The sequence below is a fragment of the Xiphophorus couchianus genome, chromosome 5, assembly GCF_001444195.1.
Source record: "Xiphophorus couchianus chromosome 5, X_couchianus-1.0, whole genome shotgun sequence".
NCBI lineage: Eukaryota > Metazoa > Chordata > Actinopteri > Cyprinodontiformes > Poeciliidae > Xiphophorus > Xiphophorus couchianus.
In genome coordinates this window covers 40,296,628-40,364,386 of record NC_040232.1, presented here as the reverse complement: position 1 = coordinate 40,364,386, position 67,759 = coordinate 40,296,628, and the positions used below count along the sequence as shown (strand labels likewise).

The following is a 67,759-nucleotide window of genomic DNA, read 5'->3' as shown; positions in this document are numbered from 1 at the left end:
AAAGGAGGATATTCTTTCGTTAAGAGCTGGTGAGACTTTCCACTTTATAGGATTCTGACCTCTCATCACAAGTTGGGTCAGCTCTTTAGGCAAATAGCTTAGTCAATGAAGTTTGAACTTCATTGACTAAGTTCAGACTGGGAAGCTAACTGGCAAATTGCTAAAGTATGTGGAGCAGGAAAATAGGTCGTATTTACTTAAATTTATGCAAACCAATTGCCTTAAAAGATTCAATTACTGCATCATATAAAAGACAAGCGTAGTTACACTGTGTGATTTTGGCAAACAATATTCTTAAACTCATCCAAAATATTCTCTGCAAAACTTCTTTTATTTTCTGCTTACTGCAGCAGCAATATATTTGCTACATAGATTAAAGATACATGGTCTCATTATTCGACATGGTTGTTCTGTTCAAAACCTTTTGGTTTGCTTGAGCAGAAATGGCGTAGTATGTTAAAATGTTAAACTTTTACCACCCAAAATCCTCACTACTTTCAAATAGTTCACATTTTATTTTATTTTAGTTGTTGCATGGACTCAACTTAAATAGATTAACTTATAAAGCTTTTTTTTTTTATCCAAACGTTCCTGCCACTTGTTTAAGATGAGTACAAACAACAAGTTGATGATAATTAAGTGATGTTTAACCTTCTCTTAAGTCTAAGGTTTTATTTTACAGTGAGGAAGGCCAGAGTCTAGGTTTAGCAGATGGCTGAAGGTATTTGATCCACGTTTCAAACTCAGTACCTGTTTGCTTTAAGGCAAAACTTTGGTAAGGTTAAATTTAGTGGGCTAAAGGAAGTCAGACGGTTCATTCTCCAATGTGAGAAATCCCTTGAGGTTGTCAAGTTTCTTGTTTGATCAGATCTTGTTAGTCATTTCCATAGTCCATCCATCCATTTTCTGGTCACCCTTTGTCCCTAATGGGGTCGGGAGGGTTGCTGGTGCCTATCTCCAGCTTCGTTCCGGGCGAGAGGCGGGGTTCACCCTGGACAGGTCGCCAGTCTGTCGCAGGGCAACACAAAGACATACAGAACAAACAACCATTCACACACTCACTCATCTCTAGGGAGAATTTAGATAGACCAATTAACCTGACAGTCATGTTTTTAGCCGGAGTACCCGGAGAGAACCCACGCATGCACAGGGAGAACATGCAAACTCCATGCAGAAAGACCCGGGCCGGGAATCGAACCCAGGACCTTCTTGCTGCAAGGCAACAGTGCTACCAACTGCGCCACTGTGCAGCCCATAGTATTTTAATTTCCATAGTATGATTACTAATTAACAGCTGATTCTTTTGTGTCTAGATGCAATGTAATCATTCAATTCACAATTGAAGTTTTATTATTGGGATTCTGCAAATTAAATATTTCATAGTACATTTCAATGATTCCTTTCATACAGTCTAAGCTCCCTGAAAAGGAGAAATTACCTTTCAGAGAAATATAATTTTGATTGGTTTGAGTATGATGATATTTTACTTAATCTGACTGATATGATCTTCTTTAATGCATAGTGATGCATTCACCTCTACTTTCTGAGGCGGCTGAGGTCATTCAACATCTCCCCGACTTTGCTCAGAATATTTTATGACTCTGTGGTTGCCAGTGCTCCTGTATGCTGTAGTGTGCTGGGGCAGCAGGCTGAAGGTGGAGGACAACAGACTAAAGGCCAGTAGTGTCGTTGGAGTGAAGCTGGAATCTCTGACAGTGGTATCAGAAAGAAGGATCCTGTCCAAGATGCAGGCCATCCTGGACAACGAGTCTCATCCACTTCATGACGTGCTGGCCGGATACAGGAGCACCTTCAGCCAGAGACTCATTTTGCCAAAGTAAACCACGGAGCACCACAAAAAGTCATTTCTGCCTGTTGTCATCAAGCTTTACAATGCCCAAGTCTGTGCTAATTGATTCAATTTTTTTCTGTGTTCATTTATAGGTTATTTATTGATTAATATATTGTATGTGATTGCTTGTTATTTATTTATATCTAGTCATTTTGAACTTATCACGCTTCGGTATATATATTTTACAAACTTTGTATTTGTTACCTAGGATGGAGTAGCTTTCAACAAATAAGCAATTTCCCTTTGGGGATCAATAAAGTATATTGTATTCTATTCTATTCTAAAATATGAGAAGTCATTTTATCAAGAAAAATTTTGGCTCAAGCTGACAAAACCACCTCAGTCCATATGGTTCTGACACATTCGTCAGTGGTTAAGAGGATGTACTCTGCCACCTCAATTGGCCAGGTAAGCATTGATGTAAGAATAAAAAATAGAGCTACTGATGTAAAATTTTCTATGTTAAAGAAAAGCAAAACATGTTAATGACAGGAGAGAGAAAATGTTGCGTTGTTAGCAGCATTAGCTCAGCCAATGTCTCCCTCCAGGAAGCTACCATGGGGAAAATAACCTCCAGTCCAGCTCCAACTATAATGAAGATGAAAAAAAGAGAAATAACAGAAAGTTAAAATAACAAGAAATAAAACAAGTTTGATCATTTGGTTCTAATGTGTTCCAGATGCAAAAAAGCTCAGATATAAGCCTGATTTCTTCTGTCACGATGTTGGTGATAATTTTAGAATTTTTATTACAATGTGTACAATGTGCCATTATCAACACTAGTTGCATTAGTTTTAAAACCAATAAAGAACTGGAACAAAGAATTAGAACAGCAATTTTATTTCATAACATAAGACAGCAAAAGGCATATTACATATAATTCAAAATAAAACTGTTTACAAGACACACACACCAATTAACACTAAAAAAAGACAGAAATTATGTGCATATCCTACTTCGGCCTGTGATCTACCAGCTTGGTTTTTCATTTTGCATCTGGAATAAAATATATATTTAAGAGTTACATTGCTTCCCCTCATCCACATCACTGATTATGTGCTTGGTAAATAAATAATGTGTTGTTAATCACCTGACGTGCGGTGAAGATTAACGTGAACCTAATGACACACTGGTGCAGCGGTCCGGTGTGCTTTCCCACTTTAGCTCCATCCATCCATCAACCCATCCACCCACCCACCCACCTCTTCCGCTTGTCTGGGGTCGGGTCGCGGGGGTAGCAGCCTAAGAAGGGAGGCCCAGACTTCCCTCTCCCCAGCCACTTGTTCCAGCTCCTCCGGGGGAATCCCAAGGCGTTCCCAGGCCAGCCAAGAAACATAGTCCCTCCAGCGTGTCCTGGGTCTTCCCCAGGGCCTCCTCCCGGTGGGACGTTCCCGGAACACCTCACCAGGGAGGCGTCCAGGAGGCATCCTAAACAGATGCACAAGCCACCTCAACTGGCTCCTCTCGACGGGAAGGATCAGCAACTCTTCTCTGAGTCCCTCCAGAACTTCTCACCCTATCTCCAGACACCCTGCAGAGTAAACCCATTACAACCGCTTGTATCTGCAACTTCGTTCTTTGGGTCATGACTCAAAGCTCATGACCATCAATGAGGGTAGGAATGTAGATTGACCGGTAAATAGAGAACTTCGCTTTTTGACTCAGATCTCTCTTCACCACGACGGACTGGTACAGTGCCCTTTTTTACTGTAGACGCTACGCCAATCCGTCTGTCGATTTACCCCTCCCTTCTACCCTCATTCTTGAACAAGATCCCAAGATACTTAAACTCCTCCACTTGGGGCAGGATACCCCCGTTCCTGCCCCCCACCCGATCCGGAGAAGGCACTCTACCTTTTTCCGGCTCAAGACGATGGCCTTGGATTTGGAGACACTGATACTCATCCCGGCCGCTTCACACTCGGCTGCGAACAGCTCCAGCAAGAGCTGCAGATAATGACCTGATGAAGCCAACAGGACCACATCATCCACAAATAGCAGAGATGCGATTCTAAAGCCACCAAAACGGATCCCCTCAGCACCTTCGCTGCATCTAGAAATTCTGTCCATGAAAGTAATGAACAGAATTGGTGACAAAGGGAAGCCATGGCAGAGTTCAACCCTCACCAGAAACAAACCCGACTTACTGCCGGAAATGCGGACCAGGCTCTGGGTGAATCTCATCCACCCCCGACCCAGAGTCATCAGGTTTTGCAACGCTTAGTGCAACTCAATAAAAGTGTGCTGGTTAAAGAATTCAACATAAACACAAGCGAATATTACACAAGCCTAGTTCATACACTTTACCTAATGCTAACATTAGCTAGCACTAGAGATGCGACATCTGAATCCAGGCTTGTGGCGTGTATCGAGTAAAAAGGGGTCAGTCAGTCAGTAGCTGGGGTGACCACCATTTGCCTCATGCAGTGCAACACATCTTCTTCGCATAGAGTTTATCAGATTGTCAATTGTGGCCTGTGGAATGTTGGTCCACTCCTCTTCAATGGCTGTTCGAAGTTGCTGGATATTAGTGGGAACTGGTATACGCTTTCGTATACGCCGGTCAAGCACATCCCAAACATGCTCAATGGGTGACATGTCCGGTGAGTATGCTGGCCATGCAAAAACTGGGACATTTTCAGCTTCCAAGGATTGTGTACAGATCCTTGCAACATGGGGCCGTGCATTATCTTGCTGAAACATGAGGTGATGTTCATGGATGTATGGCACAACAATGGGCCTCAGGATCTCATCACGGTATCTCTGTGCATTCAAAATGCCATCAATAAAATGCACCTGTGTTCTTCGTCCATAACAGATGCCTGCCCATACCACAACCCCACCACCACCATGGACCACTCGATCCACAACATTGGCATCAGCAAAGCGCTCACCCACACGACGCCACACATGCTGTCTGCCACCTGCCCTGAACAATGTAAACCGAGATTCATCCATGAAGAGAACACCTCTCCACCGTGCCAGACGCCATCGAATGTGAGCATTTGCCCACTCAAGTCTGTTACGGCGACGATCTGGAGTCAGGTTAAGACCCCGATGAGGACGACGAGCATGCAGTTGAGCTTCCCTGAGACGGTTTCTGACAGTTTGTGCAGAAATTCTTTGGTTATGCAAACCAATTGTTTCAGCAGCTGTCTGAGTGGCTGGTCTCAGACGATCTTGGAGGTGAACCTGCTGGATGTGGAGGTCCTGGGCTGGTGTGGTTACACGTGGTCTGCGGCTGTGAGGCCGGTTGGATATACTGCCATGTTCTCTGAAACGCCTTTGGAGACGGCTTATGGTGGAGAAATGAACATTCAATGCACAAGCAACAGATCTGGTTGACATTCCTGCTGTCAGCATGCCAATTGCACGCTCCCTCAATGCTTGCGACATTTGTGGCATTTTGCTGAGACAAAACTGCGCATTTCAGAGTGGCCTTTTATTGTGGGCAGTATAAAGTACACCTGTGCACTAATCATGATGTCAGATCAGCATCTTGATGTGGCACACCTGTGAGGTGGGATGGATTATCTCAGCAAAGCAGAAGTGCTCACTATCAAACATTTAGACAGATTTGTGGACAACATTTGAAAGAAATTGTAATATTGTTTATCTGGAATGAATTTTAGATCTTTGAGTCCATCTCATGAAAAATGGGAGCAAAAACAAAAGTGTTGCGTTTATATTTTTGTTGAGTGTATATATATATATGTGTGTGTGTGTGTGTGTGTGTGTAAATCCTGGGGCTGGGGGGGTCCGGACCCCATCAATCTTGGCAAAGTCTAGAATTCTTCCCCCACGCCCCCCAAAAAACAAAAATCATTGAAGAAACGTTTGCATTTCAATAATATCAATATGAAAAGGCAAAAGAAACAAAGAACAAACTAAACCTGCCATTTATCTCAGAAAAAATAAGAATAAATTTTTAGGTCCCCCCTACCATTGTTAGAACAATGGTTCAGTCCAACTTGAAGGAGGAGCAACAGCAGCGCTGAATGTCACAGGCTCAGGACAGCCAGTGAGGAGCTAATTGTTAGCTGTGGCTCTGCAGCATAAACATAAAACTCTCTAGTAAGTAAATACTTAAACCAAAAGAAATGTAATACTTTTTATTTACTTTCATTGATCAATTGGAAGAAACACATTAACAATAAAAATCAGACTGCAGTTCGTTATTTCATTACTTTGGCTGTGTTATAACGCTGCTATACGTCTGGGGTTCGGAATGAAAATTGTGATCGCAGAATGTGCACCGATTAGATGCCCAGATGACCCCGAGCCAATAACGAAGCCAGGTGATGGTTTGACTCTTTAATCAGCCGGTGACAACTGGTTTACAGGCAGGATGTGCGTGGATTGAAGTTTGTAGGCATGTGTGTGTGTGGTCCATTCATATGGACGCACACTCGAACGAAATCACAAAACCACCTTCAAACACCATGTCCGCTGACCTGCACGGCTTCTCAAACAATGTTTTTGTATGAAAAAAGAAATACTACTCACAAACGACCGCGCCACCTGGTGACGAAGCTAGGAACTACAACATGGCCTTCAGAACAGGCTGAATCATGATAAGCTGCCTTATTATCAAAACTGCTACACTGCTTTCATAGACTTGAGCTTTCTTGTCAAAGGTAGCAAACATCTCATTCATATTTAGCTCTTTAACTTTCAGTTAATTAGAAAAGTTTGAAATGGGAAGGAGGGGCTGAGCAAATGGACCCAGCTCTGTGTGTGGGAGCCGAGAATAGAAGAGAGAACAGATAGGAAAAAAAGAAAGTTTTGCCTTTATTTCTCACCGTCTTCAACATAGAGCTTTTACAACCACAAAATAAAATCTGAAGATTTTTCTATAAAAACCCTGGTGCTTTAAATGTTACATGATACCCCCAGATATTCATTTCTATCTACCTGTTGGTTCTCCATCACCCAGGACATGGCAAAACTAACATGGCAAAACTAACAAAGTTCTGTTAAACTAAAAATAAAGCAACTTAAGTTATAATTTAAATAGCCCATAACTTGTATTGGGAGCCATTACAAGAAATCAATGTTTATGAGGAATTTTATTAAGAGGAGTTACTCATTAAAGCTTTTTTATTTAGAACCTTAAATTTTTGTAAAGGTGAAGCAGAGATTAGATCAGTGAGACTGAACAAAACTTGTATTTGAGCAACATTTGAATTTTAGTTTTACTTCTCTGCAGGCTGTTTACTGAGAGTAAAACATGTTTGATGTGCATTACTAGTCATTTTTGGTCCTGCAACTTGAATATAATTTAAAAACTTTTTAAACCACAATTTACGTTACATTTCACTGTAACTTTGTTGAGCCCCCCAAAATTGGTCTTAAGAAATGTTCCTGTTTATGGTCCCCCCCAATAATGAGATAGGATTTATATATATATACAGTACAGACCAAAAGTTTGGACACACCTTTTAATACAATGAGTTTCCTTTATTTTCATGACTATTGACATTGTAGATTCACACTGAAGGCATCAAAACTATGAATAACACATGTGGAAATATGCACTAAACAAAAAAGTGTAAAACAACTGAAAATAGCCCTTATATTCTAGTTTCTTCAAAGTAGCAACCTTTTGCTGTGATTACTGCTTTGCACACACTCTGCATTTTCTTGATGAGCTTCAAGAGGTCGTCACCTGAAATGGTTTTCACTTCATAGGTCAACCTGCCCTGTCAGGTTAATAATTGAGATTTCTTGCCTTATAAATAGTCATGAAAATAAAGAAAACCCATTGAATTAGAAGGTGTGTCCAAACTTTTGGTCTGTACTGTATATAGTTCTTCTTAAATTAAAATATAAAAATAAAATCTTTACTTGCGTATTTCTTTGTTTTCCTTCATTCACTTTTCTGCAATATGCAGTATGTCCCTGAAAACATTCTGTAGAGTATGTTTGCTTGGTTTAGTTTTGTAAAACCATATCCAAGATATCTTGGATATCCTGACAGAGTTTATTTCACTGTCAGGCTGAACTTAAACAAAAGTGGCTTAATGATGCCACAGACCAGGGAGCAGCGATGTGTCAGGGCCAAATCACCATCTAATGAGCCACTAGTTGTTGATAGTTTGCTAGATGATTCAGTGGTTTGGCCTGTCCCTGTGTGTCACTGCTGTGCTCTGCTCATTATTAAATATCAGAGTTCAGCTGTAGGTCCAATCAAATCAGCCTCAGGGAAACATCAGCCTAACCAGAGTCATAAGACCAAACAGCAGTACACTCACACGCATGCACACACGCAGGCAGGAAAGAAAAACCAATGAACTGGCAAATCTGTCCATGTCAAACTGTTTAACAGATCTTCCTAAAATGTTAAATGTCAGTGCAATAGTGTAAATAATACAGAACACAAACAGTAGATGAAAAACCCTATTTTACTGTGCTGTAAGCAGTTTTTCTTGGAATTCAAACTGAAAGGTATCAAAATAAAAATAATGTTTATTTTTTTAGTTTTACAAACCCTGTGCCTGGGTTAGCAAAAACATGGTACCTATGTGCATCTACTGTTGTGCAGCACTGTGTTCTCCATGCAAGCTGGTGGAGTATCTAAGATGGAAAAACAACACCAAACTAAAACCAGAAGGCAATAGTCTGCTAATTACATTAGCTGATTTTCAGGAAGATTGTCAGTTTATCCTGTAGCAGCGTTAAAATCACATTGGTCATTAAGTTTCCTGGGTTCTTCACCTAAAACGGTGATGTCCAACATCAGTCCTCCAGGCCCAGAAACTCTGCACATTTTACTTGCTTCTTTGTTCATTGGCAGGCCTCTGCAGAATTGGAAGACATGCAGAGGAGGTAGTTGGACCAGCTGTGATGGAGTGGAGAAACATGTAGAACCGTCTGGAGACGATTGGAGTTTGACATATCTAGTGCAGAGGTGCCCAGGCCCAGTTTAGAGCTACTGTCCTGCAACTTTTAGATGTGTCCTCTCTTGAGAACATTTGAACCAATTGAAGGAATTTATCAGCCCTGCAGTTATCTGGTATCAAGCCATTTATTATTTTGCTATCTGGAGGCAGGGATTATTCAAAATACTGCATGGTAGTAGCTATTGAAGACTGGAGTTAGGCACTGAAGGTCAAGTGCCTTCAGACTGGTTGGTCCTGAAGGCTGTCACTATCATGGCAGTTTGCACAAACTCTAATGTCTGAATATTTAAACTATCATCATGTTTGCACTAAAGCTGATGAATCTTCACAGCAAACTAAGAGTGGAGTCATTCCTTACATTTCTATGCCATTTTTTGCAAATTGAGTATATACTGGGTTCAATAGATTCACCAAACAGCTGAAGGATGTCCAAATAGTCATGAGTAATGAATGAATCTTAGTGATCTTTGGTTGAGCTATTACAGGTGGTTGTCAAGGTATCTTGGGAAGATAGTCTAATGATCCAAGGTTGTTTAGTTTTGGTTTAGTTCTGCTCTACAGGTGCCTTAGTGTTTCAGCAGGACATAGTTGATGCTAGGCAATGGCACATTTTACAATTAAAGTGTCAGGATCTGTGTTTTTCTGTGTTTATTTAGAGTTTTCCTTGTCTTTGAGTCTCCGTGTTGTCCTGTCTCCCCCTTGATTGTTCCCAGGTGTGTCTCGTTTCTGTGATTACCCTCCCGTGTATTTAATGCCACCTGTGTGTCTGCGTCTAAGTTGGGTCCTTGTCGTTGTCAATGTAGCTTGTCCATTCGTGTAGCCTGTTGCTACCAGTGCTGAGCCCTAGCCTTCTGCTCAACTGTGCTGCCAGGTTTTTGGACTTTTGAGCCTATTTTCATCATTAAACTTCCATTATTCATCTCATCTGGGTCTACAGCGTCTGCCTCACCACCTCACACCCGCACATTGTGACATAAAGTTGGTTTCTATGGGATTCCCTGGTCTGAGGGCCATGGAACAACTAGTTGCAGTGGTTTTTATTTTTATTTTTTTTTGCACTTGTTAGTTCCTTCCCTTCTCCCACTGCATTAAAAGTCTAGCTCCATATTTCAACCCACCCAGAATTGTCTGTGTAGCAAAGGGACTATAATCATGTTGTATTGATAATATGCTTATATTACATTATAAGAGAGACAAGAGGATTGTCTCTCTTTACAGACAATCCTATTCTTGTAGAATGAAGACAATTTAAAAATTGTCTTCATTAAATCATGTCAAAGAAATACATGATTTTCTTCAGAGTCCACTGAAGAAAAATTATGTAGTTCTTTTCTTAAATCTTTCAAACTCTAGAAAACCAAAGCAGTTCTGAACTGTAATAAATATAGATGTACAGTTCTTGATACATTAACACATAGCCCATCATGAAGTGGGAGGACTATAGGTGGTTGCTTTCAACATCAACCTGTATTTAACTCTGTCCATTTTCCTATCAACACAGATTAGATTCCTTGTCCCTGCTTAAGAGGGACAGCATGATGTGACCACCGCAGTGAAAAAGGTGTGTTCAAGGTCCTGGTTAGAATTGTTTTTTCTTTGTCCAATTCTGAGCAGAATCCTTTTCCCCATGTGTGCAGTGTCTCCTTTCATGGCTTGTGAAGAATCTAAGAGTCGTCACAGTTCTTGAGCTTCTGCAGGTCTTTTGTCTGATTAACACTCTTGTTCCCTCCATTCAGTAATGTCCACTAGGCCTCTGGAGAACAGGAACAGTAAGGTGGACTCTAACTGAGAGACTACTGAGAGCAGTTGGAATTCTGTTTTTTTCAGGGGTATCAGAATAAAGAGGGTACAAAAACATATACACACACACACCACACTTTTTAAATTTATATTTATAAAAGGTTCTTAAAACTATATGCCATTTTGTTTCCCACTGACAATCTTAGTGCTAAATAAACTCAGTGCTAACTCTGGAGGAGCTGCAACCAACCTCTGCTCTACCGCATGAATTTTCAGTAAAACAAAAAAGGTTTTTGAGTTTGCAACATTTTAAAAGTGAACATCTGAAAAAGTTCAAACAGTATGAGTTCTATTGCCAGGTATGATATTTAGCAAAAAGTTGGTGTTAGTTTGGGATGAACATGTTGGATCTATTTCTGTACAGGTGTTTAGATGTTAACCGCAGACTTAAACACAGAAAAAGACATATTGTCCCCATATTGGAGTGAAACATGAGGACAAAATGTCCTGCACTCAACTTCTTTAAACTAAAGTTTCCTTGTAATTCAGTCTGCTGAGGATGTTTTCTGCCTTTTTTCCCTCTGTAGGATCTCACAAGAGGCTTCTTCAAGTTTCTTTGATGTGTGTGCGGGCGTGCAGGGGTGTGTGTGTGTGTGTGGTTGGGAGGAGAAACAGGCCCAGAGATGTTGCTCTTACAGTTGCACCATTTTGGGATTGAGACAGGAAGTGGGCTCAGAGGAAACATAACGTCCCCCCTCCCTCCTTTTACTTTTTCTTGTGTTCCCTATTCCTCCCTTTGTCCATCCCTCCCCAGTCTGTGCCATTCATTGGGTCCTGATTTTTCTTTTCCTTTCTTTCTGGTGCCAGAGATCTCACAGTTTCTCATGAATTTGTCCGATGTGCATGTATTTTATTGACCTTCATTTACATTCGGCTCACTTCCTGTGTAAATAAATCCAAGCTGATGGGTGATTTCTAAAACAACAGAGAAAAAGTTGTCTGGCTGTTTCTGAACCCCCTCCCTGTCTCCTGAGACTGGGGCCTGTAATGCAGCAAACCAGTTTGATTAACAGCCAAAGCAAAGGTCAGACTGCTGGGTAACTCAGATATTGCCAGACTCCAGTTCTGCTATTCTGCCCAGTGGCCTGATAGCTGTGGCTGATGAGCATTGTATTACATTATGTAGAATGAGGCCTACAGTCGGTCTGACATTACTTATCAGGAGCTTTTTGGATTTGCATGAAAGCTCCCTGTGTTCATATAGATGCTGATTCGATCCACCCCTGGAAATGAGAAAAGCATCGACGAAGGAAAGTTTTTTTTCCCCATTCTAGTCATCAGTTTTCCAACTCCAGGGTCATGACCTCTACACTGACAAAATAAAGAAACAGACTGTCAGCTAAAGGCAGTTTATTTCACCACAGAACACAAAGGAAAGGCATCAGAAAAAAACAAAATATAGAAACATAAACATTGAAGGAATCTCCTGATTTTTCCTCTTTCTGCTTGCCTTTTTAAAACTGTGTTTTACTTCATTTTGACATTTTCCTCCCGAACATCCAGTGCAACGACACTCACTCAGGAAAAATCCGAACAAGTGTGCAAGAAGGAGGGTTAGTTAATTTTATACAGTCATGCCTGAAAATCAAAAATCCCAGCAACCCACAAGATGGATCATCTTTCAGCTAAATGTCCACTGTACGCCAGGTCTTCGCCAAACACCTCTGTAGTACAATCCACCAAGGTGCTAAAAGCATATTATTTTTCCATCAAGTTTTTTTTTTTTGTGCATATTTTCAACAGAAAAAATTTGATAAATGCCTAAAAAATAATTTTAAATGGGTTTGTTGCTACTTTCAATTTGAAAAGTTTTTCTGTCTCAGACTTAAGAGGCTGAACCAATAATCGCTCCTCTGAAAGTGCCTAAGATCTGAACTGAGAATGATGCTGGAGCTGTTATACATAGCATGGTACTGGCCCCTTGGAAGGAAAATGTAAAGAAATGGGAGATCATTGGAGACTTTTGCATGGTAATACTTATATACACACAGTGTCAGTCAGAAATTTACAGTGTTCAGTGTATAAAAGGAAAAAAACATGCTCACTTTGCAAACCAACTAACAGTATTATAATTAAGGCGTGTGTGGTGCAGTGAGTGACATGTTTTTCCACCTCTTGGTCAAGCAGAGGAAACACTGGGAGTGAGAAAGGCAGCCGGCCGGTGTCCTTATTGCTGCCGTACCAAAATACGACTCAGTCATGTCAAAAAATTTCTCCACTTTAATTAGCAAATTTACAAAGGCATACAGTAGTTGACTGTCTCTGGCGAACCTGACAAACAGTAACACATTTATTTATTTAGATTTATTTACATTTTGGTCTTGAGTGCATTCTTCGCAACCTGAAAACAAATTTTTTGCACTCTCATGTCACCCTCATGATTGATGCAACTAAAGGTGCACAAGATTAAATGTCCTTGTTGGAGAATAATTTATTTGAATTACTGCTGACGCATTATTAGAGCATCAAGCTTTCCGTTGTTCAAAGCATTTTGGGTGAGAACTTTTTTTCCATCACTTCAAATTTGACAAGATTTAATCAGGGATGTATTTGCAGGCTGTATTGTACTGCTGGAAATGACTTTGTTACTTTTAGATTCTCCATTTCCATCAACATTGGCTTCTGAAGCTGCTAAAGTCTCTGTTGCATGAACCAGCTTGCTGGAATTTGAATGTTTTTCTTCAATAAAGCAGACATAAAACAGAGTGATGAAAGCAACATTCAATAAGTTTAATCATACTGATTTAGTGCAGCACCTGTCTCCTCTGTTCCATCCTAAAATATATTAATGCACAGTGCTTTAAAATGTTGCAAAGCAAGGGCCTCTAATATTTAAATATCTAAAATAATCTATTTATAAAATGGTAGCAATCAGTTTAGATTTTTGGAACTTTTTTATTAGGAATTTATGCTGTTTTTTTGTTTGATTTTCTATGAATGACCTCATTAGTAAAATGTCAGTATTTAAAATTGCCATCTAATTTCCTTGAGTTAATGGTCTGTGCCATTTTGAGAATTAGGAGAATAAAACATTCAGAAAAATAAATACAGTGACCTCTACTTTTATTGCTACCATTGGTAAAGATGTATAAAATGCGTGAAAAGAGATGAATCATGTTGAAGTTGCATCATTTATTTATAAATCTTCCTCATACATTTGAGTTAGCTGTAGAGTACCACAGGGTGTGGTGTTTGAGCCAGTTCTCTTGTCTGTAAAGATATGCCTCTTCTTGGTAAAATTATTGGACATCATGGGATCCAATTCAATCATTTTGCTGACGATATGCTGAAGTATTCAATCAAGAAAGTCTCTTGAAGACAAAAAAGTCTGGTAGATCTAGTTTTCTGCATTTGAATAAAGTCATTCCAAAAAAACACTACACCTTTTGTGATGGTGATCTTTTTTTCTGATTTTTTTCCCAAAAAAAATTAAGATTTCCCTTCAGAAAATTGTAATTTTTAATAAAGCAAATAATTAAAATTTTTTATTGTGCTTACTTTTTAGTGGGCGATTATACCACTGTGAAAAAAGATTTGTTTATGTGTTCTATCACATCTATATCATTAGCATCAATAAATGTAGAAGGGGTATTAAATGTATAAAATAATCGGTATTGCCAAACGTGTAAACAGTGTTTTCTTAGGTCTAACAATTGCTCAAGTTCCTCAATACTGTTTAAGTCTGTTTATGTCTTTCAAACTGCAACACAAGTCGGAAATCTCAAGCAGTAGTATGGGAAATAGGTCAGTTATACTTCAGCATAGATATTTAACACGGTTCCCTTCATATTTACCGAAAAAACAGAAAAAGTTAAACAAAGAAAAAAAACCAAAATATGTCCAGTAAATACTTCAAACCAGCCCCGAATGAAGTCTGGGGTGTTTGTGGTGTATTTAAAGAAGACAAAGACAAATCATAAGAGGAGTAATAACTCAGGAGTTGTGTATTCCTTTCATCAAAGATGACTTTCTAATTAGCCTGTCTACAATTTGTATTTGTAAGGGACGAGACAAGCAGTCTGTCCATTGTACTGCTGAAGACAGGAGATGAGAGAGGAGATTAGAAGAATAAGACTTCTTCTCTGCAGCTGTTTCTCCCATCGTGTAACGATGGGAGAAAAATACAGAGAGATATGGAGCACAAGAGGGTCTCTTGCTTCTTCTCTCTGCTAAAGTTCACTGACAGGAACACTTGTGCAACTTTATCACATAACGCAGCATATGACCAGTCAGGGGCCAGACCCTCCACTCTGGTCACATGTACTGGAGGTGGAGGCCTTTTCCATCTGGCTCATGCTGCTTCCAGGAGGCAGTGCTCCAACTCGGTTTAGTGACAACGCTGTCATCAGTCTTATGTATACGAGGGGAAGGAAACTCTCAGTGCTAACCCAGGTGTAGTTGGTGTTTCCCACCTTTCAGCTCAGTTGCACATTTACAGAGGTTCAAAGCAGTTGTCAACATACATGTACAACTGCTGGGATGCACAGGTTCAAATATCAGTTAGATCCACTGTGCTTCCACATGTCAGTGCCTATATAGGTTCATCAGAGTGTCAGAGCAAAATCCTTCATGCCTGGAATGGTGGCAGGTTTCATAGTTGCAGTCACAGAAGCATGAAAGTCATTGCAGCATGATGTCTTTGAGGTTCTCCTGCAGAATTGTGTCTTTGACGGCGTGAAAGACGAAGCGGATGTTTTCTGTGTCCACTGCAGTGGTGAAGTGGTGGAACAGTGGCTTCCCCCGGTTTCTCCTCTTCCGACTGAACGACTGAACCAGGAACTCCTGGAGGAAGCAGGGCAGGAACAGGAAGTATGAGTCAGTGTGGCACGTTCCTAATTAAAGTATTCCTACACCTTCAACTGTTTTACAGTTACAACCATAAACTAAAAATGATCCACCAAAACTATGTAATGCATACTTCATTTACAAATTGTTTAGATATGCTATTTTCTGATCAATCACCTGTACGTCATCCAGCAGGCGGGGGTCTCCTCTGAACTCAGGGAAGTTCTTGCGGATGTCCACAGTGTGGATCTTCTCCACCAGCAGGTCCGTTTTGTTGAGGAACAGGATGATGGAGACATTGAGGAAAAGCTTGTTGTTGACTATTGTCTCAAAGATGTTCATGCTCTCCACCAGGCGGTTTGTCCTGCGGTCCTCCATCAATACCTGCACACAAACACACTCTACATTATTCTTTGTTTGGGTTTAGTTCCAAGCCTTATCAGAGGAACAATTAATGATTCAGCCATAATCATATGACCCCTGATTTGAACTGGAGCCATATCTGTGAGAACAAGCAGGGCTCCTCAGTGCGCCACAAAGGCAGCCTTGTATCAATCTCAGATGTTGAGATTCTTGTCCATTTTATAAGTCCAAAAGTCAAGAGCCTGCATGAAAAACATTTTTACAGTATCAGCATTACATAATAATAATAGTCTATCCTGTGATGTTCTCTCCACATTATGCACTGTATTTAGATCACTAATTATTTTAAGTGGCTCTCATGCAGCCTCTCCGCCTACATAATGGCGCTGTTGTTAAAAGTCTTTTATTGCTTTAGTGCTGCAGCATTAGTTCAAATGTGTTAAACCAGTCCTGCTTTAACCACCAAGGTTTCTGCACCATTATAATGTTTGTACTAACTAACCCTCCAGGGATATTTTAGATGGTTCACCTACAATTCTCATTTGTAATTTAGATTTTATGTTTATACAAACTGTAAATCAACATTTTTAACTGTCCATCATACTCCCTGGTGCCCATCTCCAGAGGTTATTGGACAAGATGTGGGACATGTCACCAGTCCATCAAGACACACAAGACAAACATTCATGCACACAACCATAAGCAGAGAGAACATTTGCATGGATGGACAACATGCAGAAAGACTCCAGGCTGGGATTTAAAACAAGGTCCTCCTTACTGTGCAGCCATTTTTAACCAGTATTTTCCAACCTTCAGTACATGTCATTTATATCGAAGAGACTGCTCATATTTACCAAACATAAATGAAATACAGCAGTTTCAGCCAGAACACTTAGCTAGGATTTAATTCTCATGCTCGTTGTTTTACTTTAATATTTAGCTTTACAGTCTGAGCACTGACTTTATTTAAAGCAAATAACAGTTTCTATCAGACTTCCCTCCAAATGCTTTACTAACAGTTCTTTTATGTTTTTCATATTGGAGTCTCATCTGACATGATAAGGCTATCCAGTATGTCCTGTCCATATGTATGCTAATCAATCATGTTAGGCTCAGGCAGCCTAAAGAAATTTTTAATCACATTTGAACATTATTATATATTAAAGACTTTTTGTCTCTCAGGTTTCAAACACATTTACACATATGGCTGGGTAATGTCATTTTTTCTGTGTTTTACACTAAAGAAAAATAGTTTTGGTGCCATCTATACTATTTGTTTAACAAATATTGAAGTGAGTTAATCTGTTATCGAAGTAGCATATTGATCCCATTCCCTAAACTATGGAGTGAAAATAGTCTCATAATATCTGTGCGTGTGTAAAAGTATCTGTGCATGTGTAAAAGTATCGGTGCGTGTGTAGGGGTGGATTTGTAACACGTGTAAGCATCTTTGTGTGTAACTTTGGATATTTGTGTCTGTGAAACATGATTTGTAAACCGTAAAAAGAAAATAAACCTTCTCCTACGCCTACAAAAGTTGACAAAGTACACACAAGCCGCCAGATACACACACACAAAACTGCATTTACGCAGACCCGGTTACGAGTGCACAACTATTTTTGAGACTCATTTCACGCTGAGAAAGTGCTGAGATATACCGTTTTCCACCGAACTAACGTATTTTCCACTTCGGCACAAGCACAGTGAGAAACATTTAGAGGATAAAAACACTAGACTCAGAGCAAAACTCAGATGACCCAGCTTTCTACTAGCATGTAAACGCACCATTTACACACAAATCTGAGAGCTCCGGAACGTGAAATGAGTCTCAAAAATAGTCGTGCACTCGTAACCAGATCTGTGTGTAAATGCAGTTTTGTGTGTGTGTATCTGGTGACTCATGCGTACCTTTTCAACATTTGTAGACTTATGAGAAGGTTTATTTTCTTCTTACGGTTTGCAAATCATGTTTCACAGACACAACTATCCAAAGTTACATACAAAGATGCTTACACGAGTTACAAATCCAGTATTACACATACACAGATATTTTTACACATCCATCCATCCATCCATCCATTGTCTGTTCACCCTTGTCCCTAATGGGGTCGGGAGGGTTGCTGGCGCCTATCTCCAGCTACGTTCCGGGCGAGAGGCGGGGTTCACCCTGGACAGGTCGCCAGTCTGTCGCAGGGCAACACAGAGACATACAGGACAAACAACCATGCACACACACACTCACACCTAGGGAGAATTTAGAGAAACCAATTGACCTGACAGTCATGTTTTTGGACTGTGGGAGGAAGCCGGAGTACCCGGAGAGAACCCACGCATGCACAGGGAGAACATGCAGAAAGACCCCGGCCGGGAATCGAACCCAGGACCTTCTTGCTGCAAGGCAACAGTGCTACCAACTGCGCCACTGTGCAGCCCATTTTTTACACATGCACAGATGATTTTACACACGCACAGATACTTTTACACACACACAGATATTTTGAGACTATTTTCACTCCATACTAGACGTCAACCTTACAGACAACCTGTTTGGTTAGCTGGAATGAGAGAACATAAGTGAGGAACCAGGACTGTGTGAGGAGGAATGGTCGAACATCTCCTTTCTGTAAAATGATTTCTGTGTACTTTTAAGTTCTTAAATTTGTCTGCATTTAAAATAAATATTTAGAGACATTCTAAGCCTGACCTTTATAGATTCTAATGCATGCATGTGAGCTTAAGAATGCACTTACTTGGTCATATTCTGAAGAAGACACCATGAAGAGAATTGATGTGATCCCATCGAAACACTGAAACCACTTCTGTCGCTGTGACCTCTGACCCCCAACATCCACCATTTTGAAAGGAATCTTTTTGATGACAAAGTCGTGCTCAACAATCCCTTTGGTCGCTTTTCTTGCAAACAAAATATCTTGCTTGCTTGGAATATAGCTCTGAAAACAGGAGAGAGTCATTGTCTTGTATGAAGAAATAGAGAGCTTATTTGAGTGAGACTCACCAGCTGTCCAATACGGTCCAAGTTATCCAGGAAGTATTTGACTGATTCGCTCTGCAGGCAAGAAGGGAAGAAAAGAGCTTTGACTCAACTGTCATCTTATTATCTTATAGAGCACTGAAAGAACATAAATGGTTAAAAAAAATACAATTACAGCATCTAATATGATTATTAGAACAATTTAATTTCTTTTCCTTAAATGATTCTTGTTCCAGAGAAGAGGCTTCTGATTAAATAACACATACTGTAAATCAATGCAAACACAGAGACCAGATGATCTCCTGTAATCATATCAGGCCTATTATGTTTCTGTTAAATATGCTGCTACTGCGTTTATGAACAGACTGGACCAGATGAGCAGAATATTTCATGCATATTTGAATCAGTAGCTGGAGCAGCAATGTCCAGCACTGGATCAGAACCCCACTAACGAAATGATAAGTAATATATATTTTTTAATCCAAAGTTTGAATTTGGGATTTGACAAGATGGCTGCAAGTGCAGCAGTGCGTACTGGAGGTTCTCAAACAAATCTGAGATTTTTGTATATAAAACAGCAGATGATAGAGTGGTCATAGAGGATAAACTTTTATACTTTATTGTAATCAAAATGAGGCCTCTGTCACAAGATGAAATTGTATTGTTGGTAGGCCTGTCGCATAAACGATAAATCGATTAATCGTACGATAAATTAAAACTATCGACGTCATTTCAATTATCGGCATTATCGTCTCTTCCGGCCTTTTTCTCTTTCTGTTGATGACACCGAATGAAAAAAAGCTCAACTCCAGTGCTCTCTACTGACCCTCCCTTCCTCATTTCCTTAGTGTAAAGCCCAGCGCACACGACACAATCTTAGAGCTGTTGGCCGATTGTCGGCCCATTTTTAAAACCTGACATACCACACATTAGCCGACAGAAATCCTAGGTATAACGGTTCATAGGTTCGTTCCTGCCGTGTGGTGTCCAACAATGGGCACAAAATAATGGTTACAAGTCCAGTGAACTAATTTTAAAACCAGACATTAATCAATGCTTTACTACAATCTACCTGCAATGCATGTGGCTAGTGTCAGTGTAAAGTCCTGACTGAATGAAAATCATTAGAACCTGTTTACGTCACGTTAACAAAGAACAGCTGAAAAGTTACCGGGTTTATCAACTGCGGTAGCAATTTCGCTCCAACTCCTCCTCTTATCATTTCTATATTCTTTGCATGTTGAATAAACATTAATGTTGTTTCCACGTCGGCTGGACTTCGGGTTGCCCGTGTCAGCTGTTTGAGATTCCCCGATGTAATTTCCCCTCAGAAAACACGGAGGAGAATCCGCGCTTTCTGATTGGCTACCTGTCACATTCAACAGGCTGCGTTAAGATCCCAGTGGGGAAAAACCCCTGATTTAGATCGGAGCGGCAACGACGATCTACCATAACACACCACACACTCTTAGAAAGACCAACGTTTTAAGATTGTCATAAGGGGAAAAATAGGAGCAAAAATCGTATAGTGTGAACTATTGCATCAGGAAGTCGATGTGCCCATCTTCTCTATTTAAATCTAATTATTACTGAAGGGCAACATAATATACAGACTTCATAATCTGCACTCTTTTGGTTGAATGCAGTATTTATTTCCACTTTGGCTTTATGTTGTTTAGTTTTTATCAAGTACATTAATGGAGACTGAGAATCCATTTTGTTTTTGGTTGTTTTGTTTATTTTGTTTATCAGCTCCAGTGTTAAATATTCTTTTGAAAATAAAGTGTATCTATCTTTGGCAGGAAATCACATGCATGATTACGTCATTTCCATTAAATCAGTGTAAAAAGGTCTTCAGACAATATTATCGTTTATCGCAATAATTTTTTGAGACAATTAATCGCTCAGCAAAATTTGCTATCGTGACAGGCCTAATTGTTGGTGTCAAGCAATTTCTCATCTGAATGGATTGAAGAGTCCAAGCGCTTGCTGTTTGAATTGTGTATGCTTCAGTATGCTGCATCAGGCATAAAGGCCCCTAACAGGATACTAACAACATTAAGACTACCTAAAGGTGTTCAATGAATGTGGAGAGAACATTCCCAGGTTTGTCTCACACGACCTGTCGGATTTGGCAGCATGGATGTGTAAGCTCTGCTTAGCTGAATGCTCCATTCAGCTGCTCCAGCTGAGCAGAGACGTATCGAGCCTGAGGGAGGCAACGGAGACCCAAGCAAGTACAAATAAAAACCTTGGAGCAAGTACAGTAAATGAGCATTAATATTGTGTCATATAATGTGCGTGGTTTGTGCGTACAATGTGAGTGTAGGACATACATCACATCGTCTTGTGATGGATAAATGTCTGGAAACGTGTGATGTATTATGCAAACAAGAAGACACTTTTTTATCCAAGCAGGACCTAGAAAGACTCAAATCCCTGAATGAAAATTTTTATGGTGCCCTGCACTAACACCAAGTTAGTGCAGGGCATAATATCTGCCGGTGTTGCAGTGTTGTGGCGTAAAAGTTACGGTCAGCTGATTAAAGTGATCAAACTGGAGGTTGATTGGGCTATAGGTCTCGAGTTCAGTTTTGGAAATAAAAAGTTTATCATCATATTGAATATATATACACCTTATGAAAGCACTAAGAATGAAGAAGTATATCTTAATAGGCTGGCATATCTTGTGTCATATATCCAGGACAATCCATCCACTTCTTTTTTAACTCTGTTCAAAGCTAAGTGAGGTTCTTCTCTAGTTTGTGGAATCACTGGTGCCTTAGTTAATATGGCAGTGGATGATTATTTTATTTTTATTGTTTTTGTTGTTCTGTTTCTTTTTTTATGGACCATAATTGGGTCTGATTAAATAGGATTCATTGCTTGCTTGATTAATTGATTGGGAGTCTCGACTTTGCATAAATTAAGTTTTTTTAATGGCCTGAAATTATAAACCAGTGCCTGCATGCTCACTCAATTATGACATTTTTTAAAAGTATACATATTTTACTAAGACTTTATTCCATATATGGGTTAGTACAAAATAAGGCAAAATAAGTACTGAATATATCAACATTTTTCTTATTATCTTATTTTTATTGGTAATATGTAAAATTATACTTTTCTATAAAAAAAGAAAAACAAAACAGAACAAGAACAGAAGTAGCAGTTTTTATGCAAAAAGGTCAAGGTTACAGAAGGTTGCTGCTGACATCCTGTAAAATAATTCCCACAAGTTCCATTTTGCACAGAAAACAGGAAGGAAATGGTTTAAATCTGCACATTGAATTAAAGAATGTGATCAGTGCGACTTTGTAACAGGAATCCGAAAAATGCAGAGCTTAATCTGAATCCCAGCTTTTTGCAAAGCTTGAAATTGATTTTCTAACAATGGTTAATGACTGATTTCCTCTCTTCCCTTTTCTTTCTTTTAAATACCCTTCCATTCAACAGGAAACAGCTGTGCATGTGAACACAGAGCAGAGAACATGGACGAGGAAGGGACAGCACAAACCTGTTCAGCAATTTCAGTGCAGAAACACGAACTTGTACAGATAGCAGCTTTTTGCAAAAGTCCCTTCTTCTCTCTGATCAGCCATGACACAGAGGCCTCTCCGTGTCTGGCCCCATATACAGGAAATGTGACCATAGTGACCCTGCTGGTGACCCCGCCAGTGACCTACAGTGTCGCACCAATAGGAAGCACAAAGCAAGAGATTTTGACTGGCAGGGTGTGAGCAGCAGTGGCAGAAGGTTGGGGGTATGGGAGGTGGGGGATCAGAGGAATAGTGAGGGATTCCCAGACATGAAGGGATTCATAACAGACACAAGCCAGTATAGAGGATCAAAAGGAACAAATTCCAATGAATAAATACATCAGTACTGCGACAGACTAGCGACCTGTCCAGGGTGACCCCGTCTCTTGCCTGAAATGTTTGCTGGATATAGGCACCAGCACCCCTCCTGACCTCACTAGGGACAAGAGTGTACAGAAAATGGATGGATTGTTAAATCAACTTCATGAACTTTAATTTCTGAGTTAAAACTAATACAATTTTCTTGTTGACTTAAATAGCATTTTCAAGGCAGCAGGGGGACTTTCATTTTCAAGTTTAAGCACCTTCAAATGTTTTACAGTGAATGAAAGTAACATCTTGGTAGGTGTGCTAAACAGGAAAAGTTATTCTGTTTTATGAGCTTTGCACTTCACTAGAATTCATAATTCATAAAATTTTATGAAATTTTATGAAATTAAGAAAACCTAGATTCATTTCAACAAAAATGTTCACAAAATAAAAATCTGGTTTTAAGCCACGCAGGTCAACAAATGAACAATAGGCAGTGAATTAAAAATGACTTTGTGCAACAGTTTTAAAGCTTTAAGTGAAGAATCATGGTTGTCATCATCTTGGTCTTTTGAAACCCAGCAAGGTAAAAAGATAACATGACTGTGATCTGCAGAAGCATCATATCAACATCAGACAAGTAAATTATGCTCTAAAGCAAACTGTATTATTTCATACTTCACTATCAGTTTTTCCCTGAGAACTTAGCAAACTGACATTTTGCTTACTGATGAGGACAAAAACAAATTTTTCTAGAATAATCTGTAAATTGTGTTGTAAATTAGAGGTGAGAATTACATAGGAAAAAACTGCAAGTTTGTCACTTCTGTAGACAGATTTGTTTTAATCCTTATTTAGCAATAGATTAACCTCAGCTGTTAATATTGATGACATATTGTACATGTTGATCTAACTCGCTCTTCTGTGCTTTTGTGTTGCAAAATTGTACCGTCAAAGTCCAATGTTGAAACTATCTTTTAACCCAGTTTTAATATGAGTGATAATTAACTTTTAGCTGGAACCATCCTGGAAAATTAGAGTTATAGGAACCCCACTGCTGCTGATAGAGGCCTGCTGACACACAGCTCCTCTCTGCAGCATTTGTATCCTGGGCAAATGGAAATCTCATTTATTTATGAGTCTATGCTGTAGCGTGGTTGTGCAGTCTTGTCTTGGTTGGGCGCAAAAGGTTCATGTGTTTATGTCCTATATCTAACAGAGTGTTATCTGGGTGTGGTAGGAACAGAAAAACCAACAAGTAAACAAAATCCTTGCCTGCGCTCACTTGTTTTTCCTCCCTCAGTCTCCACTTCCCTGCCCCTTCTTTTCTTCCTCTCCTTGGACTTTCCTCAATTCCTTCCTTCCTCTCTTTTTTTCCTCTCTCTCTTTCCCTCCCTCCCTTGCCCAGCCTGCCGGAAACACAGCTCCAGTTGTGCCTGGGAAAAACTGACTTTGGTGTCCCCGGAAAACCTCTCTGAGCAAAGAAAAGGAGAAGTGGAGAGAATCTACATCAGCACATTTACTTCACAGCAGAGATTTAGTTGGTTTTTATTAAACCAAAGGGCTGACAAAACTCATCTTACTTATTTCCAGTTGTTTTTATGCAGTGTCTACTTTCTCTATTTGCTTTTTAATGAGGTTTAAATTCAGTTTAAAGCACTGACTTAATGTTTTTACACAGACTGGTTGCTTTTTCAATCATTCCTGTCCAGTTCATGACAGCTGTCATTAGCATTAGATGTGAATCTCCAGGAAATACTTTTTAAAATTATTGAAAAGCTAAGAAAATTCAGCAATTCAATTCAAAAGGTGGTTCATAAAGCTGTGTAGCCACAGATTTATTTCAGGCATTGTGATTATTTTCATGATTATGACAAATATAGCCTAATAAAAACCAGCCTCTTGTTCTACACTGTGTCTTTCATACAGAAGGTTTGGGCTCTTTGCTTTTGAGAAATGATTGCTTCCTGGAGGCGTTTTAAATTTTAGCCAATCGCTAACATTTGCTGGTGACAAATGCGTGATGCGTTAAAAGTTTATCGGAAATTGCCTGCGCTCTAAACAACCATCCTCCACAGAGAAGAGAGAAGAGCCCAGCTGAACTAGGCAGTGTCACCAACACAGACTGAACGGCTTCATTCACTTCCTCCTCTGCCATTGCTAAAACTACAGTCAGACTACAATTCTAAAACAATGTCATCATTCTCAATTTCTTCTTCTGTTCACTGATTGGCCCAGTATTGTACCAGAGACAATCCAAGTGAAGGGAATAAAGCCCAGACTGTGCTGGAAGCAAGAGGTTTTTTTATGGAATTGCAAAGGAAGGCAATGGCCAGGCTAGCTTAAAACTAATAAAAACTCTGGCTCTCAAAAAGTTACGTTTTCAACAAAAAATATTTTCAATGCAAAGTCAGAACATTTAAAGACCGACTGAAAAGAATATCCATGCCAGGTCCGGGCTCCTGGTCCTTAATTTATGTAATCAATGCAGTATGGTTGCTGTTTATGGCGTCCTTCAACTCTTGTGTATTGTTGGGTCTGGTGTCTGTCTCTTAAAAACAATCCATGAATTCTATGTCCAGGCCAGTTTAGTGCACAGTAACACCATAGTGGTTAAACCAAGTAATGATTCTTTTGACAGTGTTGGCGGAGCAACGTAAATCTGCACCCCCTTCAAACCTTCTGAAATAGGGTGTGTTATTTTGGACTTGATAAAAGACAGTGACCAGACACTAGCAGATTAAGACTTCAAAACCTTGTTTTCTAAGTGAAAAACAAAAATTATTTTCATATTTAGAAAAAACTTAGGACAACTGAGCAAAAATCCATGTAAAAGAGGTAGAAGACTTGTGACATGATCTCTGCTTCAGGACTGTGGAATGTGACAGACGATGTCACATGGATATGGATATGTACTTGTGTACAGTGGCTGTAGTGAACCTCTCTCATTACCTCTGCTACTTGTGCATCTTTTTTCACCCCACCTTTCCTTCCACTCAACTTTCCATTAATATGAAAAGCCAGTGTTTTCAGCAAAGGCCTTCAGTGGCTCAACCATTTTTATATTCTGGATTTCGGGTTTTCTTAACTAGTAACCAAAAGCATCAATAGCAACAGAAATAAATGACTGAAATGTGTCATTTTGTGGATACCTATAATATATAATTAAAACTTTTTGAATTACTTAAATAAATGATATAATGTACTGAGATCCAGCTGAATTTTACATATGTTGTAACTTTTTGATAAAAAAGAATCTGAAAGAGTTTGATAGACTGACCATTAGTTAAAAAAGTCCTTCTTAGTTGCATGGCCTGATTTTAGCAATATATTCATTGATTTGTTTCAGAAACAGTTTTAGCCTATCATGGTCAGGAAGAAGGATTGGTCTAAAATTGAGTGGAAAGGGGGGGAAAGCATTTTGAGTTTCAGGGCATTCTAAGGGTCCATTCACACCATCCCTGTTTGGTCTGTTTTAATCAGACTAAGGCTGCGTTCACACTGTGGTGTGAACTCAGCTGTGGCCTGAAGTGACCCAATTCCTATTTTTTGTCAAATCTGATTTTTTTGCCGTGGACATTCACACTTCCAAATATATGTGACCTGAATGTGTTCTCTAGTGTGCACAAAAAAGTCAGTGTTCTAAGTGCTTTGCCAACCGCCATAAAAAAAAGAAGTGCTCAGTGTTTGAAAAAGTGAACATGGATGCTAATGGGGGAACATAGCTTATAATTTTGAAGTTGTGGTCCGACTGTAGGCTGACATTAGGCCTGTCACGATAACAAATTTTGCTGAGCAATTAATTATTTCAAAAATTATTGCGATAAACGATAATATTGTTTGAAGACCTTTTTACACTGATTTAATGGAAACAATGTAATAATGCATGCGATTTTCTGCCAAAGATAGATACACTTTATTTTCAAAAGAACACTTAACACTGGAACTGATAAACAAAATAACAAAATAACCAAAAACAAAAATAAAATGGATTCTCAGTCTTTAACAAAAAATGTACTTGAATAAAAATTAAACAACACAAAGCCAAAGTGGAAATAAATACTGCATTCAACCAAGAGTGCAGATTATTGCCCTTCAGTAATCATTAGATTTAAATAGAGAAGATGGGCACATCCGACTAACTGATGCAATAGTTCACACTACACGATTTTTTGCCGATTTTCCCCTTACGACAATCTTAGAGCCTTGGCCGTTCTAAGATTGTCGCTTGCAATTTCGTAACCGATCATCCTGTAGTGTGTGGTGTGTTATGGTAGATTGTCGTGGCCGCGCCAATCTAAATCAGGGGTTTTCCCCGACTGGGAGCATGGACCTTACCAAGCTGCGCCCACAACCGACCCACGTGACTGCAAATTTCACAAGCAAAGCCTTGCAGCACGTTATTTCTATGTAAACATGACTCGATTAGTGCATCATTTCTACCGGATTTTCACAATATATCAGCTACTACAATGGACAGAGGAACTGGCAAGTTCATGTCATGATCTGGGAGGGAGGAGGTTACTGGTTTCTCAGTCACAAGCAGGTTGCAAACCTGAGGCCAGCAGGTGTCAGTCAGTTATGGTAGATCTGAAATTTGGTTTGATGACCTCAATATGAGAAGCTACAGACTGATAGGAGGAACCAAAGAGCTCTGTAAAGGTAAAGGCAAATCTTCTGAAGTTGGGATATAATTAATTTAATTTCACATAATTACCACGGTAGAAGCCATTTGTTTGTTAAAATTTTATGAAATATATTTGTTCTATTTGATGTTTGTTGTGAATGACGTATACTCACACACGAACAAGGTAATTAGTCCAACGTTTAGAAACTACAGCGGCTGTAATGCGCTGTAAACAAAGGTAAACAAAGGTAAAATAACCCAAACAGGTGATCAACTCAAAACCACTAGTACCTTTTTACTCTCTCTCTCTTTGTAGTTTAAGCACACCTGTTACCGTGGCAACCGCCTGCGCCCCGCAAGACGAGCAAAGATTACGTAAAAAACATAACATTCAGTCCGTTACGATATCAAGTTTCCAGGCTTGATATTTAATTCTCGATTATTAATCAGCGCTTCCCTGAACACAGCGATGGTTGATTGAGTAGCTGTACTTGATGCTAGAGTGGCTAACACGAGTAACAGTTTAGTCCAAAGCCTTTTCTGCTAAAATAAAATCTTTAGTGTATGTCAGATACAGTACACATTGCATATTGATCTGTTTAGCTAAAGTAAGACTGTGTAGCAGACAGGCTTCAAGGTGTAGAAGTTGTATCAGTTCTGCCATTATGCTGTACTTAGCTAACGGGAAGCGTCTGTTTGTGAGATGACCACGCACGTGACCACGTAGAATGGGCATCAGCCAATGAAAAGCGGCCCCTCTGGTAAAGTCCATTAACACAGTCTGTTGAATGTAACAGGTAGCCAATCAGAAAGCGCGGATTCCCCTCCCTGCTTTCTGAGGGGAAATTATGGAGGGGAATCCCAAACAGCTGACACAGCGCAACCGAAGTCCAGCGGAGATGATATGTGGAAACAACATCAATGTTTATTCAACATTTTGTGTAAGAATATAGAAATGACAAGGGGAGGAGTTGGAGCGAAATTGCTACCGCAGTTGATAAACCCGGTAACATTCTTCGTTAACGTGGCATAAATAGATTATAATGATTTTCATTCAGTTAGGACTGACACTAGCCACATTCATTGCAGGTAGATTGTAGTAAAACATTGATTGATGCCTAGTTTTAAAATTAGTTAACTGGACTTGTAGCCATTATTTTGTGCCCATTGTTGGACAGCACGATTGAACCCGATCGAATCGTTATACCTAGGACTTCTGTTAGCTAATGTGTGGTCTCTCAGGTTCTGAAAATGGGCCGACAATCAGCCGACAACTCTAAAATCGTATAATGTGCGCTGGGCATTACACTAAGGAAATGAAGAAGGGAGAGGTCAGTGGAGAGCACCGGAGTTTAGCCTTTTTTCATTCAGTGTCATCAACAGAAAGAGAAAAAGGCCAGAAGAAACGATAAAGCCTATAATTAAAATGAGGTTGATAGTTTTAATTTATCATGCGATTAATTGATTTATTGTTTATTGCGACAGGCATACCAACAACTTAATCCTCATTATTGTCAGTCGTTGTTTTTCTTCCAGCCTGGGAGTATCAGGGCACAGAATAGAAACATTTGTCAAGTATCAGTGACGTACAGGTCGGATGAATGCGACCTGGACGTTAGGTCACATTTGAATTGTGATGTATCGGATACCCAAGTGGCCTGGGTCGCATTCGAAAAGAATCCGACCTGTGTTGTTCAGACTGTCATAAAAAGATCACATACAGGTCACATTATTTTAAAAAAAAAAATCATAATTGGGTCATTCGTTTGTCTAGAAAGTCTGATTCGTTTGGGAAGTGTGAATGCAAATTTGAATTCCAAAACAGACTACAAAAGCTAACTCAGATCCGCCTAAAAACCTAGGCCTACAGAGTTTTAGACCTGTATCAGAGTGAACTCTGATGCGGTTGGAAGGCAATGTGAATGCAACTGGACTGGAAACCGTTCCAAAAGCAGGAAGCTAACTAGAGTGCAGGGCATTCTGGTCAAACTCTTCTCTCTTCCGTTAATCACACATCTGCAGGTTAACAGAAATGCTTGATTTGAATGTTGCCATGGCAATGTTGTCGGTTGCTATGGCAACCGACACAACATTGTCTGTGTGCCTTCACAGCGTTTGTTTGAATATATAAAAGTCATCAAATAGGTTTACATATTGTATGAGTCATACTGTATGACTCATACAGTATATGATTCATGGTTTGTTACATTTTGACAAACTAATTTTAACAGAGGCCATTATATAATATTTAATTACTGACCAAAGTAAAAGAGAAATTTGTTTAGTCTTCTATTGCATGCTGGCAGAAACCAAACTGTGCATTGATTTATATTCAAAGAGAATGCATATTTTACATATCAAAACATCAGCAATTTCCTTAGTTTTAACTTAAGCCATATCCATAGAAATCAGGTAAAAAATAATGGCACTACGATCATTTCTGTGACAAATTCCTGCTCATCCTGCATTGAAACAGTCTGGTTTTGTGAACATGACTCACTGGGTAGTAATGGCGCCTGCAGGAGCATTGCTAGCAAACCAGTAATGTATATCAATGGAGAAATCCTACAACCAGTGCAGTGTGAATGCGAACCACAGCAGATGAAAATATAAGAAATATTGCAATTTTGGTCCCCAATTGGACCCAGTCTACTGAAATATCAGATGTGAAAACACCCTAAATGTTTCACAATTAGTGTTTGCTGTGTTTTGTTAGTGACTGACCATTCCTCATCTGCCCCATAACTCACCAGTTCTCCTCAGCATAAATTCTTCATGCTTTCCTCAGTCTCACACAGACTCAGATCCTCGCTCAGTCACACCAGCCTAGTTTGTTAATTTCCAGATTTCAGTTACTGTTCAAACCAGTTCCCAAACTTCTTATCATGCACTTCCCATTCTCATCTCTGCGTCAGGGTTCAGAAAGGCTGGGCTACATTGATCAAGGCCCTGTCAAAAGTTTGTCTTTAAAGCAAAGAAAGAGGAACATAATGTTAACAGAACTACAGAATTAAGCTGTTGTTGGCCTTCTGACTGGGCCAGCTGTTGCAGCAGCAGCACAGGCTGCAACAATTGGTGTCAAAACTCAAACTGGAGGTCAGAAGTCAATTATACACTGCAAGTAAATACCTATGAACCCACACAGACATAATTAGATATGATACAAATTCACTAATAAAGTATTAAGGAATTTATTATTGGTGCAGTTGAGTAATCAAAAAGCCAAATTTACTAAACCAAATACATTTCTTTCACTTAAAAACCTCAATCTTTTTGTTTCTGACTTGTTAAAACTACACTGCTGTGCCATTATTGCATAGCCATTATTCAGATAGATTGACAGAACTAAATCATAAGTACTATCAATTTTCTGTCAAAGTTCTTTCTTTAAACAGTAAAGTATATACTCTTATATACTCAATATATAAAAGTATATTGGAACCCAAATCTATAATTAATTATTTGGTAAAGTTATTTGGAAAAGTTGTGATTAGTTTGGTAAGTCTTAGATCCATCCATTAATTAAGAAATTAAAAGCAACCACCTGTGGCCACCTAGTATTTTTGTTTTTGGAGCTAAAAAGGCTGAGACAGACACACAGTTATGTTCTACAACCGTAAGCCATTAACATGGCTCTTACACATTTGTCTTTCCAAATTTCTTAGTCAGTATGAATGTACATGGTATTAAAAAAGACAAAGACGTAGGCCTGTCGCGATAAACGATAAATCGATTAATCGTACGATAAATTAAAACTATCGATGTCATTTCAATTATCGGCATTATCGTCTCTTCCGGCCTTTTTCTCTTTCTGTTGATGACACCGAATGAAAAAAAGCTCAACTCCAGTGCTCTCCACTGACCCTCCCTTCCTCATTTCCTTAGTGTAAAGCCCAGCGCACACGACACAATCTTAGAGCTGTTGGCCGATTGTCGGCCCATTTTTAAAACCTGACATACCACACATTAGCCGACAGAAATCCTAGGTATAACGGTTCATAGGTTCGTTCCTGCCGTGTGGTGTCCAACAATGGGCACAAAATAATGGTTACAAGTCCAGTGAACTAATTTTAAAACCAGACATTAATCAATGCTTTACTACAATCTACCTGCAATGCATGTGGCTAGTGTCAGTGTAAAGTCCTGACTGAATGAAAATCATTAGAACCTGTTTACGTCACGTTAACGAAGAACAGCTGAAAAGTTACCGGGTTTATCAACTGCGGTAGCAATTTCGCTCCAACTCCTCCTCTTGTCATTTCTATATTCTTTGCATGTTGAATAAACATTAATGTTGTTTCCACGTCGGCTGGACTTCGGGTTGCCCGTGTCAGCTGTTTGAGATTCCCCGATGTAATTTCCCCTCAGAAAACACGGAGGAGAATCCGCGCTTTCTGATTGGCTACCTGTCACATTCAACAGGCTGCGTTAAGATCCCAGTGGGGAAAAACCCCTGATTTAGATCGGAGCGGCAACGACGATCTACCGTAACACACCACACACTCTTAGAAAGACCAACGTTTTAAGATTGTCATAAGGGAAAAAATAGGAGCAAAAATCGTGTAGTGTGAACTATTGCATCAGGAAGTCGATGTGCCCATTGTCTCTATTTAAATCTAATTATTACTGAAGGGCAACATAATGTACAGACTTCATAATCTGCACTCTTTTGGTTGAATGCAGTATTTATTTCCACTTTGGCCCTATGTTGTTTAGTTTTTATCAAGTACATTTTTTGTTAATGGAGACTGAGAATCCATTTTGTTTTTGGTTGTTTTGTTTATTTTGTTTATCAGCTCCAGTGTTAAATATTCTTTTGAAAATAAAGTGTATCTATCTTTGGCAGGAAATCACATGCATGATTACGTCATTTCCATTAAATCAGTGTATAAAGGTCTTCAGACAATATTATCGTTTATCGCAATAATTTTTTGAGACAATTAATCGCTCAGCAAAATTTGCTATCGTGACAGGCCTACAAAGACGTGAGCAACTAATGGGTTGATTAGACACTGAAAACACAGAACTGTGGTAACAAAACTTAAAACCAAAAGCAGAGCTTAAAAACATGTCACAAAACTGAAAAAGAGTTTACTCAGTTGTGTGTTTAACATAAATGTTAAAAAGAGTGCATAAGGTATTTAAGAAGTTGAGGAAGTTTATACAGGGGTTCACCTTTCTATAAAACTTTTCCAATGAATGACTACGCTTTCTTTATGAAGCAGTTGAAAGACAGAGACAAGTCAGCTTCACAGCAAGTTCAGATAAGAGAATGTAGTCTGACCTGAATTTGTGCATCTCCTCTACTACACCCACGGACAGCACGTTAAGTGAGAGGAAGTGACATCTGCCTGACTCCACATTGCTCTGTCACTGATGAATGCAAAACAAGGTAAAAGGTCAAATTTACAGCCCCAAGGAAAATGCGATGCCACGGTGTCACTTTCAATAAAGTACAAATAAAACCCGGCTGCAGGTGAATCATTCAGAACGTGCCAACAACGGGAGCAGCTGGTGGGGGTGGAGGAGCATTTTCCACATTCACAATATGGTTAGTGGTCACTCATAACAGTCTGTTGAGCCATTAAGAGCTTGTCTGGACCCCCTCACAGCAGATTTGTTGGCGCTTGTTGAGTTATTGATTTCTCTGGTGGTTCTGTTTGTCATTAAACTGAAATATGTGCACTTTAAATGACTCTCAGTTTGTTTGGATCCCAGAAGGCCGGAGGGAGGCTGCTTAAAAGCAATAACGTGTGTTAAGAAGTTGCCACATGTTCCCCAAAATGTTACCCAAATCTGTTTAATATTCAAAATACTTCATGGAAGGGGTTTAGAAAATACTTTGTGGTGCTTTCAGCAATAATGGCAAAGAAAAATCCACTTATTTTCATGATCATCTTCTGTGGCCAGCAGTAGGATTAAAAAAAAAGCTTCTGTGCTCTCTGCAATACACTGTTTATCAGTGTTTATTAAATACATCAGGAAAATGCATTGCACTACCGTCAAAGAAACATTTCAGATTGGATCTGCTGCATGGGACATGTAAGATGTAGCTCCATGGGGCTCCACTTCACCAGTTTCATTTCCACTCAAAAGAACAATAATTGCATCTTTAGAAAGTCTGCCAATAAAAAAGAAGTTATGCTGAAAATGAATAAGTTCTTCCTCTGGCTTCCCTCTCTGCAATTCTGAGCAGATCACAGTAACTTCTACTTTCTAGTTGTCAGCTCTAAGCATTTCTTATGACCCTGTTGCTTTCAGTGGAGGACTGATATTGTCCTGGGTCATTATTATATAAGGTTGAATGGTATGTCAGACATAATGTAGATCCAGGGCTGTGAAAAAAAATTTCAGATCACTAAACTCTCTGAGATTAACAACAAATCTAGTCACATACTTGCTTTAGTTGAAGACATTAATTACTGTTTCTGTTAACCTTTTCCCCTACTTGTCATCAAAGCTGCACCTGTTGCTCTCTAATCTCATTTGGTTTCATGATCTACTTTTACGTTTCTTATCCTTCTCAGCTGCATTTCCCTTCATAGTAGCAACTTGGTTTAAATTAATTCTTCAACAGGTAAGACAGGTGCTTGACAACCATGTCTAAAATCCACTGAACTTCTGAGTGTGTGTCCAATTACTGAACTAAGTTCAGTGCTTGTACAACAGCACACACTGTTTCAGCAACACCATGGGATTACAACTGTGACATTTCTGGGGACTTTTTGTGGCTCTTGGTAGCAGCTTTGTGTTTCTCACACTGCATAAGGCTCCCTGCAGTTTTTACAGTCATTGTGCCAAGCTTTTTTGCACAGAATGGATGTAGCATCTTATGGATTTGCTACAGAAGTGAGCCAATGGCAAAGACAAAGGCTTGTCAGGCCAACTGGCAATAAATTTGCATTTACCCATGACAGACACAAAAAAGCTAGCTAACTAGCAGAGGTATTTTAGCATCAAACTACCAGCAGCTTCAATGCCTCAAGTTATAGAAGTCATGTGCACTACTTGAATCTTTGGCTCTCAGAAAAGCCCAGTAAAATGAAAAAAAAAAAAAAAACATATGTTGTATACACAAAATTAAATAAATAGACCTGTCATTAGTGTATTTAAGACTAATTTACCTTTTTAGATACATGAATTTAAGGCTTTTTAAGGAAACACACTGATGTATGGAGAGAGTGGCATACTATCAATCAGGAAATCCCTTCAGCTATGGTAAGGACCATTGGAGATATGAGTTGTAAGAATTTGTGTACAAGTCAGAATAAATATTGTGAAGTATGACATGATTTGCGAATACCACACCTTAGTTCAAATTTAGGGGTGGAGCCATTTCTCATTTTCATACAACTATTACCAGTTCTGACAGCTTTACAAATAAATTCTCCAGTGGGAGAGTGTTATTATCTAAGCCTAAACCTTTTATTAATTGATTTTAGTTGCCTCTACGATGAACTCTTTGCATAAAGTCATGTGTGCACATGTGCACCAGTCAAAGGTGTTAATTATAACCTGTCAAATGACCGACGGGCTTAAAATGTTCCTGTCGTTTAAAAAAATAACCGGTCAAATACGGAAAATATTCCATTAACGCGACCTCTGGTATATATAATGGTATATAAAACACATTCACAACAGCAACGAGATGGAAATAAAATCAGGTCTTCTCTTCTGAGCTTAACAATAGGAACTCAGATGCATGTAATGGAACAAGGTTTGACAGACATATTGAAGGTGATTTTTTGACTATTTTCTACTACTGTATGTGATTGCTGCGACTGCTGGTCTGATGGAGAGGTGCGAGTGAGGGAGCTCGGCTGGGGACTGCAGCTCAAAGACGGAGCTTAGTGTAAATGGGCGGTGTATTGCATGAGGAAGCATTGAAGCGCCACCAAATGGTTACCATGGAGATCCAAGAATGTTTCAAACATGTTTTGATGAGGAAATAACTCATCATGAACAAGGAAAGATAACACGATTTAAAGCTCAAACCTAAGCAATTGATGGTGATATACACACACCAAATAAAGGCTGTTCACTTTTTAAATAATCCTTTTGTTTTTGAAATTTTTGGTCATTTTTTCTGTTGTTGGACAGTGGTACAAGACCAGACTTTTTCTGCATTGCATCTTGTGTCATCTATCCTGAATGAGTGGTCAAAACGTAAAAAGTTGTAAAGAGAACCATGTTTCTCCCAAAAGGGAGGATGGAAGAATGAAAGAAAATTCCCTGAAACAACAGGTCTTCATTTGATGTTAGTGTTTTTTGTCTGTTTACAGAGAGGATCACACCTGTCGACAAATTCTGAAGTTTGAGAACTTCTGAATTTCCAGTCAGAAATGACCACATCGCCTGGCTGAAATACCAGTCTCCATGTGTGTTTCATGTGTGCAAGTCAACAAAGGTGAAACAAACATTTAAGTGAATGTTGAGTTTGCATGATGTTCATGCAGTGCATCATTCTAACTTTTGCTTTGTTTCTGTTTTCTAACTGCAGAGAGGATCTAAACACATGATTGACAACATATAAGCCTCAAACTCAACCTTTGACTTGGAAGACCATATCTGTGTTGCACACCCTCCTGAACAAAGTCTAGACTCCATGACTTGTTACTCTTGATCAACCCAGAGCAAGAGTCCTTTTATGACGTGTATTTCTTCCGCCATGGGAATCCCTTATATGGACACATGCTGGAGCTTTTTCAGATCTCAGGAACACTGTGAGGAAACTGGACATTAAATAGAATCAGTTCTTTTTTTTTAACTGAATGTTTAAATAGAAATTGTTTCTTTAAGTAGATTATCACTAGAATGGCTGGAGTTAGGCCATTTGGACATATACCTATTCAGGCTAGAGATAGTCCAACTGGCCTGAAGGATTTTATCTAGCAGGTGCTTTTGTTCAGTAAATAGGGCCATTACCTTATCAGTACCCTGGTAATGGCCTCAACGCATCTCACAGTTGCACAATTGTTCCTTATACTTCGACTTCGACTTAGACTGACTTTGTTGTCATTTTCAATGCACAGGGTGTATACAGAACGAAATTTCGTTGCATACGGCTCAGGATAATGTTTGAGGTTCCAATGTTGTGAGTAAAATAAAATACAGTATAAAATATGAATATAAATCTAAATATAAAATATAAAGTGCAGGACTGACAGTAAAATAGAAGTTATTTAGCTCTGTACATGTGCAAGGTATAAAGTGGAGACCAGTTTTTGAGTGCAGTCCAGTTAAGAGCTCAGCAGTCTGATGGCAAGTGGGAAAAAGCTGTTTCGGAACCAGGTGGACCTGCACCGGATGCTGCAGAACCTCATTCCAGAGGGCAGCAGGGAGAACAGTCCATGGTGGGGGTGTGAGGGGTCACTGATGATGTTTCGGCCTCAGGACACGCATCCTGCATCGATGGTTGACCTGACACTTCGCCCTTTTGCCTGAGCTGGGTGTGGAAGGTTGTTGCCGAAGCAGTTTCTCCTTGTGTGCCTTCTTCTCACTCACATGAGAGTTACCGAACTCTTTTGCAAGCTCAACCAGGAAGTCCACCCGTCTCTCCTGCACCCCAATGCATGCCTGATAAAGCACATGTGCATTCAGTGCTGCCATGTCAATCATGTTTGCCAGGTTTGCTGACCAGCTGTCACATAGTGATGGAACCTTGGTCACCCCCCGCAAGATTATGACTGAAATAAATGCCATTAGTTCTTGTGAACTAAATAGGTGAAGCAGTCACCTATTTATCCTCCACAGCACAAAAGGCTGCATGCAAATTTGCATGTGCTAAGTCTCCCAGATTTCTTTTGCTTACACTTTTTGCATGATTTTTTTGAGGTGGATCAACACAATTAATACCCTCTTAGCTTTATTTCAAAGAGAAACATTACTCATTTCTTTTAGAAAAACCTTTGCATATTTTTTGAAACAGATTGTATGTTTTGCAAACTCTATGTACATTTGGCAAAATGACCTGGATAATGCAGCACAACATCATGGATCAGCTGCAAAAGGTCACATCTCTCCAAAAACACTTCATGTATGCTTCAAAACTAAACTGAAGAGCATTACCTACAGGAGATCTGATCTCCTGCAGGTATCATAGATACCCACCCCCAACATGGACTATTCACATTCCTACATTCTGGCCTGACGGTCAACGGCCACATTTACAAATGAAGAAGAATGCTAATTTGAGCCAGCAGAGTCGTCAGGGTGGACTCAGGGCCTTTTGGCCCTGTTCAGCCATTCTAGGGAGAAATCGAAAACCCAGCCATTCTAGTTAATCATAGTCTGTATTTTTGCTTAACTTAGACTTATTTTCTTTAACTTTCCATATTAAAATGCTGACACACGACATTCCTTTGTGTGTTGTACTGTAATTTATATGGTAAAATTCAGCTACCAGTAATTTAACATAATGTTGATTTTTACAATAAAATGTCATAATGTTTTATACAGTCCTGCTGTGTTTTTCACTTATGTAGACGGTATATGTGTTTTTTATAGTAAGTTGCCATAAAGTTTACAGTTCTGAACTGTTAAAGTGACAGATACCAAAATATTATACTGTAATGCCTCACACAGTATGAGCATATTTACTATGGTAAAACCACATTTTAGGATAAAATCCTGGCAACCACAGCTGACGGTATTTTACCATATTTTACTAAAAAGAGCAAAACACTGTCAGCTGTGGTTGCCAGAATGTTACTGTATTTCAATGAATATGGTAAAATACTGGCAGTTTTGGTTGCCAGACTTTTAGTATTTTACCGTAAATTAGAGCCTTTTTTTTTTTTTTACAGTGTACCCCTAGAGTTAACTGAGCCGTGCCGGATCAGCTAATGGAAAATGAATCCGGCTGGAGTGGATCAGAACCGAACTGGTCAGAGGCGGGCTAGTGGAAAAGCACCTCGTGAAGCCTATGCATTACTTAACAGTGATGATAACTTATTATTATTATTCCACATATTTATTATCTGCTTCACAATAGATGAGTATATTGGGACCTTCAGGAGATTTTTCCTTAGCTGTTATGATCGATTTCAGCCAGGAAACAATTTAAAATGCCTTGTCTTAATTATTGTGAGGAGTAGCTAAGAAAACATAAAGTATGAAAAAATAGAAGTATGAATAAAACATGCTTCAAATATATTTATATTATTGAAATTCACAGCAGAGCCACAAAAAAGAGTGCAGATCTGTTGCTGAAGTCAAAGGTTAATATATTCTGAGGTTTTTTTGCTCATCACTATATGTGTAATAGGGCACCAAATCTCGTTGCTCATGTGTTGAAACTTGGAATCTTGCATAATAAAACAAGACTCCGCTTTCATGTAATGAATAGTTGTACGCAAACTACCAATTAATATCTCAGTGCAAAGGAACTCTACAGGGAGTGGTAGTAGTAAGAGGCTGCATGAACACAACAACCTGGAAAGCTGTCTTTAATCTACTCACCAGCTGGAACTCAGAGCGGCGTGTGTATGCCTCCTGTATGCCGGCATCCATCCAGAGCGTGCTCAGTGCCATCACGTAGAGCTGGAACTCACCGGGCTCCACCCCCGAGGCACCCACACGCCCCTCCCATGACATCACCAGCATGCCCTGCTTCTCATTCTCACAGCTCTGCCAGGTAATGCCCAGTTTGTCTCGAGCATCCACCAGCACTCGCATACCCTACAGACAACGAAACATTACCAAACTTCAGAATGGCAAAGGATCAGCTGCTTTTCTCACAGCCACCATTACTGTAAAAATATGAGATCAGACATTACAAAAAGTCAGGTGCACCCAAATGTTCAACTGCAATGCATTATTTAACATCACAGTTTTACAAAATTTTTTTTTTTAAATTATCCGTCAAATTGAGGTTAGATTGACCTCTAAATCGTTAACAATCTAGTAAACAAAGTTATATAAAATTTTAAGCAGAATTACTGAAAATATGTTTAAAGAGCTTGTAAGAACTGAAATTTAAACATCCTCAAAATAAATCAAATAAAAGAAAGCATAGAAAACATTTTAATGAATGTAAATATTTAGATCAAAGAGGGTTCATCTGATTGAACAAATACATTATTTTCAAGTTCTGAGTAAATAACATGGTTCTATGACATAGTCATGTTCACATTTATTATTTTTCTTGTTTTTATATACATTTTATATTCTATATTTGTGTGAGCCTATTTGCTGTTATTGCCCATCATTTTGCTGATGGTACACAAAAATTTCTCAGTTGTGGGACAATAAAGGATACTTCTTTTCTATTCTTCTATTCTATTCTACTGTCTGAAGTTACCAACATAGATTTCAGTGGATCTAGTGGGACTTTATGCCATAGAACATATATGTGAAATGGAAGGAAAAGACTGTTTACAACATTTTGTCAAAAGAAAACTGTGATAAACATGTGTGTTCACCCTCCTGAGACAATGTTTTGACAAACTACATTTTCCTGCAATTACAGCTGCAAGTCTGTGAAAGGTATGTCTGTATCAGGTTAAACCATCTACAGATTGGAAGAAGAGAGCATGTGAATATACAGTACATTTCAAAGCTTTACTCTGAATCTCAACTGGATTTAGTTCCGCACTTTGACTGGGATTAAAACCATTGCATTGCAGCTCTACCTGTTACAAACTGTAAATGTTTCACATTGGATGCTGTGCAGTGTGCATTTTTTCAAGCACAGTGGATTTTGAATGTAGTCCACAAAGTTTCATTTTATTGTCGTCTCAGCTAATCAGCTTATTTCACTGGTTTGTTGGTTTCCCTACATGGCTTTTAGCAACATTTTAAAAGGGCCCTTTTACACAGTTATTGCAAGATCACTGCTAACTAATCCAAGAGCTCACTAAAGAAACTACAACAACATTTATGATTCATCAATAAGACAGAGACTGGACATCCTGTCATGAAGTGCAGTGTGAAAGGTGGTGAGGCAAAAGCTGTAGACCCAGGTTCAAATGAAAATGAAGGTTTATTGTTGAGAATAGTCCACAAAAACAACCAGGCAGCACGGCAGAGCAGAAAGCCAGGGCTCAGCACCGGTAGCAACTGGAGGCAACAAATGGACAAACGACACTGACTAGATGCATTGACAAGACCCGACGATCAACAAGGAACACAGGTGGGGTTAAATACACAGAGGGTAATCAAGGAAATGAGACACACCAGGGAGCAATCAAGGGGTAAACAGGACAGCACAGGGGCTCAGAACATAGAGAACTCAAAATAAACACACAAAAACTCAAATCCCAACACATCCTTGTGTTCCAAGGTCAAAAACAACACAGGGGTACACCTTATATTTATTAGAATGATTCTTGATGAGTCCCAAGACTTCTGGGTTAATATTATGTGGAATGGTGAGCCATAAGTTCAACTTATTGGGATACAAGTGTCTACTTACATCTGGTATAAACCTAACAGAAATTCAACAGGAAATGGTTATGCAGGACACCAGCAAGTCCACCTCTGAATGACTCCAAAACGACTTCTCAGCTCTATGAACACAGCTTCAAGCACTCCAGATGAGACCATAGCAGCTACAGCTCTCAATGTTACAAAGGTTGGTCAGTCAAACAGCACATCAATGATTGTTCCTGTATGTGTGTCCACAGTTCAAAACCCATCTAAAGAGCAACTAGTGTATGCACTATTAGACACACAAAGCGACAGCACATTTGTCAGTGAAGGAGTAAGCAAACGGCTACAAGCAGATGTTCAACTTGTAAAGCTAACTCTAACTACCATGCTTGGTGTCTTCTCTACTGTTGAAACTAACCGAGTATCAGAACCGTGTGTGAGAGGTTATAACTCAGATATTCGCATCAACCTCCCCTCCTCATACATTAAAGACTTCATACCAGTAAATTATGACAATAACCCACCAGTGAGACCGCAAAAAATTGGCCCCATTTGACAGAAATTGCTGATAAGATCTCACCTCTCCTGAGCTGTAATGTGGGACTCCTTATCGGATTCAACTGTCCCACAACTTTAGCACCAAAAACAAGTTGTACTAGGAGAAGATTACGAGCCATATACAGTTTGCACAGACTTAGGGTGGACCATTGTTGGAGGCTTCACATCATCACTCGATGTAACAGAGTCAAGTTTGTGTCACAGAGTCACAGTAAAGGAATTAATCCCGGTGACTCCCTTGAATGCGATTAATGTGCCAAAGTCAGATTTCAAGGACATGGAAGGAAGTGACAATATGATCTCAAAGGAGGATCTCGTGTTTTTGGACACACTCAAGGAAGGAAAAAGGAAAAATTCACAAGGAGATGCCTCTACCATTCAAACAAAAGCCACACTTACTTGACAACAGAAAGCTTGCTGAAATCAGACTCGAACACTTGAAAAGAAAGGTTCAACAAAGAGGAAAGCTACAAAAGAGACTACATAGCTTACATGAATGACATCATCAAAAGGGATAATATTGAAGAAGTACAAAATGAAACAATGGCATATTCCTCAACATGGGATTTATTACCTCATAAAGCTCACTAAGCTATGTGCTGTGTTCAATTGTGCTGCAAAATACAATGACACAAATCTAAATGATCATCTTCTTCAAGGGACAGCCCAAGGTTTCAACTGGAACAACCCCCTGCCAAAATCACCGAAAGCAAGGTGCCAGAGCTGGCAACATGGTTTTACCAACCCAGACAAGGAGGAAGACCAAATAAGGTTTGCAGTGATCTATTTCCAGAAACTAATCAGAGGACGAAATAGTAAATATAAAGACAAAGAATATCATCTGAATCTCATCAGTGAGCTAAGGAAAGTTCATGGGCTGCAGAGTAATGTTGTGTTGGACATTGACTAACTTTTGACCAGACATGAATGTAGACTTGCCAGAGTACTAGAGACTGTTACTGTCATAAGGTGTGGTGTAGAGGTGGTGAGGTAGAATGCTGTAGACCCAGGATGCGGTAAATGATGAATGTCCATAATAACACAGTTCAACATGGGCCAAAACAACGGGCAGCACGGCCGAGCGGAAACCAGGGCTCGACGCCAGTAGCAACCGTTACACAAATGGACGAGACGACGGACTGGAAGTCAAATGAGACGAGGACCCGACAAAGACACAGACACACAGGTGACACTAAATACACAGGAGGTAATCAGGGAACGAGAAACACAAGGGAGTAATCGAGGGGAGACAGGACAACGAAGAGACTTGAGGACACAGAAAACTCAGAAATCAACACAGAAAAACACAAATCACAACAGTTACTGGCAATGATGGACTCGTAAGAAGAGTAAAAATCTTAATTGGAGTTAAGAAACTGAACGATAAAGGTCAACGCTCTTGCAAGCATTCTGTTGTGGAGCATTCCGTACAAAAGCTAATTCTGATACTAGAATGTTCATAATCTAATAACTACAAATGGTTACTGCCTTTAGAAAATTATTAGTTCTTGTTTTGACTTAAAATGGTTACTGCCTTTAGAAAATTATTAGTTCTTGTTTTGACTTAAACATAATTTTGGTGGGAGTGTAAATAACCCCTGGTTAAGCTCCTTATTTGTTGTATTCCCTTTTTGTCGCTTGTTGCCTTTATTTCATCTTATTTTGTGTAGTATATGGTTGACTTCCGGTCTTTGATTTGATGCTTTTATTTTGATGAGAGAGCTTCTGCTGTTCATGTTGTGCAACGGCAACTTGGCAACAGAAGGAACGGAAGATAAGTTGCAACAGTGTTATAAAAATGTATTTTGTTATTAGTGCCCCTTGATAGAGGCACAAGGTATGTTTATTTTGTAAGTAGGATATTTCTAATGTTGATCAGTTGGAATTGTGAAGTTGCTTTATTATAATCAAATACGGTATAGTTTTTGAATCAGTTGATATTGTTAGTAGTGAACTTTATTTTCAGTTTTCAAACGTTACGATTGTTTTGTAGCTTACTGTCTTTTTGTGTTTGTACATACAGCTCTTATGGTGAAACTCAGGGTTTGCTTCAATAAACCTCACTGTTCATCAGTAAAGCCAAAATCTTTCATTTGGGGGCGGGGGGGGGTCTGATACACTAATCGTACATTCAACAGCTCTTTGCACACCCACAACTTCCTCTTCCACTGGCCCAGTTTAACATTTTCTCCAAATTTATGAGAAAATCTTCTAAAAAACCCAAAACAACCTGACACAAGGAAAGTCAAGAAGAGATGTTTGGTTATGCAAACAGGAAAGCTTTTCTCACAAGTGCATCATCAATGTGTGGATGTTTGCAGTCAGACAGATGAAGGGGCCCATGTGACTCAGGATTGTGGGGCGCTTTAAAGGCTAATCCCACATCTGAAAGGTGTTATCATGAATGAATGAATGAATGGATGTTTTAGATGACCTCACCCAGGAAGAAACCCACTAATGTTTGATGCAAACACTGACAGGTATTTGTGTCAAACATTAGTTTGACACAAATACTGTGTGTCCCATTCTGCTGTGGGACACACGTTGGCCCACAGCAGAATGGTATTGGTAATAAAAATAAAATCACTGTTTCTGCACAGAAAGGTGACCACATTTTCAGGCTGTGGTCACATATTCTGTTAGCCCTCATGACCTTTATTGAGTCACTAATCTGAACAAACTCTTGCATAAACCCTCATATTGATGTTTGCCTCTCTTCCTGTATGCCTGCATGTTTAAATAGCTTTTCCGTTTTCCTGTTTGTGAGCCTTTGTCTTCTGGAAGAAGTCAGTTAGTGTTGCTCAATTTTACACCAAACAGCACAGCAAGGAAAAATTAAACAAATTCTCTCAATTTCATTTGTCAGTCATGCAGCCTTTTTTTTTGCTCAAATAATTAGGTGAATCTAGTCAGCAAGTAAAGTTAAGAAAATCACATGAGAACATAATCTTTAGTAGGCACATCATTAGCACTGAGATAGCCATGAGTTGCTACAGGAGCAGAAGAAAAAGCCCAATATCAACAAAAAAAGTCTGCTTTATTTGTTGATTATCATCCGAATGCACTACTAATTGTGCTCAGAAACAGATGGATTTACATTTAGTCATTTTGAGTAAACATATATAACAAAAAAACAATGAACATGCAGTAGATTCTGATTGCCAACCTATGCAACTTTGCATGCTTTTTTAACATATTTGAAGCTGTGAATATTTAATATTAATTTAATTAATGAGTATTAAATATTCATTAATATTCATAAAATATTCATAAAAGGAAATCAAATAATTTAAAATTGTACGTCTTTTAAAAGTGTATGCAAAATGTAATCTAACAAATGCCGTTTCTCGTGACAAATGCATTAGACTAGAGCACTGCATAATAATACCTGTCCTCTTGAAACCTCAACAGTTCTGTCTTCTCTAACTATAACCAATTTTTGGAGAAAGTAAATTTTGTGTTGATCAGCAGTACGACATACTGTATTTGTGGTTAACAGAAATATAGAACATACCTGAAATATATATTACTAGATGTAATAAATACATTTATAAGTTTTAATTTTTCAAATAATTTTTCAAATCATCTAAATTTTTAAAATTTAGATGCTGGATCCCAGCATCTAAAGCCTGAACTGCTGCCTTGTCACGATTGGCACGGTCAGCAGCATTAGGATCACCTCTCTGTAGCAGATGGCCAGGACTGCCTTAGGTCTCTTTCATTTATCAGAGTTGGGCAATTATGAGACAACCCTTTTCCTACCTCAATGCTGCTGATTATGCAATGTGCGTGTTTTAATTCCACATGAGGAACTAGGCTGAGTAGCACCAAGACCACCACCAACACGTATGGATACACGATCATATCAAAAAATGAAGACACTAAATTACATATTAAGTCGATTATGAAGAATATTAATAATATATTAATATAATATTAATAATATTATCCGGTCTGCACACTTCCACCTCCATAATATTAACCGACTTCATCCATCCCTCTCCTTGCACTCTGCTTCCATTCTGGTCCACAGTCTGGTCATTTCTCGAATTGATTACTCCCTCCTGGTTGGTCTGCCTCATAAATCTATCCACAAACTTCAACTGGTTCAAAACTCTGCTGCTCGCATAATTACCTAAACGGCCTCATTTGACCACATCACTCCAATTTTACAGCAACTTCACTAGCTTCCTGTTTCTTTCAGAATTCAATTTAGAATCCTGTTTACACTCAAGACAGTTCACAACCTTGCCCCTCCTTATCTGTTTGAGCTACTCGTGTGCATATTACCACCCACTCATGTTCCCTTTGTTCATCCTCTTCCATCCACCTCAGTGTGCCTCTTGTCCGTCTCAGCACCGTGGGGAAAAGAGCCATCTCTTACTCTGCTCCTCAACTATGAAATGCTCTTCCCCTGATATCCGTAATATTGACTCTCTTCTGATCTTCAAAGCACAATTCAAAACTCATCTGTCCTAGCTAACCTTATCACTTTAATTGTGTAGTTATTTTGTGGTTTTGTGTCTTGTAGACATTTCTTTACTGTTTAATTTGTGATTTTAATGTTGTAAAGTGTCCTTGGGTGTTTTGAAAGGTGTTGTCAAATAAAATGCATTATTAGTAATTATTGTTATTATCACCATTAAGAAATGTTCTTATATATCTGCTAAATCCATTTTTTTTCTCTGGAAAGTGACTTAATTATTGAATGTTTTGTTATTTTTGTTGCTTTTTACAACTCAATTTTCCAATAACATTTGACTTGTTGACAAAATTAAAAAAACAAATAAAACTTTTATGTCAAAGTGAAAACTGCAAAATAATGACAAATAAATAAATATTTAACAGGTCCAGTGAAGTGGTGCCAACAGTATCACAATGAATTGAATGCTGATCACCTGAGTGAAGTAACTGTGTCTGAACGTGCTTTGGTCTAATGAGAATAACATAGAGCAGGTCTGGAAGGCTTATAAAAGTAGAAGGTAAAATGTATTCAATTAAATATCAGAAAATCCTGGAGGAATAGAATATACCCGAGAACTACGGCTTTAGAGAACATTTATTTTCCTCCAAGTATCCAGCTAAAGCTATACAGAAATGATTTGAAGACAACAAGGTGTATCTTCTGGAGTGGCACAATCAAAGTCCAGACCTCAATTCAGGGTGAGCTTGCTTTAATGGCCAGGGGCCTCATGTATAAAGTGTGCATAAAAAAAAATGTGCGTCGTTATATTTCATGCACAAATCAGCATGTATAAAAATGAATGTGGCATGAAGTTAGCGTAAATATACGCAAACTTTTTACTAGAGATGCATTGAAGCGATATTAATATCTGTATCGGTCCCGATATTGAAAAAAATTCTAGATCGGGTATCAGTAACAATGAGCCCAATCCATAAGGGCGGATCATTCAATCTAATTCTATGTTGTGGGCGGCGCACCATGACAAAATAAAAGCCCCACACTCTCAGAATTAAGTTTTTCTGTTGTTCTTTTTTATGTTAAAACAATGTAAAGCATATACTGTAAGTTATATATATATATATATATATATACAGTACAGACCAAGTTTGGACACACTTTCTCATTGAATTCAATGATATATATATATATATATATATATACCATATATTTGTGCGCATACTAACATAATCAGAGTCTGAAATGAATTTAAATATCATGAAACATTAAATTTTACTTTTTTTAAAATTAACACCCGGCATACCACCAATTCCTGCCTATCTACACTGTCTGGCCAAAAAAAAAGTCGCCACCTGGATTTAACTAAGCAAATAGGTTCAAGTCTCCTATTGGATAAGTACCGCATAGGCGATTATCTTTCAGCTGGCAACAAGTTATTTAACCCCAGCTGATGCAATGAGTAACTCCTCATTTCTTAAACAACCATGGCAAAAGACACATCCTGTGGTCATGGAAAAGACGTTAGTCTGTTTAAGAAGGGTCAAATCATTGGCATGCATCAAGCAGAGAAAACATCTAAGGAGATTACAGAAACTACTAGAATTGGGTTAAGAACTGGCCAACGCATCATTAAAAACTGGAAGGATGGTGGGGAACCATCGTCTTCCAGGAAGAAATGTGGTCGGAAAAAAATCCTGAATGATCGTCGATTACTTAAACGTTTGGTCAAATAAAATTGAAGAAAAACAACAGCAGAACTCAGGAGTATGTTTAATTGTGAACGCAAAAGCATTTCCACACGCACAATGCGAAGGGAACTCAAGGGGTTGGGATTGAACAGCTGTGTAGCCGTAAGAAAACCTCTAATCAGTAAGGCTAACCAGAAAAAAAGGCTTCAGTTTGCTAAGGAGCATAAAGATTGGACTCTGGAGGAGTGGAAGAGGGTCATGTGGTCTGATGAGTCCAGATTTACCCTGTTCCAGAGTGATGGGCGTATCAGGGTAAGAAGAGAGGCAGGTGAAGTGATGCACCCATCATGCCTAGTGCCTACTGTACAAGCCTGTGGGGGCAGTGCTATGATCTGGGGTTGCTGCAGTTCAGCAACATTGTGTGCCCAAAGAATGAGGTCAGCTGACTACCTGAATATACTGAATGACCAGTTTATTCCATCAATGGATTTTGTCTTCCCAAATGGAACGGGCATATTCCAAGATGACAATGCCAGGATTCATCGGGCTCACATTGTGAAAGAGTGGTTCAGGCAGCATGAGACATCTTTTTCATACATGGATTGGCCACCACAGAGTCCAGACCTTAACCCTATTGAGAATCTTTGGGATGTGCTGGAGAAGGCTTTGCGCAGTGGTCAGACTCTCCCATCATCAATACAAGATCTTGGTGAAAGATTAATGCAACACTGGATGGAAATAAATCTTGTGACACTGCAGAAGCTTATTGAAACAATGCCACAGCGAATGCGGGCTGTAATCAAAGCTAAAGGCGGTCCAACAAAATATTAGAGTGTGACCATTTTTTGGTGGCGACTTTTTTTTGGCCAGGCAGTGTATCTATGAGGAGAGTTAAACAGTTAAATCTAGTTAAAACGTTTGTCACAAAGAGTAGAAATGAAGTAAACGTTGTTGCTTCATGTCCTCCTCTGGAATCTCAGAAAAAACACCTGAGCCTGGGAATCAGTGTCCTCCTCCTCATCATATGGGTAGGCTTTGCTTTCCTGTCTTTATTATTTAGTATAATTTGTTTAAATAAAATGTAAAAGCTATGTATTCATATAAGTTTATGTGTGTGTTGCATTATGCACAACAGTTGGGCCATGAGGGGATCAGATCCGAATTTCTGTGTGCCATGCGCATTGTGTTTGTGGGGCCTATCAGTGTGGGTTAGGTTTGTGTGGTTCATGCATGTTGAGGTTGTGGCTGTGTTCGTGTGGATCAGATGCAATGATCCACACCTGATCCACATGGAGGGTTTTATGCGTACCCTCTGATAACACCCTGCCGGTGCCGCTGTCCGAACTAATACAGATATAAGTATCAGATCTGTGCATCTCAAGATCTAATATGTAAGCTTCTGAACAACATACAGTCATGAACAGGTTCTTATTTTCCTGGGAAAGACTTGCTTAGTTTAGCAAGAAAGCTGCAGAACCTTATCAGCACTTTGAGTGTAACTTCCGACATCCTCTATTTGCAACTAACTTTTATCTCTACACATCTGTTCATTCTGTTACAAGCTAATTCTGTTGAAATGAGCAGATAATGTCCATCCATCCATCCATCCATCCATTGTCTGGTCACCCTTGTCCCTAATGGGGTCGGGAGGGTAGCTGGTGCCTATCTCCAGCTACGTTCCGGGCGAGAGAGCAGATAATGTGTGTAGCTTATATTAAGCAGTGATTAAGCTTGAGTATGTTTGAGCTTAGAATGTGGCTGTATGCCTGCATTTGTGGGAGGCTTGTAAACGCTATTTTGTCTGAGCTGGAGTCCAGGATTTTATCTGACTTGCCTAGGCTGTGTGGCACTCGGGGCGGATGTGCTCATCCCTCAGGAATAGTCTGGTATTGTTAGCTGGTGAAGGAGGCCCAGCCATGACAGCAAACAAAGGAACATCACACACAGACTTCAGGATAAAAATATGCACAATGTCAACAGAGCTCTGGGTGCATGTTGGTGAGAATTTCTCGAGCTCATTTACATAAAATTAATTTTTATGATGATTCAGTCTGCCAGTGATGAAGTCCATACTATTATTTATGGTTATCTGAAAGCTAATGGTTTCAGTTTAATGAGTAAAAAGAAGAAAAAAACAACAATCTGTACATCTAAGGAGCTTGCATCAAATTTGCTTACTTTCTGACTGATTCATGTTAAAATGTTAGTCCTTTCCAGACACAAATTTGGAGATCTCAAGATTTTGGAACAAACATTTTAATATGTAGCCTGCTAAAAAAAAAAAGAATAAAAAAAGTGTACGATGGACGGATGCATAAAAGGACAGACAACTGTTTGGATAGATGAATGGATGATTACTTTGTCCTTCGGTCACTCTGGCCAAAGGACAGATTAGATTACGTGTATGTTAAACAATAGATTGTCTAAAAGATGGATGGATACTACTTTTAGACAATGGGAAGAGGAATTAAGTTTATTAATATTATTCTATCATTTTGGTTTTCAATACTTTTTCAGACTGTTTACAGTTAATAATCAACTGCAACTGACAGAGCTCACTGATCAGCTATTTGCCATGTTAAGTTTTCTAATATTGTCTCAGCTGAATAATCACAAAAGAATCCCTTTTGGCTGTGATAAATAATCAAAATGTCCATTTAGTTAGACAACTCTTGCAAGTTTAAATATCAGTCATGAAAGAGCAGTGAATGATCCTTACCTTTAATATATTCTCATATATAGTGCCCCGGAAATCTAGCAGCGCTTTCTTATCAAACTCCTGCCCGTTAATGATGCGCATCTGTTTCAGGAATGTGGACTTTCCGCTTTCTCCGGCCCCGAGAAGGAGGATCTTCACCAGCCGCCGAACGGCTCTCCTCTCCCGTGCGAGCATGGCATCTATCTCCCGGCTCCGGCGCCTCGCCTCTCGCTCTTGCACTGCGTCCCTTTCTCGGCTGCCCTGCTTACTCGCGCCCGGCTCTCGGGTGGCCTCGGCTGGGAGCAGGCAGCGGCTTAGGGTGCGGACCACTCCCGACATTGCGAGTCCGTGGGGAAAATAATTAGAAAAAGTTTACTGAAACTCCAGTGCGAAAATGTTCATTATATGACTGCCACCTCCGGAAAGGGACTGACCCAGTTCGACAACATCCACTATGTCAGACAAACCGTCTCCACCGGGTAAATCAGAAAAGTCTACATCTAGTGGAAGAAGTCCTTATTTATCATCCGACCCGCAGACAAGCCGTGTCCATCTTGGTTGGGCGCATCCAAGATAAATTTCATGGAGAAACAAAGCCTATAAAACTACTTGAACATCCACTTAAATAGCCAAAATAAAGCCCAGAAAATAGACCTCAAGTCGGCGTGTCTATCCGAAGCACAAGACTTCTAGCTGTGGAATCTCTCGCAAAGGGACAGCCTGATCCAAACTACCCAAATAGACAGCTAGTGGTCGGTGAACTTGAGAGAGCAGCCCCTGCGGGCGGCGGGGGGACGGTCACACTGATAAGGAGCACCGCTGAAGTACCGTGGCCTTACCACAGGGTGCGCCCTCGAACATAATGGGGCGAAAAATCCCTTACAATCGCACTAATGAAAAGAATATTTCATTATAAATATTTATCTGAATTCTTATCGAAAGAAAGATACAGTGTGAAACAATAATACAAAAATAATGAAAATAATATTTAATTGTTTTTAGAGATAAGTGTTTGTCATTACAAAGGATGTAAGCTCCACTCCCTCAGCTCTTATTATTGCTGCTACTAGGGACCTCCTGGCATTTCACTGATTTAGAACTTCTAATTATCAAGTTTAAAAAAGAAAGTACATCAAAGGAAAACAACTGTGTCTAATCTAAAAACACACAGGCTCCCTTATAGAAAGAGACCTGTTTTATGATGAACTTTTATGACTTATTATTTTTGATTAGTTACTTGGTGGTTTTTATAAAGTTTTTAAGATGCAAAAGTATTATAGTCATTTTTAGATATTTAATGAAGTAATAATTGCCACATGGGGTATAACCATTTCCCCTCTCCTTATCCTGGTTACTGTGCAAAATTGGTTAAGAAAGAAGGGTCCTCATTCAGTCTTACAAGCGATTAAAGGAAATGCCCCTCCATCTTTGTTTGTACTTACAGTACACTTTTGGTTAACAGGATGTGACTTGCACCTTACTAATTTGAGATTTGTATTAACCCAAATCAACTTTAAAAATCAAACTAAATGTTTGATTCATTTTAACAAATGCCAACCTTCCCATTAAAATATGCACTTATATAATGATTTGACTTCTTTAATATTTGGAACCAAAGAACAAATGAAGCCTAGGAGTAAATTCAAACTGGAAGACTCTTCATCTCACCCGCCCAACCAATCACTTCATCACGCTCCTCCTTCGCAGTCTTCTCCTCATCTCATCCGATCATCGGGCGTGGCTTCCTTCATAAAGAGTAAAAAGTAATTTTACTAATTACTAATAAAGTAATATAAAAGTATATTTAATTTCAGTATATTTTGTAAGGTACAAAGCAGCATGTAAATGTTTATATTCCACATAAACTTATTAAACTGAATAAAGTAATTTTGAGGTAGAAGTACTGTTGTCTTACAGGGACCCATGATTATTTGTAACAATATACTTTATTTGAGAAATATTTATTTTAGATGTAAAACCAATGCAGTAATAATACTGCAGTTTTTATAAACTTTATTGTCACACAAATGTCGCCATGTTGTTCACTCTTCAATGCGTTCTGGGTAAATGACGCCTACTATGTCTGGCCACGCTAGTTCTGTTCAGCCAAAACAGCGATGACTAATGTCATTAAGCCTTTTCAAATTGAACCAGAGTCCTTTGAAATCTTTAATTGTTTTTCCAGGTAGTAAGTACATTAATTTTGAATTGGCAGATTTAACTTAAAGCTGGAACTTAGACCAAATAATTATGATACGCAAGAAAAAAATGCAATTACCTAAAGAGCACACATTTCTATACTATTTTCACTCACAATGGCAAGTGAACATAACTACTTATTTTACTTTAAAATAATTTAAATTCTTGTTTCAAATTGTATGAACAAAATTTCTGATTTTATAATGAATTTTATTAAGCATCATAATGAATTCTGGATTCTAAGTTTATTCTAATTCCTGAAGTATATAAACTAAATGCTCCCGTTCTGGACATATGACATAACATGACATTACTAATTACTTGCTTTGTGGTGTTGATATCTGTCAGGTCTAAATACCTATTAGAGACAATTTAAACAAACACAGGAAAGACAAGAGAGTTAGATTCTTTGTTTCTCGCGAGGAGAACGGACAGAGATGTGCTTTCAGTTACAAATCTCCTACCGCTCTGAAAAACACATCTCCCGCTCCTCTGTTTTATTGATTTTAGGAACCCTGCAACTCTAGGGGGTGGGGTCAAAGCATTTTAGTTGCAGTGCTACAAGACAATCACTAAACTAAACACATGGTATCTACAATCTAAATCCTTCTTGCTCCAAGCACGGCGTCGAATAGGACACGTTGTATAGCTTCAAAGCTTCCAAGCACGGCGTCGAATGGGACACGTTGTATAGCTTCAAAGCAACGGCTTTGTATCACAAAGAACAAAGCAGAGTTTCCTCCAGGGTTGTAAAACTCAGCTTGGAACAACTAACACTTCCATCTCTCAGGGAGTCCTGCTAAGAATATCTGTCACCTCCCTCTTCCAAGGAGGGATTAGGAAGAAATCAGAATTAATGAACACACAGAAACATTATCTAAATGTAACTACAAGGCTACATAATACAACAAATATTTGATAATACTAATAATACAATTTACCCAACATTTCCCTCCTGTTTACCAGATATTTGGTGCACTTCTAATATCCCTCCAAAAACAGTCACTTCAAATGATTTTCAGCTGGGAGATCAAGTTTTGGAAAGCAAACATGTTTACACTCAGAGGTCACATCCAGTCCAAAGCCAGGATCTGGATACCTGTCAGAAGAATCCTCATCAGAGTATCCTCTCTAATAAAGGATACATCTGTGCCATCACCGATCACAAGTTGTTAAAACAGACATTACATCATCGACAGGAGTGTTCATTAGCATCATAAACATAAGCACAACACAACATTCTCTAGTGTCATCGTCATCATCAGTGTCAGCATAATCAAACAATGGCTTAACTTAAAGAAAGTAAATTTGCTTTGTCATTTTCCATCAAGGGAATTACTTTAATCCTTTTTATCAAAGAAGCAGACCTTGAATGAGACCACATCCGCAGGGCCTGCAAAAACTGTTATGACAAAACAGAGATCAGATTCTCCAAAGGCATCAATTCATTTGTGTAGTCATCACAAATATCTTCAATTCACTGTGTCCGAGTGAATTCTCCAACGCTCGTGGCTCTGTGGCTGCTATCGTCAAAACAAGTGTGCAACCGCTTCTTCAAGCAGTGGCACTCTGCCTCAGAGACAACAGCTTGTGTTGCAGAGTTCAGAGTCAGGCTTGGAGCTCAGAACTCCAAGCCAGTCTGTATGTAGTTAGCCATGAGCAACTCATCACGTGAAGCCTTATCTCCTACTTTGTCCAGTTCTGCTCATTAAATTGTGGATGTAATCTATTCAATCTATGCTTCAATTATATATATATCACAACTCCAACCGATGGAAAATACCAAAACCCTGTAATCACCAGCTTCAAAAGACACGTTTCCAAAGTAATGTTTTGCCAAAATGTTAAACATATGCAGATCTTCCTCTTAAACCAATCTTATAAAATAGAACTAAACAAACAAAACAAAACAAATAAACAAAAGCTTAAAATTCGCCGCAGTTGTACAGTTTATATTTATCATCAAAACAATGAATATCAATGTGAATTAGACAGTCCAGTTTAAATTACTTTTATAGTATAAACTGGATCTTACTGGTTATTTGTCTAAAACATTCAACATGCTTTCCTTAAACAAAATTCAAAAGAGTTAAACCCGGAGAAATTATAATGTCAACTTAACAAATCTAGACATTTTCAAAATATATCAATTTTACCTAGGTCTTTTACTTGTCGTTGAATTTAAAGTTTTATTCAAAATCGTTTTAAATGGATATAAATCAAAACAAAATCAAGTTTAGAAAAATCACCATAATCCCACCTGAGTACTTTTACTGATTAGTGATAACTTTAATCAATAACAGATTCTTCAAAACATTTCTTAAAACATTTTTGCTCCATTAAATTAATGCTCTGAAAATGGCTAACACAATAATATTTTTAATTTCTATAATTGTTTTCCCAAGTTAATTTACCAAAATATGCTTCATTAATCGCTATAAATTTGTTATCTATCGTTTCAAAATACTTTAGCCCATTGTCAGAACATCTTTCAATGGAGAACGACTCAAATCCATTCAAAAGAAACATATTTCACCAGACCATATCTTTCCTTTCACTTTTTTATGTGTAACACAGATCAAACATGTTCTTCAAATAAAAAATTTTATTTAAGTAATATAAATTTCAGTAATCTCTAATTAAGTAAAATAAACCCATAAAAATAAACCCATAACATATTCTCCCCCTTTTGATGATGCATTAACTGTTAAATGCAACATCATTTCCAGTACCTGAAACAAAAATGTTGATGAAACAGGGTTAACATTTTAGCTGAGAACCCCACCGATATGCAATGCTGCCTTTTTCTAAAAAGTAAAGTTTTCAAAACAAACAGAATACGTCATTTTAGCATGTGTTAAACCTTCAAGAATACGATGTTCCCAAAATACTTCACATTACAGTTTTAAAACTCATTAGTTCATCGTACTCTTATGACTTACAAATAATTCAGTATAAAACGTCTCAAGAAGTTTACTAATGTCTGACAAAGCATGTTTACCAATTAAGACTCAGTGAAGGTTTTGCATAAACCAGCCAGAGAGACGTTGAAGAAAAATCAAAACACAGTTAACAAAGAAAATCCAAAAAATAATAAATTGGGCCCAAACTGAGGTCAACATAACAAAAACACAATACAGGTAGTAACAGAACAACTCAAACACAAACTGACCTAACACAGACATGAGGGGACATTAGATAATGGCTGATCAGACCATTAACACACACTAAGGGGTAATTAAACACACAAAACCCTAACAAATACTGGTCAGTATATGACTAAATCTACAAATGAAAGAAAGTAATTAGTAATATTTAACAAAATAAAAGCACTGATACTTAAAGTTAACTAAATGAGTGCCCAACAAATAGCCAACCAAAGAGTCAGACCAACGAAAACAATTCAAAAATAAAAATCCAAACTACTCACTACTCAATGAGAATTAATAAGGATTTTAGGAGGAACTCTTAATTCTTCTACTGCTTTATTAGGCTTTGACACTCGAATCATCAGATATGTTTTAGTTTCTTCTAATTTTAAAATTTGAACTTAAAACCTTTTTGGGGTACCTTTCGGCGTTCCACCACTAAAATTGTAACTTATATTCTGATATTTTGTCAGGAGGTACTTTTAGATGATGGGAGAGAAAGTGATTTACATCACACCTTCTCGTTCTGTCTTGCAGAGCTACTGCAAGTGGGGGTTACTTCACACTTAAAAATAGTGGTATGCAAAGAGGCTTCACATATTAATTAGTTGAATCTAGTGGGGTAGCAGTTACAGCACAGCTGTTGCTTGTTCTCCCGTGCTGAATGTCTGTGAGTGAGGGTTGCAACTCCTGCGTGGGCTTCATTATTCTCATGTCTACATAAACATACTTATCGCTTTTTCCAGTGTTGTTCAATTTATGTATGTTTCTTAATTTTCTGATTTTATTTGCAGCCCTCTCGTCTTTCTGTAGGCACTATTTAATCATCTCTCATTACAGTTTAATATTGATTCTCTACAATAGGTCCATATGATCCTTTTTGATTAACCCATAAGTTATTTCAAACTTAATATTATCCTTCAACAACAAATTTGTACAGTGTAGCAAACTTTTTCTATATTCAATCAATTTCTAGTCAACAAGTGAGTTACTTCTATTTTATTCTGTCTTAATCATCCATAATTCCTGTAGATTTAATAATATTTTATCTATCCTAAAGTTTTGGTCAGTTTAAAAAGACTGATTGTGAAACTATCTAGAATCGGTTGCATACTGCAGTTTGTTGTTATCTGAGCAATGCCTCTTACAGTTAGAGCCTGTTTCTATTTATTTATTCACTTTTGTATCTATCTTACCATCCCCCCAGTTGAGACATGGAAAACCGCCATGGCTCAACATTACAGCCCACCTATACAAATTTGTCGGCAAGATAGGCTTATTTGCAGGTCACTTATAGATTTGATCTTCTATTTTTGCTCCAGTTTTAAACCAAAGAACTTTTCCCTTTTCAGGACTTAATTGTTGCATGTCTTTTAGGATCTTATGTCATATGTTTGATTCTTCTACCATATGTAAGACCTTTATTTGCCCCTCCGCTGCTTTTTTTTGCCATCTTATCAGCGAAGGCGTTCCCTAGAGACACTTTATCTGTCCCTGTGGTGTGTGCGGCACATTTACAGATTGCTAGTTGTTTTGGTAGCTGCACAGCTTGTAGTAAATCTTTTAATAGGTCTGCATGAGTTGCTATAAGAATGTGCTCATACAGGAGAGATGCCTTGCAGACGAAAAAAAAAAAATCATATTTGTTTGTCTAAAACCGCATGTGGCATTTTTAATGTTAACTGATAAAACAGTACAATAGGAGCACTAACATCTACTGCCATAGAAGCAGCAATCACGGCTCTCACACCGTAAGGCAAGGCACACGCCACACTATTAAGTTTGGAAAAAAAAAAAAAAAATATGCTATTGGTCTCATTTTATCACCATGTTGTCCAGAACAATGCTTTTCTAGTTAACCCAGTGGAAGCACTAGTTTCTATGTTTGAGGAAGTAGTCACCCAATCGGTAGCTGCTTCTCCTTCTTCAACAAGATTACCTAATTGATTCCACTGCTCATTTCTTTGTTTAAACAGAGATACATGCGGGGAGGTCCACGTTCTGTCTAAAGATTTTAAATCATCAGGAAGAGCAACAGCTGCAACGGCTGTGTGTTTTGTATCTGTATACAGATAGGTCACTGTGATCTTAGCTGGAGTGACCTTGTTGAGCCTGTCTTCATAATTCTTGTCAGGCCCAGCCGCATTCTTGAACCAAAGAGTTATATGTAAATTGTCAGGAGGCTTTTGATCCTGCGGGGCAGAGATGGCTTTACTTCCCTCAGTCAGAAGTGCCTGAGCAAAGTTATGTGGGGGTCTGTTGGGCACATCTAATGTATAACAATAGTGTGGATTTGCATTTCCCTTAACAACAAAGAAATCTCCCTTTTTTATTTCTGACTGCCTTTTAACTGCTATGTGCCCATCAGTGGTTGGAATCAAAGCTAATCCTAGCTGTATAGGGCCATCTCTGCCTAATAGGTTTACTAGGCATTCTGGGAGCATCAAAATGGACAACTGACAAGCTTGTCCCTGTGGATCTCTAAGCCAGACTGGCTCTGATTCATTGACTTGTGTTAATTTTCCCCCAGCTGACCTCACGACGACAGTTTCCCCACTAATCTTTACCCCAGAAATGTTTTCTCTGCACGTTGTCCTACATGCACCAGTGTCACAAAGGAAAACTACAGGCCTACCATTCATGAAAAGAGTTATTTCTGGTCTCACACTATCCATAGATAATAAATCCTGTAGATTTAATCGGACCTTTTCACTCTCTAAACTTTCTGATTCTAGTCATGCTGACTGATCTGTGTATTTTTCTGGGCAATTTCTGGCTATGTGTCCTTCCTTCCCACAACACCAACATCCTAAGTCGTTTTGTTTAAAATTATTTTGTCTGAAATTATTTTGTCTGTAGTTCCCTCTTCCCATTCTCCCTTTCTGTCCTCTGGGGTTTTGACCTCTACCCCTAAAGCTTCCTCGTCCTCTCCTTTCTTGATATAATATTTGCACCTCATCGTGGAAAAAGGCTCCTAAAACCTTTTTCTTTTCTTTTGAGTCCTTTTCTACGTGTATAGCGTGGTTAATGTATTCATCTAAAATCCCAGTCCTCAATCTCATGTAATGTTGATGCATTCTCAGGCTGTATTCATCAAACGCTTCTTCCTCCTCTTCTCTTTTTTGTGCTAATTCTAACCAAAATTTTATATCCTCATACCCTTCTTTGCGCATTTTCTTTTGGTTTGACTTTGTTTTTTGTTTTATTTTATCCTGCAGTACTGTTAGTTCTTGTGAGTTTAGACGGCCGTCAAAGTTATAGTTTGTTATCCATTTATCTAAATGTTTTATTTTATGCGGATCCTGAATTTCAACATATTTCCAGTCATTTGTTTTTAAACTGTCTGTTGGCTTATTCTTACTTATATTTTTCCCCATTTTTTTTTTTTTTATAAAATTTAGCCCAGTTTGTCGACGCCTAGGGAGTCCTAAAGACTGGGGTTCTGTTCAGTAGGCCAGCAATTGAAACAACCTGTTGAGGTAACCCACGCTTCAACTCTTTCGAGTGGGGGTTCTTACCTCTGCATCCTCAAGAGGTTTGCTGGTTACAATCCTACTGTTTTATATGAGGTAAAATACCAAGTGGTATTTACACCTCCAAGCACTCGCACAATCACACACTTGTTGCGGACTTTAAGCGCCTGCTTCGCCGGACTCCGCCGTCCGTTCCAATTACAATTTTAGTGCCTGATTTAAATATTTTTATTGTTGATTAAATTTTATTATTATATATCGAATTGAGGAAATTTTATTGTTGTTATCATTTTATTATTACTCCGAATTTATTAAATTTTATTATTCTCGTTTTTATCGCCGAAAAAAAAAAATTTTTTTTTTTTTTTTTTTTTTTATCGCCTAATTAATTAAATTTTACAGCAGGTTTGCACCAGGCTCCGTGCACCTGTTTCAACGAAATTTTGCGCAAGGACTTCGTACGCCCTTCACGGATTTCTGTGCTCTATTTTTACCTGTTAGAGTCTAGAATTTACAGGGTTTTGTATTCGCGCAATGACCCTCAGTCATTCGCCACACTTTTAAACAAGAATCCACTCACCCTCTGTCTTCCCCTCGGAGTCGTCAACCGTCAGATTTCAACAGGTAGGCCGACACCAGCCCTTCAACAGGTTTTGAGAAGTTTCCAATAAGAAACTTGCCGTGCGCACGGTCTTTTACCGGAGTCGACCAGACCTGCTGGGATCCGTTCGGTATGTTGACTTCCGGCTGCGAAGGACCATATAAATGTCAGGTCTAAATACCTATTAGAGACAATTTAAACAAACACAGGAAAGACAAGAGAGTTAGATTCTTTGTTTCTCGCGAGGAGAACGGACAGAGATGTGCTTTCAGTTACAAATCTCCTACCGCTCTGAAAAACACATCTCCCGCTCCTCTGTTTTATTGATTTTAGGAACCCTGCCACACGGGGCGCTGCAACTCTAGGGGGTGGGGTCAAAGCATTTTAGTTGCAGTGCTACAAGACAATCACTAAACTAAACACATGGTATCTACAATCTAAATCCTTCTTGCTCCAAGCACGGCGTCGAATAGGACACGTTGTATAGCTTCAAAGCCTCCAAGCACGGCGTCGAATGGGACACGTTGTATAGCTTCAAAGCAACGGCTTTGTATCACAAAGAACAAAGCAGAGTTTCCTCCAGGGTTGTAAAACTCAGCTTGGAACAACTAACACTTCCATCTCTCAGGGAGTCCTGCTAAGAATATCTGTCACCTCCCTCTTCCAAGGAGGGATTAGGAAGAAATCAGAATTAATGAACACACAGAAACATTATCTAAATGTAACTACAAGGCTACATAATACAACAAATATTTGATAATACTAATAATACAATTTACCCAACAATATCCAGCTCAGACCACAGACGCCATCTAGTTAGGTGAAGTCAGTTATCACCTGAAAGAAAATTATGTACCTCATACAACAGCATAAATCCCATCTCATTATTGGGGGGCCATAAACAGGAAAATTTCTTAAGAGCAATTTTGGGGGTGTCGGCGAAGTTATAATAAAATAAAACCTAAGATATGGTTTTAAAAGTTTTTAAACTGGGCTGCTCAGTGGCGCAGTTGGTAGCACTGTTGCCTTGCAGCAAGAAGGTCCTGGGTTCGATTCCTGGCTGGGCTCTTTCTGCATGGAGTTTGCATGTTCTCCCTGTGTATGCATGAGTTCTCTCCGGGTACTCCGGCTTCCTCCCACAGTCCAAAAACATGACTGTTAGGTTAATTGGTCTATCTAAATTCTCCCTAGGTGTGAGTGTGTGTGTGAATGGTTGTTTGTCCTGTATGTCTTTGTGTTGCCCTGCGACAGACTGGCGACCTGTCCAGGGTGAACCCCGCCTCTCGCCCGGAACGTAGCTGGAGATAGGCACCAGCAACCCTCCCGACCCCATTAGGGACAAGGGTGAACAGAAAATGGATGGATGGATGGAAGTTTTTAAATCACATTCAAGCTGCAGGACCAAAAATGACTAGTAATGCATTTCAACAAACTATTGAGAAATACAACTAAAATTCAAATGTTGCTTCTATGCAAGTTTTGTTCAGTCTGACTGATCTAATCTCTGCTACACCTTTACAAAATTTAAGGTTCTAAATAAAAAAGCTTTATTGAGTAACTGTTCTTAATAAAATTCCTCATAGACATTGATTTATTGAAATGGCTCCCAATACAAGTTATGGGCTATTTAAATTATAACTTGTTAAGTTGCTTTATTTTTAAGCATTTTTTAGTTTTGCCATGTCCTGGGTGACGAAGAACCAACAAGTAGATAGAAATGAATATCTGGGGGGCATTATAACTTAAACATAACACCTAAAGCACCAGGGTTTATATAGAAAAACATTCAGATTTAATTTTGCAGTTTTAAAGGCTCTACGTTGAAGACGGTGAGAAATAAAGGCATAGCTTTCTGTTTTTTTTCTACCTGTTCTCGGCTCCCAAACACAGAGTTGTCTGCCACTCCTCAGCCCCTCCTTCCCGTTTCAAACTCTTCTAATTAACTAAAAGTTAAAGAGCTAAATGTGAGATGTTTGGTACCTTTGACATAAAAGCTTAAGTCTATGAAAGCAGTTTTGCTAATAAGGCAGCTCATCATGATTCAGCCAAAGTAATGAAACAACAAACTGCAGTCTGATTTTTATTGTTAATGTGTTTCTTCTTATAGAGCAGTGAAACTAAACAAAAGGTTTACATGTCTTTTGCTTTAAGTATTTACTTACTGGAGCGCTTTATGTTTGTGCTGCAGAGCTACAGCTAACAGCTTGCTCCTCACTAGCTCTCATGAGCCGGTGCCGTTCAGCGCTGCTGTTGCTCTTCCTACACTGAACCATTGTCTTTTATTTCGTTCTTTGTTTCTTTTGCCTTTTCATATTGATATTATTGAAATGCAAATGTTTCTTCAATGATTTTTTGGGGGAATGGGGGTTATCTAAGAATCATTTTTAATATCTCAGAAAGCCGAAGCAGCACAAACTAAACTTTTAACGGCACAAACTTGCACTAACAGAGCACTAACCAATTTTTCACGTGGGTGGAGTATCAGGTTCACTCGGCGAAATTTCAAAAGTCAATGTGGCCCCTGAGCCAGAAAGTTTGTCCATCCCTGGTTTAGATCCTTTGATAAATGAAATTATCATTTTGCTCCAATCAACTTGGTCTGATATTTAGATGAGTTGATGTTACATTTGAAACATTTAGGTGTCACAGTGGGTCAGGAGCAAGGATTAATTCCTTGCTCCTGAGGGGTTGCTGGTTCTAACCCCCCACCTCAGTAGCTGTTTTGTCCTTCTTGGGCAAGACGCTTCACCCACATTTCTGCTGACGGTGGAATGAGGCCCCAGTGGTGCTGATTATGTGGCAGCTCCTTTTTACTCTGCCCCAGGGCAACCACAGCTGAAATGCAATATACCATCATCAGTGTGTGAATGTGTGTATGAATGGTTACATGTAGTGTAAAGTGTATTCAAATGCTTAGACTTATACAAATGCAGGACATTTTATCATGCAAGTTTGACAAAAAAAAAAAGAAATCTGCATGGAGAGAAACATTTTTTGACAGCAGTGTTTAAACTGTACTACAAGAAATTATCAACTATATTTATATACAATACTATAAATCACTGTTTCACCATCACATCTATATGGCAGTATTTGATAAGTGACCTTATAGATTTGGAATGACAGAGTAACTTGGCTCCGTTTTTGTATAATTTATCTTAACAGGCGGACACAACATTTGTTGGTCTTGTTGTGATTTGGTTCCAGACCAGCAAAATATAAAAAATTGGAACAAGATTTACTAATCTTCTCTGAAGCTGTTACAGTTAAAAACAACAGCCATACTCTAGCAATCCATGTTTGTCTAAGTAAAAACGACCTTCCAAAGCTGAGGAATTATTTCTGGAGGCGTAAGCAAAAAATCAGAGCAAGTGTTATTTTGAGTGGAAATGAATAGAACAAATATTCCAGCTTTAATTTAAATGATGACCCCTTTCTTTTCAACGCATTTTCCCCAAGTCTTGTTTTGTGGGACACAACAAGCCCCACAGGCTTGGGACAAGCCTACTCTCCTTCCTCTCTATTAAGCAAGGCACAGCATGCACGGCTGGTAAAACTGGACTGAGCCATCAGGACACCCTCTGCTGCACAGACACCCTGCCAGTGAAACCAGCTGCAGACAGAGAAAATCTGCTTCATTCACGCCAATTGGGTGTGCAGAACTCAGTGCTCCAGAAGACTGTCCTCTTCCTACCAACTGCTGTTCCCAAGATAAAAACTGAATCAAAGGAAGTGGACCCAGTAGAAATGAGCCAGCTGTATGAGGCAGCAGCCATGGAGGTCCATCAGAGATAATCCATTTGGGCAAGCAGAAAATTAATCACTTTTTCAATCAGTGATTCAAACTGCCCCAGCCCTATGCCAAAAAACAGATTTAACCAACACAAGACATGTTGTATAAAGATGTAAATATCTATCCATAAAAATTAAATATTAACTGAATTATGTTACATGGTAATGAAGTTTTACTCTAATTTTAAATCCCTACCCATTTTACTATTGTCAGTAGATCAATATTTAGTTATGACTTATTGCTATTTTGTGTTTTCTATGACTGAGGATACATTTGCTTACAGCAGGCACTTCAGTTGTAATTGATCTAAAAGTACCCATATAGCAAAATATGAGTGAATCAACATTGAAAGTGGTCGGTGACTTACATGTTGTATATATATATTTATTCAGAATGTATGTCCATACAAAATCAAATCTACATCCAAAGTACAATATTATCCTTTTTGTTTTTGTGGAACCCCCCCCCCCAAAAAAATAAAAATAATAATAATAATTCAGAAATAAAACCCGCCCACCCCACCCGCTCTCTCCATGTAACAACACCTGAGTGAAGTTGGCCCCCCCACCTTCTTCAAATTAGACAAAATTGGTGTCAATCAACTCGGCTACGTTTGTGCTGGTTTGTGCAGCAAAAATTTTCGTTTGTGCCGCTATCATTTTAAAGATATAAAGAAATGTTTTTAGAGGTCATCAAAGGTCAACCAGCCCTCTTAATATCTTTAAAATGATAGCTGCACAAATGAAAATCTTTGCTGCACAAACCAGCACAAATGTAGCCAAGTTGATTGACACCCATTTCGTCTGATTTGAAGAAGGTGGGGGGCTGGTTGACCTTTGATGACCTCTAAAAACATTTCTTTATATCTTTAAAATGATAGCGGCACAAACGAAAATTTTTGCTGCACAAACCAGCACAAACGTAGCCGAGTTGATTGACACCAATTTTGTCTAATTTGAAGAAGGTGGGGGGGCCAACTTCACTCAGGTTGTAACAACACATGTAGTAGTATCACATTTAGCACTACCCACACTTTTGATAGGCCAAAGTAAAGAGAAAAGCATACAACAAAAATATTAAAAGAATTGAAACAAGGCAGCAAAGATCAAGACAGATCAGTCTCTCAGGTCTATTCTGGTTAAAATGTCCAGGAAGGGAGTCCATATCCGGTCAAACTTAGCCAATGTCCCACGTATTGAATGGAGAATTTTTTCAGGAGTGCAGTATGACAACAGTTCGTTGATCCAATGTTTCTGGTTTGGAGGCTCCATAGATTTCCAATTTTTCAGTATACACTTTTTTGCTGCAGATGATGCTAACAAAACAAAGTGTTTCTTGCAAGAATTTAATTTCAAGGACCTAACATCTCCAAGTATCCAAATCCTGGGGTCAGGATCTAAAGAAAGTCCACAAACTGCTGATGTTACCAGAATTACATTATCCCAGTAGGTTTGCAATTTTACACAATTCCAAAGCATATGAAGAAGATCCCCTACAGACGTCTTACATCTCTGGCATTTGTCAGTGAAACTGACAAATGCTGTCAGTGATACTGACAGCTTATTCAACCTATATGGGGTATAATATACGCGGTGAAAAATATTAAATTGAATTTGTCTGTGTTTTGTTGATGTTAATATTGTTTGAGATGAATTTAGTAATCTGCTCCAGCTTTTGTCATCATAGTTGCAGTTTAAGTCCAACTCCCATTTCGATTTTTTCGAATACTTGTCATAAGCTCAAGAACAATTTTGTAAATACAAGAAATAAGTCCTTTTGTAGTAGTACGTTTAGGATCTAATAAACATGATTCAAGCAAGGTTTCCTCTGGTTTACTTGGGAATATCTCTAATGTTTGGCTCTTAATCCAATGTCTGATCTGCAAATATTTGAAATAATTGTGCCTATGCAAGTCATAAAATTCCGATAATTGATCGAAGCTGGCAAAGACATTATTGGTATGAAGGTCGCCTACTGATCTAATGCCTTTTCTAACCCAAGTTTGTAGTATACCATCTGTTATAGGTTGAGGAATGTTGGGGTTATCTTTAAGTGGTGTGTTAACCAACAATTTTATGTTTAGGTTTAAGAGAGCGTGTAACTGAAGCCATGCGTTGTAGGTAGCTAAAATTAAAGAATTTGATGTAATTGTAGAAAGTTGCTTTTTTGAACTCAAGAAGGGAATGGTTGCTAATGACATGGATTTCAACTCTTGTTGCTCTATCAAGATCCACCTCACATCGTTGCCATTTGAATAAATCCACATCCATAAAATACGGAATTGGGAGGTTAGGTAATACATTCTGAAATTTGGAAGATTTAATCCACCTTTAGCATATGGAGCCTGTAAAGTAAGAAGCTTAACTCTTGGGACCTTCTTTCGCCATAAAAATAGAGATATTGCTTTATCTAAATCTTTAAAAAATGTCATTGGGACTTTTAAGGGGACACATTGAAATAAGTAAATAAATTTAGGTAATATAGACATTTTAATTGAGTTAACTCTGCCAATCAAAGATAGTGGGAGATCCATCCATCGTTCCAGCTCTGTCTTGGTTTTATTAATTAATGATGTGTAATTCTTTTGGTAAATTTGATCATACGAGGAACTAATATTAATGCCAAGGTATGTAAAACCATCCATGCACCATTTAAATGAACCAGGCAGTAATTGTGCCTCCTGTTCTGTCATATTAAGTGAAAACGCTTTACTTTTGGAGTAATTGATTTTGTAGCCAGAGACTGCACTGTATGTCCCAAGGCATGCCAGTAAAGATGGAAAGGATTTAAATGGCTGAGATATAAATACTAACAAATCGTCTGCATACAACGCAAGTTTATGTTCTTCTGTACCTACTTTTATACCTGTAATTGATAAGTCAGAACGGATAGCAATCGCTAATGGCTCTATAGCAATGGAAAATAGGCTAGGAGAACTTGGGCAGCCCTGTCTACAGCCTCGGGAGAGCGAGAAGGCGTCCGACAGAACCCCATTGGTCAAAATCTGTGATCTAGGGCTATTAAAGAGTGTTCTTACATATCTAATAAAGGTTTCACCAAAATTCATAGCTCTCAGGGTCTCAAAAAGAAAATCAGGTTCAATTCTGTCAAACGCCTTCTCAGCATCCATAGAAAGTATCACCAGGGGGTACCTCTGTCTTTTAGCAATATCAATAACATGAAACAACCTCCGAATATTGTCTGCTCCCTGTCGGTTCTTAACAAAACCTGTCTGGTCTGCATGAATAATTTTTGGGATTATTTTCTCCAGTCGAGATGCTATTATTTTAGATAAGATCTTATAGTCGGTGTTGAGAAGGCTCAGGGGCCTATAGTTACCGCACTTTTGTACATCTTTTCCAGGTTTGGGAAGTAATGTTATTGTTGCAAGTTCTAAAGTTTGAGGAAGTGCTGTCTGTTGGAATGCCTCCCTGATCATACTTGTAAGTGGGGTTAATAATTTGTTTGAAAAAGTTTTAAAGTATTCAATTGGAAAGCCATCCGGTCCTGGGGCTTTATTATTTTGTAACGATTTAACAGCAAGACGAACCTCCTTCTCACTTACCTCACCATCCAGTATGTCTTTGTCGGTTGTATTAATCTTGGGTAAATGTAATTGATTCAAAAATTGTTTTATATCTACACTGTCTTTGTGCCGTTCAGATTTATATAATAATTGATAATATTTTTTAAATTCCAAATTTATGTCCTTTGTATTTTCTAAATGTCTACCATCATCCGTTTTAATTCTCTGAATAAATTTTTCATTGTCCTCCTTTTTTATTTGCCACGCCAGTAGCTTGCTTGTTTTATTGCCGAATTCGTAGTAATGATATTTTGTTCTAGCCATTGCTGCCTCAGCTTTACTTGTACAGAGGTTGTCATATGAAATCCGTTTTTGTTTTAAAACACCAAGTAATTCTGGGTGTTTTGTTTTTGAATGGTCAATCTCCAAAGTCCTTATATCTTTTTCTAATTGAGCAAGCTGTTCCCTTTTTTGTTTGTTTTTATGTGAAACATATGAAATAATATGCCCCTTCATGTACGCTTTGAGTGCTTCCCATATATTTGAATGTGAGGAGGTATTTAAATTTACTTCTAGATACATATCAATTTTGGCATTCATAAAAGTGACAAATTCAGGATGTCTAAGAAGATATTCTCTGAATCTCCATCTAGGAGAAGAGGAAACAGGATGATGAAATTCTAATTTCATTTGTATGGGGTTATGGTCTGAAATCGTGGCTGCTAAATAAGAACAGGTTTTAATTTGTGACAAAAGTGGGTGTGAGGTTAAAAACATGTATATTCTTGAATAAGTGTTATGGACATTGGAATAGAATGAGTAGTCTTTGCAAGTTGGATTACGTAAACGCCATACGTCCCCCAATCCTAATTCTTTCATGCCCTGAGCCAGAGCCACCGCAAATCTGGTTGGTGTAACAAGTTTACACCAACTTGTTACACCTAGTAACAAGTTGGTGTTACTTGGTGTAACAAGTAGAAGTAGATTAGATCCATCATCTAAATTGATGGATTTAGAACCAGGTTATAGTCACCGCCCAATATACATGGAGCTTCAATCGCAGCCAGTTTTAGAATTAAATCATTAAAAAATTCTGGGTTGTCTAAATTTG

The 67,759-nt window shown here is 38.7% G+C and overlaps 1 protein-coding gene and 1 long non-coding RNA gene across 3 annotated transcripts; one reads left to right on the top strand and one right to left on the bottom strand.

Annotated features, from left to right (window-relative positions):
* Window positions 1-11,889: 11,889 nt before the first annotated feature.
* On the bottom strand, window positions 11,890-50,706 carry gna12a (guanine nucleotide binding protein (G protein) alpha 12a). 2 transcript variants are annotated; one of them, XM_028019130.1, is made up of 6 exons: window positions 49,929-50,705; window positions 38,630-38,848; window positions 18,719-18,769; window positions 18,453-18,653; window positions 15,517-15,723; window positions 11,890-15,336 (listed from the first exon to the last, which is right to left on the bottom strand). In XM_028019130.1, the coding sequence occupies exons 1-6, from the start codon at window positions 50,244-50,246 to the stop codon at window positions 15,175-15,177; spliced, it is 1,158 nt and encodes a 385-aa protein (XP_027874931.1). In that variant the 5' UTR covers window positions 50,247-50,705; the 3' UTR covers window positions 11,890-15,174. The 2 variants fall into 2 exon arrangements, with proteins under 2 accessions (XP_027874931.1, XP_027874932.1); XM_028019131.1 differs by lacking the exon at window positions 38,630-38,848 and having other exon boundaries at window positions 49,929-50,706.
* LOC114145530 (uncharacterized) lies at window positions 29,141-55,411 on the top strand. Its single transcript, XR_003595721.1, has 3 exons — window positions 29,141-29,152; window positions 44,412-44,423; window positions 53,760-55,411. It is a non-coding gene; the product is annotated as an uncharacterized LOC114145530 (long non-coding RNA).
* The last annotated feature ends 12,348 nt before the right edge of the window (window positions 55,412-67,759 follow it).

Coding starts and splice junctions, on each gene's coding strand:
- gna12a (XM_028019130.1), bottom strand. CDS start 50,246: ATGTCGGGAGTGGTCCGCACCCTAAGCCGCTGCCTGCTCCCAGCCGAG. Junction 15,724..18,452: donor CTTCTTCAGAATATGACCAA/GTAAGTGCATTC, acceptor GTTTGTGTGCAG/GTATTGATGGAGGACCGCAG. Junction 15,337..15,516: donor GCCTGCTGGATGACGTACAG/GTGATTGATCAG, acceptor TGCTTCCTCCAG/GAGTTCCTGGTTCAGTCGTT.